The following is a 72,089-nucleotide window of genomic DNA, read 5'->3' as shown; positions in this document are numbered from 1 at the left end:
GGATTCACAGCCAAATTCTACCAGAGGTACAAGGAAGAGCTGGTACCATTCCTTCTGAAACTATTCCAATCAATAGAAAAAGAGGGAATCCTCCCTAACTCTTTTTATGAGGCCAACATCATCCTGATACCAAAGCCTGGCAGAGATATAACAAAAAAAGAGGATTTTAGACCAATATCCCTGATGAACATCAATGCAAAAATCCTCAATAAAATACTGGCCAACCAAATCCAGCAGCACATCTAAAAGCTTATCCACCATGATGAGGTGGGCTTCATCCCTGGGATGCAAGGCTGGTTCAACATACGCAAATCAATAAATATAATCCAACATATAAACAGAACCAAAGACAAAAAACACATGATTATCTCAATAGATGCAGAAAAGGCCTTTGACAAAATTCAACAGCCCTTCATGCTAAAAACTCTCCATGGTGAGAGAAATGCTGTGGTGAGAGAAACTATCTCACATAGTTCATGTTACTCCCTTGCCACCCCCGTCAGAGCAGAAGATGGTACATACTTCTGTGAGCCTTGAGGAGAAGTCACATTACTGGCTCCCTTACAGACATTCCCCAGCATCAGCCTGCAGCTGAACCCAGAGGAGCAACAGCATTCACATAGTCTGGTTTTCAGGAACTACTACTTCCAGGGGAAGAGGGAGTGTACCATATCAAGAGAACATCCCACTGGTGGGAAGTTTCTTTCAGCAGAGGCACAGCTGCAGTGCTGGATTCAATAAATAAATAAAGCCTGCAGCTTTATCTCAACAGAGAGGCAGACCTGGTGCTCATCAAGGGTCTTGGAGAAGGGTACTCCTTTCCCCCCTCATTCCCCACTGCAAAAACAGCTGGGCCTCTCCCATGGAAGCTCAGTGTGGATGCACCTATAGACAGCCTTTCTGAAACACTTCAGGGTAACTACATCCTCACAGGTGGAGCAATCTGCAGGTTCAGGTTGGCACAAGAGGTAGAGTCATGGGCTGGGCGTGGTGATTCATGACTGTAATTCCAGCACTTACGGAAGCCAAGGCAGGTGGACTGTCTGATGACAGGAGTTGGAGACCAGCCTGGCCAACATGGCAAAATCCTGCCTCTACTAAAAAAATATAAAAATTAGCCAGGTGTAGTGGCGGGTGCCTGTAGTCCCAGCTACTTGGGAGGCTGTGGCAGGAGAATTTCTTGAACCCAGGAGGCAGAGGTTGCAGTGAGCTGAGATCACACCAGTGCACTCCAGCCTAGGTGACAGAGTAAGACACCGTCTCAAAAAAAATAAATAAAAATAAAAATAAAATAAGAAAGGTAGAATCACATTTCCTATCTACTTGGAAGATCAACATTCCTGCAGGTGAATAAAGAAAAGAAAAAGTGTCTCCGTGATCTGAAGAGCCAGAACACTGTGTCAGGAATGCTGTCTGAGAGGTAGATCATCTTCCTGCTAGCCTGACAGAGGAGCAGAGGCGGCTTTTACTCTTCCCCTGATAAGACCTCGGTGTGCTTCACTGAAAGCCTCCAGCTACCTCTGCTTTGTCAAGGCTGTGACCTCTGCCCACCAGTGGGCATTGCATTTACCTACCTACTTTAGCCACAACTGGTTTCTACCCCTGGACATTGTCCCTGCCAGCCTGAAGTCTGAAATATTCAACTCAGTCAATAAAAGGCTGAATAAATAAATACATAAATAAATACATAGCCCAACATGGGGGAATGAGGTAAGCTTCAGGAGACCTCTGCCATTCCAACCCCACAGGAGATAGTAAACTTTCTGACACACCGAGCACATTGCTACTACAACCAGTATCTGAGAAAGTCATCATACAAAGACTCTCTATAACCAAGGACATCATATGAAGACTTCATCCTTGAAAGCACCAAGAGCTGAATTAGGCTACCATAAACTGTAAACATTAAAGTCACATATTTAATGGGGGGAAGAAGAAATCTTTTAAAAAGTCAAATAAAAATAAATTCGAGAATAATTAGACGAAATAGTCTACCAAGTGAGAAGAAATTGGAAAAATAATTTTGGTAATATGACAAAACAAGGTTATATAACACCCCCAAAAGATCAGATTAATCCTCTAGCAATGGATTCAAACCAAGATAAAACACTCAAAATACCAGATAAAAATTCAAAACATTGACTATTAAACTACCAAATGAGATACCAGAGAAAGGGGAAAACCAAATAAATACATTTAAAAAACAATTCTCGATATGAATGAAAACACTTTTGAAAGACATAAATATTTTAAAGAAAAGCCACTAAGAACTTCTTAAATGAAAGACACATTTAGGAAATTACAAAATGCCATGAAAAGGTTTAACAATAGACTAGAAAAAGTAAAAGGAAGAATTTCTGAGCTCAAAGACAAGGCTTTTGAATCAACCCAATTAGACAAAAATAAAGAATAAAAAGAAACAAAGAAAGTCTACAAGAAACAAAGGATTATGTAAAGTGGCCAAACCTAAGAATAATTGATGTTCCTGAGGAAGAAGAAAAAGCAAAACGTTTTGAAAACTTATCTGAGGGAATAATTAAGTAAAACTTCCCTGGCCTTGCTAGACATTTACATGTACAAATACAAGAAGCTCAATGTACTCCCGGGAGATTAATCACAAAAAAATACTTTAGCAAGGATTATAGTCATCAGACTATCTAAAGTCAATGTGGAAAAAAGAATACTGAGAGGAGTGAGACAAAAACACTAGGTAATCTATAAAGGAAAACCTGTCAGACTAACAGCAGACTTGTTACCAAAAAACCCTGCAAGCCAGAAGAGGCTAGGTTCCTATCTTTAGCTTCCTTAAACGCCATAACTCTTAGCCAATAAGACATGAAGGAACAAGAGAGTCATTTTCTAACAAACAAATGCTGAGGGAATTTATTACTACTAGAGGAGCCCTACAGGAAATGCTAAAGAGAGTTCTAAATCCTGAATCAAAGAATATTCACCAATATAGACTCTCTTGAAGGCATAAAACTCACAGGGCCTAAAAAATAAAAACACAGTGAAGAAACCAAAGTATCTGGGTAACAACTAACATAATGACTGGAAGAGTTCCTAAATCTCAGTATTAATGCTGAATGTGAATGACCTAAATGTTCCAGTTAAAAGATACAGATTGGCAGAATGGATTAAAAAAAAAAAAAAAAAAGATATGCCAGGTAAATGGTATATCTTTATAGTCCAGAACTATACTCTAGAACAAATGGACCTAACATGTATTTTCAGAACATTCTACCCAAGAACTAAAGAAAATACATCCTTCCCATCAGCACATGGAACATTCTCCAAGATAGACCATATGAAAAGCCACAATACGAGTCTCAATAAATCTAAAAATATCAAAATGATATCAAGTGTCTTCTCAGACCACAGTGGAACGAAACAGGAATCAACTACAAAAGGAACCCTCAAACCTATAGAAGTACATGGAAATTAAGCAACTTGCCCCTGAATGATTTTTGCGTCAATGACAAATTCAGGATCGAAATTTAAAAATTCATTGAAATGAGTAACAATAGATATATAAGCTATCACAAATTTACAACTTAATGTCACACCTGAAGAAACTTGAGAAACAAGAACAAACTAAACCCAAAGCTAGCAGAAGGAAATTAATAACAAAGAGCAGAAATAAATAACATTGAAACAAAAAAGTACAAAAGCAATGAAACAAAAGTTGGTTCTTTGAAAAGATAGACAAAATTGATAAACAATTAGCTAGATTAACCAAGAAAAGAAGAGAATATTGAAATAAATTCAATCATAAATGAAACTAGAGACATTACAATTTATGATACAGGAATGCAAAAGATCATTTGAGACTACTATGAACACCTCTATGCATACAAATCAGAAAATCTAGAGGAAATGGATAAATTCCTGCAAACATGCAACCCTCCTGGATGAAGTCGGAAAGAAATAGAAACTGAACAAATGAATAACACACAGTGAGACTGAATCGGTAATTTTTAAATTGCCAAGGAAAACAAAAAGCCTAGGGCCAGATGGATTCAGAGGTGAATTCTATCCAAGATTAAAAGAAGAATTCGTGCTGTTTCTACTGAAACTATTTGAGAAGATTCAGAAAAAGGGAATCCTTTCCAACTCATTTTATAAAGCCAGTATCACCCTGATACCAAAACCAGGTAAGGACATCATAACAACAACAAAAAACTACAGACCAATATCACTGATGAACATAGACGCCAAATTCGTCAGCAAAATTCCAGCAGCAGCTCAAAAAGATAATATATCATGATCAAGTGGGTTTTATCCAAGGACTGCAGGGATGGCTTCACATACGCAAATAAATAAATGTGTTAGATCACATAAAAAGTATTTAAAACAAAATCCATAGGAATACCTCAATAGATGCAGAAAAACATTCAATAAAATCCAGCATCCATTTATGATAAAAACACTCAATAAACTAGGAACAGAACGGACTTACCTCAAAATGATAGAAGCCATATATGACAAACCCAAAGCCAAATTTTCCTCATATTACTGAATTGGAAAAAGTTGAAAGCAAGTCCCCTTTAGAAACAGAACAAGACAAGGATGCCCACTTTCACCACCTCTAGTCAGTATAGTACTGGAAATCCTATCCACAGCTGTCAGGCAACAGAAAGAAATAATGGGCATCCAAATTCAAAGTCAAATTATCACTATTTACCCATGATGTAATTGTATAGCTAGAAAACCCTAAAGACTCCTTCAGAAGACACCTAGATTTGATGAACAAATTCGGTAAAGCCTCATATTACAAAATCGATGTGCACAAATAAGTAGCATGGCTATACACTAACAGTGACCAGGCTGAGAAATTAAAGGTTCAATCCGTTTTACAAGAGCTGCAAGTTAAAAAATAGAAAATAATAATAATAATAATAAAACTAGTAGTATACTTAACCAAGGAGGTTAAACATGTCTACAAGGAGAACTGGAAAACACTGCTGAAAGAAATCACAGATGACACAAATCAATGAAAACACATCCTATACTCATGAATTGGAAGAATTAATATTATGAAAATTATTGTACTGCCCATAGCAATTTACAGATTCAATGCAATTCCTTCAAGATACCAATATCATTTTTCACAAATAGCAAAAACAATTTTAAAATTCATATAGAAACAAAAGAGAGCCTGAATAGCCAAAGAAATTCTGAAAAACAAACAAACAAACAAAAAAAAAGGAACAAATCTGGAGGCATCACATTACTTGACTTCAAATTACACAAAGTACAAAGATATAGTTATCCAAACAGCATGGTACTGATATCAAAGCAGGCACATAGACAAATGGAACAGAATAGAGAATCCAGAAATGAAGCCAAATACTCAAAACCAACAGACCTTTGATAAAGCATACACAAACATAAATTGGGGAAATGACACCCTATTTAATGAAGGATGCAGGGAAAATTGACTAGTCACATGTAAAAGAATTAAACCAGATCCTTGCCTCTAACCATATACAAAAATCAACTTAAGATGGATCAAGTACTTAAATCTAAGACAGAAAACCATTAAAATTCTAGAAGATAACCTAAGAAAACTCTTCTGGATACTGGGCTAGGCAAAGAATTCACGACTAAGAACCCAGAAGCAAATGCAACAAATAGCAACATAAATAAATAGGACCTAATTTAACTAGTATAGTAAAAGTAACAATCATCTGAGTAAACAGACAACCCACAAAATGGGAGAAAATATTCACAAACTATGCATCTAACAAAGAACTAATTTCCAGAATCTAAAAGAAACTCAAACAAATTACAAAACAATTAATAATCTTATCTAAAGGTGGTCAATGATATGAACAAACACTTCTCAAAATATACACAAATGGCCAAAAAATATGAAAAAATGCTCAACATCACTAATCACTGGGGAAATACAAATTTAAACCACAAAATGATATCATTTTACTTTTGCAAGAATGACCATTATCAAAAAGTCAAAAAAGAATAGTTGTTGACATGGATGTGGTGAAACAGAATCACTTGTACACTGCTGGTGGTAATGTCAGTTTGTACAACCTGTATGGAAAACGGTATACAGACTTTTTAAAAAATTTTTTTCCAAAACAGAGTCTTGCTCCATTGCCCAGGCTGGAGTGCAGTGATGTTTACAGCTCACTATAGCCTCAACCTCTTGAGGTCAAGCATTCCTCCTGCCTCAGTCTCCCAAGTAGCTGGGGCTAGAGACACATGCCACCACACTCAGCTAATTTGTTTGTTTTTAGAGATGTGGTTTCCCATGTTGTCCAGACTGGTCTAGAACTCCTGGGCTCAAGCAATCCATCCACCTTGGCCTCCCAAAGTGCTTGGGTTACAGGCTTGAGCCACCACACCCAGCTGAGATTTCTTAAAAAATGAAAAGTAGATCTACCATTCAATGTAACTATCCCACTACTGAGTATATGGGAAAAAGAAAAATTAATCCAACTCAAGATGAGTATTCTATTCCTTGCGAAGAAGATAATTTTTACAAAAGATAAAACTTCACATTTTGAAAAAAAAATTTCCATATTTCTATTACATTATCAATAGAATATTATTTTTGCTTAAAAACCTTGAGTTTTTTTGTCTGTTCTGTGGTAATATCTTTCATTATATAATCATATTATTAAATAGTTCAACATTTATCACAGGAGTACATTGCCTAACTTAACATGTAACATTTTCACTTTACAACTCTTGAGGTATTTATTTTAGGGGTATTAGGTACTTCCTTTTGTATACAACAGGGTACAAGGTAAAAATATTATTTTTGAAATGTTAATTTCCAAAAATAAATTAATTTGAAGTAAATTTATGATTTAGAATACTTTGGTACCATTGATGGCTAACTTTTCTCCGATTTTCACATGGAACATATTTGTCTTAAATTCTAATTTTAGTACAAATAATTGAGACATCAACAGTAGGATGATTTTTAATCTAACTTCATATATATTCAAATACATAAAAATCCATTGATTTATTATTTTAAAACATATTTTTGTCATATAAGCATTTTAGTGCTTAATATTCTGAAATGACACCAAAACTTTCAAAGTTTATTATGATAATTATATATTATAAAAATTTTAAATTTACTATTTGAGCTTTTATGATAAGATTTTTAATCTCACAGTGGTAAATTTCAAACTTAGATCTTAGTGATTATCTAATTTAGAAACATACATAGAAAATGACAGCTATGTGAGGTTACTGACATGTTAATTAGTTTAATTTTAATAATTTCACAATGTACACATATATCAAAATATCATGTTATAATCATTAATATATATAATTTTGTCTATTATACTTTATTTACTTATTATTTTTTTGAAACAGAGTCTCACTCTGTCTCCCAGACTGGAATGCAGTGGCCTGATCTCGGCTCACTGCAAGCTCCGCCTCCTGGGTGCATGCCATTCTCCTTCCTCAGCCTCCTCAGCAGCTGGGACTACAGGTGCCCGCCACCACGCCCTGCTAAGTTTTGTGTATTTTTAGTAGAGACAGGGTTTCACCAGTTAGCCAGGATGGTTTCGATCTCCCGACCTGTGATCCGCCCACCTCGGCTTCCCAAAGTGCTGGGATTACAGGTGTCTGAGTCAGGGCACCTGGCCTATTATACTTTATTAAGCTGAGAGAGAGTAAGAAGAAAATTAAGAGCTACAAAAATAAATAAATAAAAAGTAAAATAGCCAAACGAACAAAGATATGCAGGATACATATTTAAGTTAAAACATAAGTAAACAACCCAACAAATATTAACAAATCATCTATTATATTCCACATATGATACTCAGCACTTACATCATGCCTAATAATTGGGAAATATAATTTCTCTCATAAGTATCTTAAAATAAAGTTTCAAAAATATAGCTGGATACATAACATAGCAACATAAAGTGCTAAGGATTTTTAAAATAAATTTTTCGGTAGAATAATACCAAACAAATAAGAGAAATGAGTTTATCTAATTCTGGTTGATGGTCCATAATGAAGTGGGGACTGAGACATGAAAGACTAAGTGATTTGTGTTTAACAAAAAATGAAAATAAATAAAGCCAATAGATACAATTATTTTGCTTAACTTCATTATTATACATGCATGCAAAATATTTTATGAAATGACACAAAGAAATTCTCTAAAATATTTTGTGTTACTATTGCTGGATTTTTATTGTCTTTGGTTCATTCATATTGCACAATGTGCAAACGCCCATGCCTCCTAAAGATTAAAGGAAGGAATGAACATTACAAGCTTACGGGTATCACCAACTTGATTAGAGGAAGTTAGATCTGGTATCTATTATCCTTGAAATCAGCAATGGCAATAAAACTCCATTCAGTGGCCCATCAGGGTGCATAAACTGCAGGCCTGATTTGAATGTAAGAGCTGAATGCTGCCACTCATGACTGGTTAGCTGAGAAAGTTTTCCCCAATTATTTTCAATAACCTGAAAGTAATGTCATCCTGCAATTTAAGTGAATGGATACTCTGTTTCTTACTTACCAAGTTATGGTAAAGTTTTATCTTATTGTGATATCTCTTCAGTACATCACTTGCAATTTCCCAGGGAATGAAACACTCTTTTCTTTTAAGTAAAATGACTAAAATAATCTCAAAAATTTTAGGAGTTGAGCAATGTGAGAAAGAATATTATCTGAAAATCATTTCACAGTAAAGCTTCTCTTATATTTGCAGATAACTTTACGTATATTAAATCAATAACATGCTTCTGAACACCAAGTGTTAAAATTATCACATATTTGATCAAACGGACTTCAAAATGTTTAAATTCTGTTAAGTCTAATCTTAGAAAAGTATTTTTATTTGTAAATATTTTAAACAATCAGCACAAGATTCCATTTATTTTAAATTTAATTTGGTGGAGGATTACTTTCTCTTTTATCTTCCTTTTTAAAAATCACTTTCTAAAGTGACTATCACCATAGTCACAGTTATATTCTACAATATGAGCAAAAGCGTGCTTTAACTTAGAAGTATGTGTCCAGTACTATCTGTAAAGTCGTTAAATATAGACAGTCTTACTAGTAACTTGTTTGTACACCCCACGTTTTTCTCTAATGATGAAGAACAGGGTGTGATTTCACTGGAATATGGTGATTCCAATATTCTCTTACCTGATAAACATGACATGCTATAAATTTGATTGTGTAAAGTTGGAATAGTTCTACACTTTATCTCATTATTCCTTTTTTCTGTAGCTACTCTACTGAAATAAAACCTTCAGTTTTTATATGCACTTTTCCATCACTCAAAATCAACTTAAAACTATAAATCTCCTATTTACCTTTGCAAGTTTGAGGAAGAGTCAGAAGCTGTTTACAACTAAGATGACCTTGAGTTAAACATTTTTAAGCATTTTATTATTAAATTATTAAATGTTTACACAAAATTCCACACGTATATACCTACACAAACTGGATCTTTAATAATTATTTAAATAGTTATTTGAAATAAAATCTTAGAAAATGGATTATTCAAGTATACAGGTAAATTCCACAGAAGTTAATCATGTATGCGTCAGGGTTATTATGTAACTATAATTATGATTTTCCTAGAAAAATGCTTCAGAGTTAGAACAACCAATATTTTGAAAAACGAAAATTTAAAAAATCCTCAGAGTGATAAAACATCTATTGATCTTCTTTCTCTAAAAATTGAAATGCACTTAAATTACAGAATCTCATAATTCATGTACAAAAAATATTCTTAACTATGAAGATTAAATGTTTGTTAAGGGGAAGAATTGTTGGTGGTGGAATAACCACAATAATCTACTTACCTTAAATTACAGGCTTGCGAAGAGATGAAATAGCTTCTTGTCAAAGGTAATTCATGTTCAAATATCCATTCTGGGCAAGCCCAGTGCTCATCTACTTTCCCAGCTATGATTCTGATGTCAGTGGCTGCTGCCATCGCGCTGACTGCTGCAGGGAGACGCGGTTGGGGCTGCACACTCCATGGAGCCAGTGGAAGCCCCACCCCTTCTGAGTTGGGGCAGGAGCTCCCTGGATGTCTCTGAAGCCATCCAAACTATGGATATCAACCCAGGTCTCCTACTCTATGGAGCAGGCAGGAGCCCCACCCTCCCGAATGGGGTTGCAGTTGCCCAAACTGTGCCTGTGGATCTGAGCCTCCCTAAGCTCTCAGTGGGGCGCCAGGAGAGGGCAGGGTCTGCCCTCCCAGGTGCAGCTGCAGCTGCCTCTCCTGGCTGTAGACCTGGGCCTCCAGCTCTAAGGAGCAGGCAGGAGCCCCGCCCAAACTGCTGCTGCGGATCTGAGCCTCCCTGTGCTCTTCAGGGTGGCTAAGAGCAGGCAGGCTATTCCCTCTAGGGTGCAGCTGCAGACGGGGGCCTCCCACTCCACGGAGCACGAAGGAGCCAGGAACAAACTGGAGACCTGTCCCTTCCAAGCTGACAGTGAGAGGTGACAATATGCTAGCAGCCCTCTCTCTCCGTGCCTCCTTGGCCTAGGCGTCCACTCTGGTGGAAGACCCATGCGGTGCACCTTGGAATCCATCAAAACAGCCATGAGAAAATCTAGTAGTAAAGATTCAGGAAAGAATCAAAATTTGTAATCCAGACTGGTGGTATAAAGAAAACACCAATACAGAGAAATTCACCTCCATGATCCAGTCACTTCCCATCAGGCCCCTCCTCCAACACTGAGCATTACAATTGGACATGAGATTTGACTGGGGACACAAATTCAAACCATATTACTTACACATAATCAAATACTCATTTGAGTTCTAAGAAGAGAATATCTTCTGAAAGCCTGACCAATAGGTTTTATCACAACAAAAGTATAACATATCAAAAATAATTATATAGATAAAAAGGAATGTCAGAAAAAGAATTAGGTGTAGAAAAATATATTGACACTTTTATAGAACTATTTTATAATCTATTTTTCTATTTGGAGTAACTGATTTGGGTTGGGTGGGTTTTGTAAATAAATACTGTAAAAAGTTAAGATATTACTTAGTGGGCGAGCACAGTGGCTGACGCCTGTAATCCCAACACTTTGAGAGGCTGAGGCAGACGGATCACCTGAGGTCAGGAGTTCAAGACCAGCCTGATCAACATGGAGAAACCCTGTCTCTACCAAAAATACAAAATTAGGCATGGTGGTGCAGGCCTGTAATCCCAGCTACTCAGGGAAGCTGAGGCAGGAGAATCCCTTGAACCTGGGAGTCAGAGGTTGCGTTGAGCCAAGTTTGCGCCATGCACTCCAGCCTGGGCAACAAGAGTGAAACTCTGTCAAAAAAAGAAATTACTTAGTATTTGTACATATAAAGAGTAGGGTTATATGCATTAATATTTCCCAAATAATAAAAAAAGAAGTATTTAAATGAATCTTGAACTTAAATTGTGGAAAAAAATAGATAATCTGAGAAATAGGATATTGAACCTAAGAAAAGCTAATTATCATTTCTGTAGTGAAAATAAGTTCATAATTACCCAACCAAACTTGTAAGGGAAATATTTTATTTTTAAAATCCTGTGGTGGTTAATTTTTGCTGTGAACTCGACTGGGCCACACGATGTTCAGACTTTTCATCAAATATTCTAATGTTATGAGGATGTTTCTGGATGAAATGTAACATTTGAGTTGGTAGAAGAAGATTGTCCTTCCTAATGTGGGTGAACCTTATGCCATCAGTTGAACAGCTGAGTAGAACAAAAAGGCTGAGTAAGAGAGAACTCTTCCTACCTGACTCTCTAATCTGGGAAAGCAGTGTTCTGCCTTTAAGTGGAACTTACATCATCCACGCTTGTTGTCCTCAGGTCTTTGCATTCAAACCGCTGAATTGCACCGCTGATTCTCCTGGGGCTCCCATTTGCTGATGGTGTATCTGGGGATTTCTTAGACTCAGGAATTATGTGGGTAATCCATCTCTTTATAATAAATTATATGTGTGCATCTATATGTTAGTATATATACAAATGATATGATGTTATGTAATATATAAATTAAATTATATTCATATATAATAGAATACATAATATATATTATATATCTTAATAGGCTATAATACTATATATATACACTTGTGTGTGTATGTATACATATGTATATGTGTGTGTGTATACATACATATATATCTTTATTTTTTATTGCATTTCTTTGGAAAACTCCAACAGGCATACCTCAGAGGTATTGCAGGTTTGGTTCCAGACTCACACAATACAACTAATGTAGTAGTAAAGGAAATCATACATTTTTTTTGGTTTTCCAATGCATATATGTTAGGTTGACATTATATTGCAGTCTGTTAAGTTTGCAATAGCATTATGTCTACAAAAACAATGTACATACTTTAATTAAAAATACTTCGTTGCCAAAAATACTAATGTTCATCTTTACCTTCACCAAGTCATAATCTTTTTGGTGGTGGAGGGTCTTGCCTCTATGTTGACAGCTGCTAACTGATCAAGGTGATATTTGCTGAAGGCTGGGGTGTCTGTTGCAATTTCTGACAGTAAGACAACAATGAAGTGTGTTGCTTCAATTGGTTCTTTCTTTCATGAAAGATTTTTCTGTAACATGTGATGCTGTTTGATGGCATTTTATCCATATTCTGAGACTGGGGTCAATCCGCTCAAACCCTACTGCTCTCTTATCAAGTAAGTTTCTGTTATATTCTAAATATTTTATTGCCATTGCAGCAATGTTTCTAGTATCTTCATCAGGAGTATATTCCATCTCAAGAAACCACTTTCTTTGGTCATCCACAAAAAGCAATTCCTCATCCATTAAAACTTTATTAGGAAATTGAAGCAATTCAGTCACATCTTCACGTTTCACTTCTAATTCTAGCTCTATTGCTATTTCCACCACATCTTCATGACTTCTTGTAGTGAAATCTTGAACCTCTCAAGGTCATCCTTGAGAGGTGAAATCAACTTCTTTCAAATTCTCGTGTATGTTGCTATTTTGACCTCCTCCCATGAATCATGAATGTCCTTAATGTCAATCTGTTCCAGAAGGTCAGTCTGTTCCAGAAGGTTTACAATTTAGTTTCCCATCAGAGGAATCACTATCTATGGCAGCTATATTCTAAAAAAATGTATTTGTTAAATAACAGAACTTGAAAGTTGAAATTACTCCTTGAGCCATGGGCTGCAGAATAAATGCTGTGTTAGAAGGCATAAAAATGAGAATGAAAAAATGTATAAATACTTTTTATCTGAGGAATGTTTGACTTTTACATTTTAAGGCCCAAAGAGGCATTAAAGTCAGACGACAACCATGTCCTACTTCCCATATCGAAACTGCTTGTTAATGCTCCAAGTAGCTACAAATTAAGCTAAGAATGCCACATGCCAGATATTGCAACCCACACTTTACAGCTCAACAATGTTTGGCCAATCATGAATCAATGTTATTTCTGTCAACCAATGAGAATTCCTGACAAACAAATTTGTATCAGCCTACTCTATATTTCTTCTTTGACCTTTAGTTATATTTTATGTATTTATTCTTTGGGGGACAGAATATTGCCTTGTTTCCCAATCCGGAGTGCAGTGGCGTGAACATGCCTCACTATAGCCTCAGCCTCCCAAATAGCTTTGACTACAGGCATGCACCTCCACACCCAGCTAATTTTTAATTTTTTTGTAGAGATGGAGTCTCATCATGCCCAGGCTGGTCTCAAACATCTGGGCTCAAGTAATCCTCTCACATTGGCCTCCCAAAGTGCTGAGATTACGGGCATGATTCGCCATGCCTGGCCTCTTTTGCCTTTAAAAACCTGGTTGAAGCCCATATACCCCACTGAATAAATCTTCCTAACAACTAGTAAATTTATTATTTGAGCACTGGCATTTCTTGCTGAGAATATTGAAAACAAATGGAAATAAAGAAAATAATTTCTGAAAGTGGTATGAAAGCAAATAAAAATGGATTCTTGGTTATAAATTGTGATGGGAGGCAATTTCTTCATAATTTTCTTGGCAGATGAAGAAAGCAGTAAAAAGAGAAGAAAATAGCTGAGAACATAGTGGAATTGCTAATGAACTTTTATGAAAAGAAATGTATAATAATTAATTTTAAAGAGTCCACATTTCTTTTTTTTTTTTTTTGCAGTTTTTCCCATTGCTTTTATTTTTTTTTATTTTTATTTTTTATTATACTTTAAGTTCTAGGGTACATGTGCATAACGTGCAGGTTTGTTACATATGTATACTTGTGCCATGTTGGTGAAGAGTGCACATTTCTGCATGGAAACCTTACAGCTTCTTTCCCAACCTATTAGTAAATTCTATGCAATAAAATACCTGGTGTGAAAAAAAAAAAAAAAAGAAAAAGAAATAAAAACAATAAGGCTCTGAAAAAAAAAAAAAAAAAAAAAAACCTGGTTGCAACGAAAGACAAATGGAGCACTCTCCACGACAACCTGAAAGTGTGTCCAGGTAACTGTCCTCAACCTTGGCCCTTATAAACTCTCTATATTAATTTTTACCCCAGCTTCTTCCCTTAGATATGTAAAGACAATATTAATCTCTCTGTACATCTCCACCAGAGTTCTTGTGTGATCAGGTGCTTTGTCACTGAGCAGTAATATTTTGAAAGGAATTTTTGTTTTTTTCTGAAAATTGGATTTTAAAAGTAAGCTTAACATTCAGTACACCATTATGTAACAAATGTGCTGTCATCCAGGCTGTGTTGTCTCATAGGCAAAGTAGATTTGGCATAAATTCTTTTTTTTTTTTTTTTTTTTTTTTTGAGACGGAGTCTGGCTCTGCCGCCCAGGCTGGAGTGCAGTGGCCGGATCTCAGCTCACTGCAAGCTCCGCCTCCCGGGTTCACGCCATTCTCCTGCCTCAGCCTCCCGAGTAGCTGGGACTACAGGCGCCCGCCACCTCGCCCGGCTAATTTTTTTTTTGTATTTTTTAGTAGAGACGGGGTTTCACCGTGTTAGCCAGGATGGTCTCGATCTCCTGACCTCGTGATCCGCCCGTCTCGGCCTCCCAAAGTGCTGGGATTACAGGCTTGAGCCACCGCGCCCGGCCAGATTTGGCATAAATTCTTAAGGACCCTAAGATTTTCACAATTGAGCATTTAGCTTTAACTTAATATGACAAGTTTCATTAGCTCTAATAAGGGAGTCAGCCTGTTCTTTGAAGCTTTGAAGCCAGGCATTGACTTTTCCTCTTTAACTATCAAAGCTCTGCTTCCAATATAAAGCTGGTTAATCTCCACTGAAAATCTGTTGTTTAGTGGAAAGACCTTCTGAATAATTTGTTGAAGATTCTACACCAGCACTCGCTCCTTCACCTTGCACTTTTATGTTATGGAAGTTTCTTTCCTTAAACCTCATGGACCAACCTCTGTTAGTTTCTACCCATTCTTCTGCAGTATTCTCACTTCTCAGCCTTCACAGAATTGAAGAGAGTTGAGGATTTACTCTGAACTTGACTTGGCTTAAGGGAATGTTGTAGTTGGTTTGATCTTCTATTCAGACCAGTAAAATTTTCTCCACATGAATAAAAATCTATTTTGTATAAAGGTTCTACATAGCTTAAAGTCACAATGAGATTAAACTAAATGCTTTTATTTAATATTTGATACTTTCATATCATTCATGTTTTCACTGAGTAGTACTTTTAATTTCCTTCAATAACTTTTCCTTTGCATTTACAACTTTTCTATTTGATGCAAGAGACCTAACTTTCAGTTCATCTTGGCTTATTACATGCTTTCCGTACTAAGCTTAATTATTTATAGCTTTTGATTTAAATTGGGAGACGTGAAACTCTTCATTTCACTTGAACACTTTGAGGCAATTGTAGTAATATTCATTGGCCTAATTTCAACATTGCTGTGTCTCAGGGAATAGGGAGGACTGATGAAAGCAAGAGAGATGGGGGAATGGCCAAACAGTGGAGCAGTCAGAATACACACAATATTTATTGAATAAGTTCACCATCTTATATGGGCCTGGTTCATGGCTTCCCAGAACAATTGCAAGAGTGACATTTAAGATCACTGATCAAAGATCGCTATAACAGATACAATAATAATGAAAAGCTTGAAAGATTGTGAGAATTACCAAAATAGGACACAAAGGCACTAAGTGAGCACATGTTACTGGAAAAATGGGGTCAATATACTTACTTCGTGCACGGTTTACACAAATCCTCAATTTGTAAAAAATGCACTATCTGCAAAGCACGACAACGTGAAGCACAATAAAAAAGGTATGTTAGTTAGCTTGATATAGAATTGAATATGAGAATTGTTATTTGGGGATGATTTGAAATGGTCTGTGTTATATAACCTTCCATTTACCTGAATGAGATTTTCAAAGAATCTCTTCTTACAAATTGAAACATATTTTTCAATATTATTAATTTATTGTCCACTAAATCATTAGTTGCTTGCCAAATTGTCCATTCAAAACTATTTATAATTTCTTTATGTACCCCATTCACTGCATTCCCAGTTCCTAACTACATATAACTTTCTAATAAATATAATATTGTCTCCTCAAAAAGTTAAGCAAAAAACATTTTTCATCTCTATGGTTATGCCTTACATCTTTTGATACTGAAATAAGATTTATATGATAAACTACCAGATAATAATTTTTTAAATCTCACTGTGACTTTAAGCTATGTAGAACCTTGATATTTTTACAATTGCTTACAGAATTATATGTCACACAAAATTTTATACCCATTATTTAGTAATAAAATATATTTATTTTATTTATAGTTAACATATAATGTTACTATAATAGCATTTAATGCAGTCACAAAGAAAAAAAGTGTTTAATATTTGTTGCTGATAAAGCACACTTTAATCTCTCTTTCCATATTACTCTAGGCTTCTTTGTTATCACTTTCCTGTAAAAAGAAGTTTGACCTATTTTCAAAGATCCACTACAGACTGCATATGCAAATGCCATATTTGCTGTATTATTTTCATAATCTTCAGATGCTAACACATAGGTTCTCTCACACTGTGCTGAATAAGTTGTACTATGCATAGTACTTTAATATAATTATTTTTCATCTCATAGTTACATAGCCCAAGATGAAATTGAGAAAACCCAGGTACCACCAAAAAAAAAAAAAAAAAATTAATTATATGATCTTCTCTCGCAGTACAACTTTTACATTATTTGTAGGCATATGTTTAGTTCCTGTGAGAAACATATGCCTTCTCCTGATCTTGGATAAAGGAGAGTGTTCTAAGAATGTCATAATTGATAAACAGTGGTCTTTGAAATGCTGGTTTTCTTTTCAAAATGGATGGAAGCCTTGATTTGAGTTAAGGATCTCACAATTTCCTGGGATGCTGAAGAAATTAACAAGAGTTCAAAAGCAAATATGCTTAATTATAAAAGGAGAATTGATAATAAATAATTTGGAATTAAATAGCAATCCTAATTTCAAATTCTAAAGCCCTGTACTTTGGAGATAAGTAGGGTTTTGAGTAAATTTGGTCTTGAGATGATTTCTGTTACAGATATTTTGCGCCTTGCTCTAGAACATTCTGAACAGATAATAGTAGTTACTCTATAAATCTCTTTTCACTTACATTGAAAGTTTGAATTTAAGCCATGTTCTCTGAGGTAAAGGGTCAAAGGTTTTATCTACTAAGCCACCAAACACCTCAAGTATGTTTGAGTCCAGGTATTTCTTTATGACAGAAGACACTCATGAGGAGTTATATGCTGTTCCTGAGGGTGAGGAAGTACAAGAAAGACAGACTTATTGAGAGGACATGTGCTGCAGACTGACAGATTTGGACCTTCACAATGACACAAAGGCAAAGATGAATGCAAAAGAGCCTCACTGCTGTTAAACATTATAACAAGACAATCTTCAGGACCTAAAAAAAAGTAAAAAAGAGAAGGAAAACTGTTTATCAATATAGAGAGAATGAAAACAAGCGTAATATTGGTTTGAGACAAATAGAAACTCAAAGATAGAAAACTTCAGATACTGTTGGTCAAACAAGTTACTAAGGATAGAAAAAGCAAAATGGCTGATATTGTCTAGTATTGTTTGGCAAATTATTATTTCAACTGCTTTTCTCCTTCTGTAAATAGAAATGATTATTATTCTTCAAGAAGAAATCCACTAACAGCATCCTTTTCAGGTAACTTTTTAAACTTTTAAACATTTTATTATCATTGGAAATAAATATACCAAGGCTTAACCACCAAAGTGAAATCAGTAAATATAGATAATAATCAGTTAATTGTATTTTAATTTTAATTAATTGTATTTGTCTTCTTTTTATTGTAATTTGTTTTTTTTTTTTTTTTTTTTTTTTTTTGAGACGGAGTCTCGCTGTGTCGCCCAGGCTGGAGTGCAGTGGCGCGATCTTGGCTCACTGCAAGCTCCGCCTCCCGGGTTCCCGCCATTCTCCCGCCTCAGCCTCCGAGTAGCTGGGACTACAGGCGCCCGCCACTGCGCCCGGCTAGTTTTTTGTATTTTTTAGTAGAGACAGGGTTTCACCGTGTTAGCCAGGAGGGTCTCAATCTCCTGACCTCGTGATCCGCCCGCCTCGGCCTCCCAAAGTGCTGGGATTACAGGCTTGAGCCACCGCGCCCGGCCTATTGTAATTTGTATCCTAAATTAACGCAACAGAGTTACGAAAACAAGTTAGAGAGAACTCACCTGATACCATGCACTCTCTAGTGAGCAAACAGCATTGTCCAGTAGAATTACAACCACAATAACTCAAACGTTTAGTTTTAAGTAAAAAGTATTGTCACATGTGTCTTTTAATTTTTACTAATGAGTTGCAATAGCCTCCAGATCCTCATTAACAGAAAGTTGTCTCCTTTTTCCTGTCTTCTCAACATTTTGCCCAAAGCATCTTGTCTTGGGTTTTGTGTACAGTCTGATGTAAAGTGGTTTAATTCTCCTTTCAAATGCCAGAGAAAAGACAACACCAGAAAGCCCACTGGCACCCATTGCTTTTCAACCTGCCAGAGTCCTCATTAGCAGCAACCAATTACAATTACTTATAGTAATCTCTCAAAGATCTCTTTTCATTTCAAAATTGAAAAAGTAAAAAATAAATGAAAATCACCAATATAAAACTAGATAAATCTAACACATAACTAAGCTTAATTCAAAATATATATTTTAGAAATCCATAATATTTATATTATGCAATTTCTCAGCAATGGTTTTTTTTATTTTTCCATTTTTTATTTTCAATAATTTCAATAACATTAAACAGAATAATATTAAATTATACTCTATTAAAATTTGTTGATAAAATGTTAATTATTGAAAATCTTACAAGTTAGAAGTGAGAATTAATTCTGTATAATGCCTGTATAGAAAAATGTATGATCATTTTTATTGGCTAAATATATATCAATTATCCTGTCATAAAGCAACTATCTGTAAATTTAAAAGATATTGAAGGGTTTTAGAACTGGCCATGCCAAAATATGCCACTTCAGTACTTCAGTATATTAATTATTTTTCACTGAAGGCAATCTCTCAGTGTTATTATTAAAGATGATACTCACTTATTTGGAAAGAGCTTGCAGGAAGAAAGAGGACTTAAATTCCACACTCACCTTGCAAATTGAGTTTTTAAAAAAACAAACTTATGACTCTGAGAGTACCTCAATGTCCACCCATTTTTCTTGCCAACCACAAACACTTCCCTATTTGTCTCCAAATGTTTGTAAATAGTATAAAAAGCCCCAGGACATAGGAAAAACAATTGTCTTGCACTTAAATAAAAAACAAAACAAAACAAAAAGAAACCTTAAATAATCCCCTTCTCTCAGATAATTCCCCATTGACTGAGATGGTCATCTAATCTTTCTCTGGATACCCAGTACCCACCATTAAACTTAAAATAGAGAATCGGGAATTGGACTTCTTAATTGACAATGATACAACTTTTCCTCCCATCAGTTTAGAAATTTTCTCTCTACCTGTCACTTCTAATTTTATTCAAGCTGTGGAATTCTCTGGGCAAGCATCTCATCGCCTATATCTCAGGCTACCCCAATATCCTCAGGACCTCTCCACATCCATGCTGCCTTTTTAGCTTCAGACTCCTCACCAGCAAATATTTTAAACAGGGATTTGTTATGTAAATGTAATGCCACTATACAATGTAATGAGGAACATATTTTTATTTCTCTGCCCTCAGACCAAACCTCAAACTTCCTACTTTTCCTAATAGAGAACCACCTCAATCTAAAATTCTCTAAAAATCATGCAACCTTGTGAGATGTTCCAGTGATTTCTTGGCCTCACATGCAAATGAGGTTGGATAGCTACTGAGTGCAGAACCCATGTACATTGTTTAGAAATGGAAAACATACATTAGTAGCTTATCTCCAATATTAAAATTCACAAAATAGTTAGAGTAAGCAGTGATACTGTCAATTTCTTCAAATTCTTGTATAATATGTGAATTAATGTCAATTTGATCATTTCAATGACAATCCTTAATAGAGTACTTGTTGCATGCTTAATGGTATGCTAAATTCTTTAAATGGATAATCTAATTTTACTCACACAACAACTGTATGAATTGATACTACTATTAGCCCACTTTACAGATAAATTGAAATGTAGACATATTTATACAGTGTACCTTGACCAAATTCACAGTCAATAAATTAAATAATCATTCTTATCACAAAATACTCTCACTACTCTGCCTAAGCACTTAACTAACAGGCTGCATCTTTACTGGTAAAAATAAAGGAGTGTGGATCTACAATTTCATACAGTTATTAGGAATTAATGTGTGTCATGTAACATATTATATTTAATTCTACCATTTTACAAAGTCACTTAAAAAATTTAATGGTATGTAAATTTAGAAATGTATTCTGCAACAATCTGGAATAAATATTTAATAATGTTTTAGGTTATTAGCATAAATAATCACTGAACATTTGGTATTGATAATACTTAGAAAGTCCTTCTAAACAAAGGCAAAAGAAAGAAAAAAGTAACTGCAGTATTTCATCCATAACCAGATGGTCAGGCATAACAAATCAGGAGTATGTAAATAACAGCATTGCAAGAACACATGAAAAATGACTAGTTACTCGACATCTACTTATACATAGATGATCCCCATGTAGACAAGACAAAAATATGTACTTTTTATTGATACTAATGTGGTCCCCGGAGTTGCCAGTATCATTTTAAAGTTCATTTATATAAAGGTATGTAAACAGATGTGTGAGGAACATCTGGGTCTTGTGCTAAAATCAACTATAAAATATAGTACATATGCAATTCAAAATGAACATAAAATAAAATGGGAAAATATGGTCAACTGTAAGTTACTGAACTCAGCACCATTATTCTCCATCTTGATGCCTACAGCAAGTATTTTTTTCCATATATTAGCAAACATTCAATAAAAAGTAATGTGCAGGCTCCAAGTCAACCAATGCCTTTATAATAACAAAGTAATAATTTAATAAAGAATACATGGGTGCATTTCATATGGAGATAAGTTTGATAGAGATAGCTATATTCATCCCAACAGAAATTTTATCAAAATATTTGCTTCAAAATAAGCATTTGTGATGTATTGTGGAGAGATTTCTAGCCAAAACAGGTCACCCACAGCTAATTATATGGCTTTTGTCTTTATGCATATATTATGATTGGCAAGCTGCCAGTGGACATGTGTAAATAATGAACAAAGCAATGAATTTAAAAATTGTAAACCACTGGACCAAGCTTCTGTCTTAATGGCAGAATATTAACTTCCACACCTGATCCCCATTCTGATAATCCTGAAGTATATTTATCAGATTTATTTGCATTGTTCTTTCTTAGTATTTAACACTAGTCATATAAAAGAGAATTATAATACTTTAATAAAAAATAAAAAGATTAGTTTGGCTGAAGACTCACTTGCTTCAGTAAAATTCCACTCTATAAAAATAACTTCAATTCTTGTTCTACTTTAACTGTTTTCATTAAATCATTTTCTCTCAGCCTTCACCATACTACCTATTTCTAGTTTATTTCCGCTGGCTTATCCTATCATAACATGAACATATTTTAGGTCAGAAGCCATATCGTATCTTCCTTTATGTCACCTCTAAAAGTAGTATGTGCACACTGAGCATTCAGATTTCTCCTTTAGTTCACCTGGTTATGTCATAACTTTAGTTATGAAAAACCAATGGTTCAATGTTATCTGTCATACCTTCCACCTACTTTTAAACCTTAATCCATTTTGTAGAGTTGTCTTTTCTAAGACAAATTATTCTACTCAATGTAATTGTACTTTTAAAAATTAATTTTAAAACAGATATAATTGCATTTTGCCAATATTTATTAAATCTAGGAGTTATGGCTTTGCCATAAAATTACATTTCTTCCTGTTTTCTATTAAAAAATCTAAATATTAAATAAATTTAATTTTCATAGTTTTTTGTATTATTTTAAAAATATCTCCCATCATTTAACGTTTATTATATTCTTGACCTTTTCCCTCTTATGTATAATAAAACTTTGGGTACATTTGACATTTTAGACTATTTGGTTTAGCTTTTGCTATAAATGTTCACAATAGATTTCAAACTTTGTATTTACTTTTAAGTAAACTTAAAGGACACATTTTTAATTAGAGAGGCATATTGCACATATTAATTTTATCCATCTCCTTCTTTTAACTTGTAACAAGAATGCCCCACATATGCCATAGCTGCTGTCACTATAACTTTCTATGCCCGTGTTCAGTGTTGCTGACCATCCATCATAATTTCAGATTAGGGCCAAATTTGGCCTTACAATCTTTTCTGTAATGTGACTGAAAAGAGATAATCAATGAATTTTATTTTTTATTTTAAATTGATGTTTATAAAGCAGTTTTCTAAGGAATCACCTGGAAAGTTTAGTCATAAAATACATTTCTAGTCAGCTCCCTGTAAATGTTGATTGAATATGAATGGGAATCTACATTTTACTAAAAATCTGCAATTTATTGAAGAATTCAGATCAACCGTTATTTAAGGTTCACACTTAGGAATAGGTGGTCTGAAACATTCAAATTAATGATCATGTCATTTTATTTTACTTATGTGTTGATATATTTATACACTTATTTGGTTTATTATTTGGGTTTATTTGCTCAAATAATGTTACAGACTAAATGTTTATGTCACTCCAAAATTCTCATGTTGAAACTCTAACCCCAGTGTGACTGTATTTGAAGATGGGGCCTCAAAGGAGGTAATTAATGTTACATGAGGTCATAAGGGTGGGACCCTCATCCTACAGGGTTAGTTTCCTTGTAGAAAGAGACAGTAAAGAGCTTGCTCACTCCCTGTCTTCTCACTCACCCACACTGGACGAAGGGCCACATGAGAACAAAGTGAGAAGGTGACCTTTTGCTACCCAGAAAGAGAACATTCACCAGAAACCAACTATGCTGGCAAATTGATCTTGAACTTCTAGCCTCCAAATTGTGAGAAAATACCTTTCTGTTGCTTTAAGCCACTCAGTCAGATGTATACCACATTTTGTTAGCATGGCCTGAGCAAAGTAATACAAGTAACACATTCAATAGTGATTTCTTTCTATTAGTCGTTTTGAAAAAAAAATTACCCTGTTTATAGTAAAGCTTCTTATTCCCCTCTGCCTCCCCCCAAAAAATTAGTTTCTTCCTTCATTTGGTGGTCTGGAAAGGTGAAACATACAAAATAAAACAAAAACAAGCAAAAAAAACAAAATAAAATGAAATGAAAAAAAATGTGGCAGTCAGATGTTAGCCAAGAAAATGGAATCATTAATCACAATGGGAATTAGAGATTTGTTATATGAATTAGGCGTTACTCATATGTAGGGAGAGTTGGAAAGAAAATTGAAATGGGAACATCAGCAAGTAAGAGAAAGACTCACTAACCCGTTTTTGTATAATATTGGTGCATGAATAAGACCTCAGAGGAAAGTATGAGAATTCATTAAATCTGCAAGTGAAGAGCAATCTGTAAGCGGAGATTCAGAAAGAGATCCACAGAAATTTCCAGGTCCTGGAAATCTTTTGCCCCTTTGTAACTACCTCTCCTAAGGGCCTCCAGCCAAGCACTGGGTGATTGACCTGGGACCACAGGGGCTAGCACGATTAGCGGTCAAGGCAAGTTCCATATCTAAGTGGAGTTTAGATATGGAGACCACCCAAAGAGGCACCCCTTCAAATGTTCATGGCCAGGTTCCACTGTGAGAACCTCTCAACCTTACAGGCTGCTGCTTTTACTTTGCCTTTCAAACCTCAGGTAAATTTTACTGTTAGCTAACTATAATCCAAAACCTAGGGAAAGGGATTCTGAGAAACATTTCTAATAGCCTTAGTGAAGGTGACGTAAAGCAAACCAGCATAGAACAAAGAAAACTGCAATTCAGCATTCTCTCCAGTTAAAGGTTAATTTTCTCCTCTGATTCTTCACAGTAAAATAGAATGTAATAATAAAGTACTAGTTTGGGAATCATAAAAATTGGGGATAATGCTATTTATTCTTCTGATAAATATATACCATAATGCAAGTCTGTCAACATTTTCAGGTTAAATAATTTTTGTAAATGAAAAGAGCCTATTAAAATAATCATGGCTGAGGTTCTTTCCTGGACAAAAACTCTGTTATACTCTTTATTATTGTACTTTGCTTCTTTGTTGTCCATCAGCAAAGGAAATCTAAAAGCATGGTAAGCTGTTGGAGTCTTTAATATATTAAAGAAGTCTGAGTCAATCAAGTACAATATGCCTTGTTTATCCGTGCATCTTGTAAAATACATGCTACTTAAAGCCTTACATTATCCAGCTTTATCCCAGAGAAGATTTGCTCTGCTAACTCATTCAGGCTTCTGCTCCTCTGCAATACCTAGATCATCTCTGATTATGGTATTTCATTAATATACACCCAATTTTTGAAGCTGTATTTGCAAAAGGCATTACAATGTAGCTGAATTTAGAAAGTGAGATTTTTAATTTTCAAAACTGATGGTAGAATAAAATGAAGAATCACAGACTTTCTCTTAAAATGTCACATTGTGTCAAATAATTTTTTAATTGAAGATATTATTGTTACAAGAGATAATAGGCAAATGTCTTTTACAGATGAATCCCCCTAACTTGGGTGAAGATAATCTCCCCTCAAAAAGGTGGAACCATTCCAACCTCTCTTGAATATGTGTTCTGCTTAGTGACTTGCTTTGAAAGAGTAGAGTACAAAAAGGGGATGGGGTAAAAGGTTACCATGGTTGCCAAGGGAGAAAGCTGATAAACACTGCCCTAGGCAAGTAATTGTTAACATCATTAATGATGAGCCCTGTTGATAATATGTATTTCCGTATAATGTGCTAAGTTTAGTGCTTGACCCCATGGTCTTCCTCCCAAACCACATAACCCATATCTAATTAAAAGAAAAAAAATCAGAAAAATCCCAACTGAGTGACATTGTGCAAGAGTACCTGACCAGTACAAATTAAAACTGGCAAGGCCATCAAGAACAAGGAAATTCCGAGAGATTGGTATAGCCAAGAGGAGCCTAAGGAGATATGATGATGAAAAATAATGTGTCCTAGATGGAATTCTGGAACATAATGAAAACATAAGGAAGAACTAGCAAAACTTTTTTAGAAAATCATATATAGTTAATAGCAATATACCAAATTTGCCTCCTTAGTTGTGACATATGTACCAGAAAAGTATAAGATGTTGGAAAAAATGAGAAACTGGTTAGGAAAATATGGGAACTTTGTACTGTCTTTGCAACTTTTCTATAAATTTAAACCTATTCTTAAATTAAAAGGTTATGAAAATCACAGATTAGTATGTTAAGGTTGTAATTATTTTATAGATTCATTCACTCAGCAAATATTGAATACTTGCATTTACACACACACATATAAATTTGATTCTTCTCTTAAAACCCAGTGCTTACTGATATTAAGCCTATATTTTTATAGTAGTAATTAATTGGATATGATAATGTTTTTTCTTTTAGATAGGACAAGGGCCGTCTTGTTCACCAGAGTTCCCCCAAACCCATTTATCTCATTTTTTTTCCTAGTCCTTGCAAGCATTTTCATTTGTAACCCATAATCTGAGTAAAGAGACAATATGTTAAAATAAAAGTTGGAATAAAAAATAAATACAGCAAACTGTCATAAAAACCATAAAAGAGTGATGCCATGTGAAGAAATAAATATTAACTTCCTCAAATTTCAATATTCTGATTGTGTTGAATTTATTCGTCAAAGAAAGTTCATTCTCTGATATGAATAAAAGTGTGGCAGGAAGATACATGGGAATAGAGCAGGATAGACTAAGATCATAACAAGTAGAAGAGCTTGGGAATTAGGAAGTTAGCTACAGCTAAGTCATAATAATACTTTTGAATCTTGGCATATCACCAGAATCATCTGAGAATGTGTAAAAAACAAACAAACAGAAAACAAACAAACAAACAAAAAACATAGATTCTCTAGGTCATTTTTTCTTAACGTGAAGTCACATGACTAGCAGTATTGGCATCACTGGGGATGTTTGAGAAATGCACATTCTTCACCCCAATTTCAGGCCAACTGAATCAAAAACTCTGGAGATGAAGCCCAGAAATGTGTGTTATAACAGGTCCTTTATGCAATTCTTATTTCAGGCTAAAATAGGAAAACCACTTTCCAATAGATTTGTTTTAGTTATATTAAACAACATTACATTTACCATTCAGGACGAATATGATGACTATTGTGGGAAACACTGCCTATGTAAAGATGAAAATACCGTAGAGATATATGTGCACCCAGTGTTTTACTGGTTAACCCAGAAAATGTAACAATTTTACCTTTGATTATTGAATAAGTTTACTTTTGATTATGATTAAAGAACAAGAAAGCATACCTACCTACAGTGTTAATCACTTGATGTTGATTCTGAAATACTCTGGTCAGTGGCTTCCTCTATCTACTTCTGTTTTTAAAAATTACCTTATGTTTTTAGCATTGTGCTAATGTTTTGTTTAATTCATAGTGACATTTACAGGGCCAGCATTATTATATCTGTTTGAGAACTGAGAAAACTAGGAATGAAAGAATTTAAATGGCCTGATGAACTGTGGTTTAGAAATAAGCTTATTGTCTTCTTCCACTCTACAACCTTGGCTCTTTCAGTCATTCAATCCAGCTCTGTTTTAACACGTCGAATATATGCTAGTCACTGGAAAATGTGTTTGGGCTGCAGGATAAGACCAAAAAAACTGAATAAATCAAGGATATTTTTACTATAACTCAAATTATAGTCTGCTGTTGTATTATAATAATTTTAATAATCATATATGTTGGGAATTTCTTTACCACATTAATGTCCAAATTCAGGTATTGTAGAAATCGCAATCTACTTTTAAATCCAAGACAGTATCAGACCATCTTTTCTGTACTTGCTTCTCCTTTAGCATACAAATCTGGATTGGTTGGCCTGTGATTGATCAGAGATAATTGAGAAATTATAGTAATGATTTTTTTTCAGTCATGTAAAGAAATCACCATTTTGTAGTAAGTGTGAACTGGCATCCTTTCATTTCTTACATCATCTAATGTATGAACAAAAAGATAATCCATTTGGGCACATGTAAATACTAGTTTTGGAAAATATGTATTGAAACTACAATCTGGCAACAATTTGTACTGTGGGAGAGGAAAAACTTCTCATTATCCTCTTAGGTTCTATAGCTGGGTCTAAAAACTAAACATAGGACATATTAAGAAGAGAAAATAATATACATTTTATGGAATATTTTTAAGTGCTCACCAGAGTCATCACAAGAAAAATGAAAAACCAAAGAAGCAGGTAAGACTGATAACATATATTTTTAAAACAAGAAGGAAAAAAATGGTAACTTTGTGTGGAGGTGTGAAAAGACACACGGATTTGGTCTAGAAGCAGTAAATTCTGAGAAAGAAACCAGAAAATATATGGAAAAACTAATGAAAGATAAAGGCTGTTTTAGTAGGTTTGTTTGTGCAGATACATTTGTGTATCTATTCCCAGTGTCTGGTGATGAGAATGTACTCTTCCTGACAGAGGGGAGCATTTTTCTAGTGGGAAATTTTATGACCTGCTTTTAGTTATAGAGGTCAGAGACCCCTTTCCTGCATCAGCTATGTTTCAAATGACTTCTACTCAAAAGAATCAATGTTCCTAAGTATCATATTGTTGTGGGTCATGTTCTGAACTCCTTCACTTCCCCTGTCTGAAACTTCCCAAGAAATTTTACGAATTAAAAAGCTGAGTTGGTGGATGTGGAGAGGAGAGTTAGGTTGGTAGCAGAGTAGTTAAAGATCTGCAAAGGGACAAGAGAACATAGATTAGTATAAGAATAAATTAGCAGAAAAAGACCACATCTGAGCACACTTCTCCAAATCCCACTAAAACAGACTCCCAAACTTGAGAATGGATAAATTCAGTAAATTGGTTCAGCGTCATTAATCTGAGAGAGTGTTTATCTTCTTTTTTAAAAAGTGTACATTAGACATTGTCCTATCCAATTCACTTGGAAGCAGCTTTTTTTTTTTGACAATAATTGCACAATTTTCCCTCATGCTTGAGGGGCAGTCAGTGTACCAAGGACGTGACAATTTTGAAGTACAACAGCATTCAACTTAAATTCTGATTAAAATGCTGCCAATGTTTTCATAGTGATATGAAATCTTGTTCTATTATCATGGAAATATTTAGGATTTTTTTTCACACCATAAATTCTAAAAGTTAGGAGTAAAGAAATAACATCCTCAACACTGAACATTACTTAGGATAGAGAGAGACTTAAAAAGAGGGAAATTTCTTGATCTGTGATCTTGGGAACAGCAGTCTACTTTTTTATTTTTCTGACTTCAGAGACAGAATTGCTATGAGTAGTAGGCCATTCTTGCATTGCTATAAAGAAATATCCGCATCTGGGCTTAATTTGGTTCACATTTCTGCACACTGTACAGGAAGTGTGGTGCCAGCATCTGCTTCTGGTGAGGGCCTCAGGAAGCTTACATTCATGACAGAAGGTGAAGGGGGAGCAGGTGTGTCACATGGCAAGAGAAGGGGCAAGAGAGGCCGGGCGCGGTGGCTCAAGCCTGTAATCCCAGCACTTTGGGAGGCTGAGACGGGCGGATCACGAGGTCAGGAGTTCGAGACTATCCTGGCTAACACGGTGAAACCCCGTCTCTACTAAAAAATACAAAAAGCTAGCCAGGCGAGGTGGCTGGTGCCTGTGGTCCCAGCTACTCGGGAGGCTGAGGCGGGAGAATGGCATAAGCCCGGGAGGCGGAGCTTGCAGTGAGCTGAGATCCGGCCACTGCAGTCCAGCCTGGGTGACAGAGCGAGACTCCGTCTCAAAAAAAAAAAAAAAAAAAAAAGAGAAGGGGCAAGAGAGAAGGGGGAGGAAGTGCCATATTCTTTTAAATAACTGGATCTTACATGAACTACCAGAACAAGAACTCATGTATTACTAAAGAGATGGCACTAAGCCATTCATGCGAGATCTACCCTCATGATCCAAATACCTCCCACCAGTTGCCACAAACAGCATTGGGAATTGCATTTCAAGATGAGATTTGGAGAGGACAAATAGCCAAACAGCCATATAACTGTGGAAATTCCTGTTTTGTGCTCACCTAAAAGGATGGTCTTCCAATTGCCCTGGGAGTAATTACATTGGTCTAGTTTAATGTGGCTTTTATGAAACCAGGAGAATTTTTCTTTTATTTTGATGGCAGTGTTGGGGTCAGCAGTCCTTTGCAAAGCCCTTTTCAGTGTTTTCAGTACTGTGCAAGGTGACAATGTATGCTTTCTTCTAAAATCCTTTAGGCACGGCCAATCTCCTGCCTTAAAAGAATGCCAAATTGATGGAGGCCACACTTTGTTTTTCACCTGTTGATAATATGTTTCAAATAGACCTGTTAGCTCTTGTATATAGCTAGCCATAGCATCAAATTGTTCACTTAAATCCCCATCATGTTCTCTCAATTCAGGAATGGAGATTTAGAGATGCTAATAGGCATAGGGAGACCCAAAATTATTTTACAAGGGTTTATCTGTGTGTCCTATTTGGAATATTACAGATTTTTATGAAGGCCAGGAGTATGGCTTCTGACTATTCAAGTGTAGTTGAGTCAAGATTTTTATATTCCATTTGCCATGGTGTTTGAGGATAGTACAGAATGCCCAATGTTAACGAGAACCCGAAAGTTATTGTAAGAAAGTAGTTTATTTGTGCCATAAAATGAAATCTCTCATCTGATTCATTCCATGAAGAAGTGCCCAAACGAGGAATAATCTAAGTTAATCTTTTTTATATTTTAGTAGAATTAGTACAGATAATCACCAAACAGTGAGAGAAACCTACATATGGCGGTAAATCTATACAATCCATCTGGAGCAGTGCTGGGAGCAGTGTAGACCTTGGAGGATTCTCTGCAGTTGGCTAATTTCCTTGAGAAATGTGAGATTTGTAAGTAGTGCTTTGGAAATAACTTGGTCATGAATGCCATGATTTTGTGGATGTCAGGGCAGAACAAATTGTCTTTTAGTCCTTTGTATCCATTTGTCTTTTTCATACTGGTACAATTGTTTGATCATTAATAAGATTAACCAGGGTTAAAGGCAGGTTTGTAACTTGGGTGGAGAAAGTTTAAGGAAGTCTGTTTTCAATTTCACATTTAGTAGCCTTGTTGGCTCTACTGCTCCTTAGAGGTACAGTATTAGTCTTCTTAGTCTAGGCAGGTGGGTGAACAATATACCAATTTTAGTAGGAAGGTGAATCACATGCAATCAGGCAGCAATTGTATGCCCTTTGGCAATAAGAGTACCTTCAGAGGTTAAGAATTTGTGCTATTTCCAGATTGTGGCAACTGTATGACAGACTCCCACAGCATATCTGGAGTCATTGTAAATAGTTGCAGGTTTCCCCTTTGTCAGTGTGCAATCTTTAATAAGAGATATGAGGTCAGCAGCTCTGGCTGATTTTACAGTGAGCAAAGAGTATGCCTTAAGTGTTTCATGGTAGGAAACTATGGTATAGGCAGTTATTATGTTCCCCTACAAATTCCATTTACAGGAGCCATCACAAAATAGAAATAAGTCTGGGTTGTCTAAGTAGATATTTAGGAGATCCTCTGGTGGCTTTAAAACCATTTCTATAGATGCAAGGTAATCATGTAGAATGAAGTGTAGCTAACCATCATCAGAGAAAGATAGCAGAGTAACTGCATTTAAAGAGCTACAGGGACATAAGATGATGGAGATATTGGCTAATAGGGCCTATTCATCAGTGGTCTGCTGCCATGTAGAGAGTTACTATGTCTTATGAACTTAGAAGAGAGCAAACACAGCATGGAGAATGTAGAGGTGAATGGAAGTGTCTCATATAAGAATACTGGCTTTGTCAATTAGGGCAGCACCTGCTGCTGTCACACACAGGCATGGGGCATGCCTGATGCCACGGGTCTAATTCACATGAGAAATATGATACGGGACATGTGTGAGGGGCAAAAGTTTGTCCTGCAGCAATTACATGATTTTTATGACAATATAGCTGAAAAGATTTGTCGAAATTAAGTAAACCACGACGCGGGAAATGCTAATTTTAAGGGTTCAATGGATGTAATATGTCCCCAAAGGCCAGAGAATGAGGTGTCAAATAATATCTGGGAGGAAGGCATATAGGCATTTAGCAAAGGCTGAAAAATTACTAATCCATGGGCAATAATAGACAATAGAAATTTTTGTAACTGCTTTTTTGGTTTGTTTTAGAGAGACAGATGGACAAAATGACTCAAAGTATTTTGTGGGGTGGTTTTGAGTGCTTGCAGATATCTCATACTCTAAATAGGTTATCATCATTTGTACACATTGAAATTTATATTAGGAGACTTTATGGCTTGTTTCAGCTAGAACCTTTGGGAGAATGAGGGAGCCTAAAAGAGCACCCTGCTTAGTTTGGTTATAAAATAAGAGGTCAATAATATGCTGAAAAAGAATGGAGCTTTGGGTAAAGGTTACAGAGTCTAGGTTAGCATTAAAGATGCGGAGAAATGTTGAAGGGGACTTGCAATATCCCTGGAGTATCCAAGTCCATGTTAATTGTCTTTTTCTAAACATAAATGCAAAGAGGAATCACTAGTCAGGTGCAATAGAATTGAAAAGTCACCTGAGCAGTGGTCAATTACTGTAAAGCAGACCGTGTTCACAGAAATTGAGGTAAGAATCGTGGTTGGATTAGTCTCTATGAGAAATTACAAAAAGGTTTATGATTCTTGGATGTTGTGCAATCAGTCAATTTGGTTTTCTTCCAAATAAAACCTTTTTTTTTTTCTACTGACATGATTAGGGTATTGCAAAGTGAGTAAATAAAGAATAGCCCACAGTAAGACAGTCTATTCACTTCCTCATTATGTGTCTCAAGAAAGGGAGTACTGCGCTATTAATGAGAAAGGTTTATTGCATATTCTTACTGTGACCCACTTATAAAATATCACAAGAAATTTGTGAAGTCATGTTCTCAATTTTTAAAATGTCATTTAAAACTCTTTTAATGAAATGTCTGAAGCCTTATTTATAACAAAGTGTTTTCTAAATTTTGAACTATATATTTAACAATATTTTGAATTATAAAGTGAGGTCCAGGTTGGGTGAGGTGGCTCACGCCGGTAATCCCAGCACTTTGCAAGGCCGAGGCGGGCGGATCACGAGGTCAGGAGATCGAGACCATCCTGGCTAACACAGTGAAACCCCGTCTCTACTAAAAATACAAAAAATTAACCGGGCGTGGTGGCGGCGCCTCTAGTCCCAGCTACTCAGGAGGCTGAGGCGGGAGAATGGTGGGAACCCGGGGGCGGAGCTTGCAGTGAGCCGAGATGGCCCTATAATAAAATATAATATATTATAATATTTTAATAATATAATAATAAAAATAATATTATCTAATAATAATAATAAATAAAAATAAAAATAAAGTGAGATCCAAATTATAGGCACTCTCATTCATAGGAAATTTACAAATGGTAAATCATTATCTATACCACCATAGTCTATTTAATCAATACTCTTATATACATTTCTATGGGCATGTACTTTTTTTAATTTTTTTTTTTTTTTTTTGAGACGGAGTCTCGCTCTGTGGCCCAGGCTGGAGTGAGTGGCCGATCTCAGCTCACTGCAAGCTCCGCCTCCCGGGTTCCCGCCATTCTCCTGCCTCAGCCTCCCGAGTAGCTGGGACCACAGGCGCCGCCACCACGCCAGACTAATGTTTTGTATTTTTAGTAGAGACGGGGTTTCACCGTGTTAGCCAGGATGGTCTCGATCTCCTGACCTCATCATCCGCCCGCCTCGGCCCCCCAAAGTGCTGGGATTACAGGCTTGAGCCACCGCGCCAGGCCGGGCATGTATGTTTAATATAAACTACTTGATACTTCCAAGTTGTTTATCGTAGTGGTTATGCCAATGCGGAAGAGTTTTTGTTTCTCAACATCCTTGCCAGTGTTTGCTTTTTAATAGTTTGCTAATTTATGTACATAAAGTGACAATTAGTTTCAATATGAATTATCCTGATGATTTGTAAGTGTGAGCAGCTTTCCCCACATTTATTGACCGTGCATGTATCATATTCTCAGGATTGTCATTCTATTGGTTAATGGTAGAAATTCTACAGTCAAACAGACAAGGTATAGACCCCAGTTGCACATTAGCTTTATAAACTTGAGGATATCACTTAACTTATCTGTTCTTAAGTTTCCTCATGTGTAAAATGAGAATAGTGAGAATACTTACTTCACAGGGAAATTCTGAGGGCTTAAAGCATTTAGAACAGAGTCTAGCACAAAATCACCATTTAAAATGTCCGTTATGATTATATTCCTGCACGTTGAAAGAGCTTTTATTCAATTAATAACACTTCTTATACAAGTTAATTCACAGGTCAACAAAACATTCTTAGTTATAGAAAGTGCAAATATGTTGTCATATTTTGTGGACTTTATACTTACACATTATGTAGTTTCTATTCTGTAGAAAATTTTTCTAATTTAGTCATATACTGGCTTTTGTGCTTAATTTTAGAAACTTTTTTTTTTTCACAATTTCGGGATATAATGAGAATTTCATGTTTTTCTTCTAAAAGTAAAAAAAAAAAAAAATTTTTTTGATTTGTTTTTTGTCCAGATTATGTAAATGAGATAAGGCATTTACAAATAAATGGCAAAGTATTGTTGAATTATTATAAAAACTCGAACTTTCTCAAAATTTTGCAATGTATTTTCTGAAATATAGGTAATTTATATGTATAAACCTGGGTATGTGTTTGGCCCATTCTGTCCACTGGTCAATGTAGCGCTTCCTTTGCCATGACCATTTTATTGACTTGACAATTTCTATCTAGTTAAGAGCCACTCACTCTGATCACATCATTGCTTTTTTTCTTCAAAACTATCTTCAGTATTATTGGAACTTTGATGTTCCATGTCAGTTTTAAAATTGACTTCCAATTCCTACTGCCAAATTTACGTAGTATTACTATTTTCATTAGTTTAGATGTTATAGATTTTAAGAGACAAAAGACACCATTATGATATTATCTTCCCTTCCATAACCGAATAATTTTCTCCTTGTATTCAGTTCTTTATTCTCCAATAATATTTACTAATCTCCATAGAATTTATGTGCAGTATTTTTTGGTTATATTTGCCCATAGTTTATTTCTAATTTATTTCTAATTGTGTTGGTAATACACATGGATATTTAAAATGTTGTTCTGTAGTATGTAAAACTGCAGACTGTGAAGAAGTATGAAATGATGAGATAAAGAAGGGAATGGATTTTTGATTATCTCTTTAAATTAGCAGTAAGACTCTAGATATAACAACGGTTTTAGAACTCAGAATATAATATTGCAGAATGCAGTTCTGACTAGAAGTCACATGACAGCAACAGTTGTGAATAAAATTCCCACACAATCTACTATATTACAAAAGAATAACAGAAAATATTGCTAGAATGGTAAGCAAAATCTGTAAGTAAGAAAATAATTTTCACTTTTTTCCCACATGTTATGCCCTTTCCCCCTCTTTTTTTGGTATATTACAATGCACAATAAGCCTAGTATAATTTTAGGTAGAGATGGTGATAAAAGCCACAGGTCTGGTCTGAAAAGCATAAAATACTCCAGATAGAATTTAATATATGTGCTTTGTGACAGTTTAAAAATAATCTGTTGAGTACAGTGTTCACTTCTTGAGTGATGGGTGCACTGAAAGTCCAGACTTTACCACTAAATAATATACATATGTAAGAAATCTGCACATACACCACATAAATCAATTTAAAAAATAAGAATAGGAGGGTTTTTTAAAACATATTGGAAATTCTCAAGTAAAGAAGCAAAAAGGAGCCTGTCTGAAAGGTTCAAAAAATAATTAGATAATACCTAGACATCAGAAACTTCTGCTGGTCCAGGATTGAAATTCAAGAGGCTGTACCTGCAGTTGCTCTGTTGGAGACAGTTATAATCTGTTCAGGATTTCCTGTAAAATTGTTTTCTTAACTAGGGGTTGAATTGATACCTATGCTTGGAATGCTAGGGTGTGAAATAACATTCCCCTTGCTGTCATAACTACCACAAACAATTGCTAGTAGCCATCAGGAGGAGAAAGCTCCTCTTTTCTTCCTGCCTTCTGATCTCCAGCGACCATTTCCATTAGGCAGAACTTAGGAAGTTTATTGGCAAGAGATTCTGGGAACTGTAATTTGTAGGTTTTGAAACCCAGTAATACAAAGAAAAGAATATAGATAAGCTCTTTAAACTGAATGACCAATGATAATTTATTTATGACTTTGTTTTCAGGGTAAGGATATTCTCTTCTCTTCTGAGTTTATTATAAACTTCTTTAAGTCATGGATACATGGTGAATTGTAATAAACAGACTTTTTTTCTATAAATCTTCACATAATCAATTTTATTCTAAATTAATGTCCATATGACACATTACTTGAACAGATATTCTGATGTTGCAATATCTTTTAACTCCTTAAATAAATTCAGTTGGTAATTATGTATCTTTTTTACAATAGTTTATTTGATTTGTCAATATTTTAATTCATAATTGTGCATATAGTTTACAAGTGAGACTAGTCTGTAAGTTATTTTTCCTTCACCAATTTTCTTCCACGTGTGGATTAACAACTTACTAGCATGCTAAAATATATTGGGAATCTTCCCCTATTTTATTATTCTCTGAAGTAGTCTTACCATACAGAAATATATATTTATTAAATTTTATGAATGGTATTTAAATTCTATGATCTCCATTATAATCAGTGAAATATTTGATGACCAATTTAATTTATTTAATCTTTTTGTTGTTTTACATATATATTATGTGAGTTTATATATATGATATGTGTGTATATATACATGTGATATGTAATGACATATCATATATATACACACACATACTTATACTATGCATGTGCACATAGAGTTATATAATTTCCTCTTTAAAATGTCTTCTAATGCCTTCTCTATCATATTTCTCAAAGAAAGAGGTTTTGTTTATTGATCCAATCTGTTCCTTCTGTGATGTATTCTGTATTATTTATTTATGCCATATTTTTATTATGACTGACATCTACTATATTTAGTTTTACTTTGTTGTCTTTGTTACCATTTTTAGTATATTCTTAGTTTATTATTTGTATTTCTTGTGTGTCCATGTGTGCTATTTAGAGCATTTAAGGCTCCAAGTTCTCTGCTTAATACAGATTTAGCTACGTCCCACGATTTTTGATATGTAGCATATCCACTGTCTTCCATCTAAACCCAGAAATAATGCAGCATTACATTTTAATTTTTTAAGTATAGGGTTACCATCCCCTACTATATATGTTGTTTAATTAATTTAAGTGCAATATAGAAAATGTGACCTGTATTATATATTCTCTTTAATATTTTATTTTATGATCATTTGAAAATATATTTCTTGTTCTTATTTAACATACCTCGTGTGTTGCTTGTTTACATATGTATTTTATCTATGGTGAATGTATGTTTCAATTTTCTTTCAATAATGACTTATTGAGTAAACCCTTGTATTCAAAATATTTAGGTTCCTTTTGAAGGGATATTTTGTATCCTGCGTTATTATATTTTAAGGTTGGTTTCCAGTCTCCCTCTGTCTCTTCTCTCACCCCTGCCTCTCTATGATTTTGCATCTTCCCCAAAACCCCAGCTTTCATCTCTTCCATGTACCCTGGACATTACATCTTCCAGTGGGAGATCCATAGCGGAGGATAGTATGGCTCAGCTTCTGGTCAGGAGCCTGTTTCTGTTTCTCTTCATTTGGCCCAGCAGTTTGCTAGAGGCTGTAGCTCTGCCTCTTTCAACAAGCAGCTAAGAGCTGACCATTGATCAGACTCTGAGCCTCAAGCCTGGCTTAGGGTCACCCATCTTGAATGAAACACATTTTGGTCCATCGCTTACCTCTGATCCTAGAGTCCCCTCCTAGTTCCAATGCTATTGTCCTCATGGTATGTCTGTCTGTTTTGTTCTATTTGCTCATGTTTGTGTTTTGGTTTCCTTTTTTTTTCTAGTCCACATTGATATTTGAATTATTTGTTCATCTAACCATGCATTGTTATGTATGTAGGTATCAACCAAACAGGTGATTAGGGTTTGAACTTACTGGATTTTTGCACAAGAATTTTTTTGTATTATTTTTATAGTATTGTTTTTCTGCCACATTTTAGTATACCGGATAGTGTGAGTCATGATAATGTCATTTTGGAGAGCTTTGTCTACATATAAAACAAGTTTTGGATTTAGTTAAAGTTTGAATGATTAACTTGGAATTAAAATAATGGCATGATCAAAATCTAAATTCTTTTTTTTTTTTTTTTTTTTTTGAGATAGGATCTCCAGTTGCCCAGTAAGTCTCTCACCTCAGCCTCCCCAGTAGGTGGAACTACAGGTGTTCACTACCACAGCCAGCTAGCTTGCTGTGATTTTCTTTAGTAGAGACGGAGTTTCACCATGTTTCCCAGGCTGATCTTGAACTCCTGAACTCAAGCCACCTGCCTGCCTTGGCTTCCTAAAGTGCTGGGATTGCAGGTGTAAGCCACCTTTCCTGGCCCGAAAACCCAAATTCTAAGACATTATGTTATGTCAGACAGCCTTGAATGTAGGGTTTCTTTGTTATAATTCTCAACTTGCATCTTAGGGAGATCTTTACGTAAATATCTAAACTGTATTTTTGCCCTGCTGATTTTCATATTCTGAAAGATGTCTGTATTACTTTCTTCTTATCAACCATATGTAATTTTGAAATGTATCGTAAGGTCCTAGAAAAATTTAGTGGGAATGTGAAGAATTCACTAGAATCTAAAGAATATATATATATATTTATATTCTTTATATATATGAATATATATAAAGTATATATATGTACTAAGTATGTATATATATACATATGTACTTTCTTATGTCTCTAATTGTCCAAATATAGTGACACCACACTCTCTCATACATAATAATTTTAATCCTGAAGATTATAGTAGTTATCTTAATTCTCATATTAAATATCATAGTTGTTAAAGCCATAGTCATGAGGTTTATAGTGACTTGAGACCTGTTTGAAGATCCTTAGATAAGAAATGATGTTGAATGTGAACTTGGCTCATTGACCACAAGGGATATGAAAAATGTGAATTTAAACATAAGGTCTTAAAGACAAATGTGGAATTTTGAACTTTCTTAAGTTAAAGCATCAATTTACCAGTATAATTCATTGCACAAAAATTAATATACTACTTTTGAAGTTCTGCTTTGATTACCTTGCATACTACCCTACAACTTATATTGTCAGCTTATTTCTTGCTATGTATCTAAAATGGACAGAATGTTGCAAGTTCTATTATATTTTTGAAAAAGGAAAAAAAAGCTTTGAATTGAAAATGAAAAATATTAATGATACAGCTTTAAACCTATTTTTTGTTTCAGTAATTCAGCATTTCCTTTAATAAACAAGAATAAATTCCTGTTCTGCAAATCTTAGTGAATATGTATTTTAATTAGATTTAAAATCCTGAGCATATAAACAAAAGATGTTATCATTACATAAATGGTTACACAAGTAGTGTTGATTATTCTGGGTTAGCATCATAAATTCTTCCTTTCACTTTGCTTGTATGTGAATGTGTGACAAGTTTCAGAGAGTACCAGATCAGAGAGAAGGACTTTAAAATCTTCATTTTTACCCAGAATTAACAAGCAGTGTGAACTAGATCAAGTCTCTATTTTCACATCTAAGAAATGAACAACTACATTAAATAGTACTTGTCTCTTTCTGCTTTATATATCCTATGTGTCCCTAAGCCAATTTAGCACTTCTGAATAAGAACAAAGCACAACAAATAAAAATGTTCAAAACAATGACATATTGGTGAATCCAGCATATTTTCATGAAAGCCCAGCGTAGAGAAGTATGAAATGATGAGATAAAGAAGGGAATGGATTTTTGATTATCTCTTTAAATTAGCAGTAAGACTCTAGATATAACAATGGTTTTAGAACTCAGAATATAATATTGCAGAATGCAGTTCTGACTAGAAGTCACATGACAGCAACAGTTGTGAATAAAATTCCCACACAATCTACTATATTACAAAAGAATAACAGAAAATATTGCTAGAATGGTAAGCAAAATCTGTCTGCTCTAGTTAGAATTACAACCTAATTTAAATGAGTCCAATGAACCTTTCTACAGAAGAAAGAATCCATTTTCATCAAAGTGGATTCAGCTTGTGGAATGCTGTGTGTGGTTGTGGCCCGAGTCAGAGCCCACTGGGACTGGCAGCCCCTGCCATCAGTATCTGTCATGGAGCAGACATTTCTCTTTGTATTATCAACCAGCTCCAGGCTCCTGGGCTGGTCAGACCGCAGGGAAACGCTGACAGTGAACTGTTGCACAGAGAGACCTGTAAGAGGTTCTCACTCTGTATTTAAAGGGCCTGGGAGCTGCAGGAAGACAGTGTTCCTGCCTCTTCTAAGTGGCATGTATGAAGTGACACCTGATTTAGCAGCTCTGACAGCCCACAGGAAACTTGACCCAGACAGAAACAGAATGTGAAATAACAGGAGCTCTCATCCTTGAATTTTAAAAAGAGGAGTAGGGGACTAAGAATTCTGAGTGTCCCTGGTAGCAAGGCATCATTTGGTGAGTTAAATGCACACCTTCATTTAATTTACCAAAACACCATGTATGCTTATAGAATTTAAATAATGTATCATTAATCATGTAGTAAATAGGTAGTTGTGGAGAAAAATAATCTTTTATCATAGGAATTGAAGCAGCAATTAAAACACAGCAATTAAAACTGTACCCTAGAATTCTACCACTTGGTTTCAAAATTTGTTTTGACCACTTAGCAGTGGTGACAACTTTGACAAGTTTTTAAAATTTTCTGTTCCTCTGTTTTCTTCATCTGAAAACATGCAGACAATGCTCATATTTTTGTTGTAATGTTCAAATAAGATTGTCTTAATTGTTTAGTCAAGCATCTAATGTTTAGTAATGGCTCAAAAATATTTAATGTTATTTTCCATTTGTCATGAAAATCTATGCTCATTCTAAAATGTCATTTGCCCTCCTGTATTTGAGTGTGCTGGTCATAATATCCATTGAAATATGCTTTTCAATGCTTCTATAATCTGCATATTTATGTATTTGCGGAAACCCAGCTTTACCTCTATTAAGAGGTACTATTTGATGAGTTTTAAGTAATTCATTATTAAAAATGAAAAAGTTAATATGTAGCTTTATCGTATCAGGAATTGGGACTAAAGAGCAACAAAGACACAGAAACACATTTTGTAAAAGCAAGAAAGATATGAGCTTTAAAAATACACAGAAACAGATTAAATCCTTCAAAAAAACATATATCCATGTGCCAATAACTGGAATGACTCACAAGTAAGTTGAGCTTAATGTATTGAAAAAAAAAAAAGAAGCGGTATACTTCCCCATGTATACTGCAACTTGGCTCTTCAGTCTATTTTGTAATGGATTAATAGCCTATTAATATTAATCCATCTGCTCTTATTGGAACCGAATCTTTGTAAATTACACAGCATTAGAAAAATATGTTTGAGGCCGGGCGCGGTGGCTCAAGCCTGTAATCCCAGCACTTTGGGAGGCCGAGACGGGTGGATCACGAGGTCAGGAGATCGAGACCATCCTGGCTAACACGGTGAAACCCCGTCTCTACTAAAAATACAAAAAAACTAGCCGGGCGAGGTGGCGGGCGTCTGTAGTCCCAGCTACTCGGGAGGCTGAGGCAGGAGAATGGCGTAAACCCGGGAGGCGGAGCTTGCAGTGAGCTGAGATCCGGCCACTGCACTCCAGCCTGGGCGACAGAGCGAGACTCTGTCTCAACAAAAAAAAAAAAAAAAAAAAGAAAAATATGTTTGAAAATGTTTGAAAAATATATTTAAATGTATTCATACATTAAGAGTTTTTGTTCAACAATATTTAACTAATGCTTACCATGAGCATTCACTTTTTTTAGCTTTACAAATAACTTTAAACAAAAAGCCATTATTCTTCCCACAAGGAGTTTACACTCATTGCAGAAAAAAGGCAGATCTACACGTAATACAATGAAAAATTCTAAACACAGTAACAATACAAAACAAAGCCAAAATGAAGCAGTGGAGATGACTGGAGATTCAAGGATAACATCCAAGCATTATTTCTGCAGTCTGTAATACAGCTTCCCAAGATAATTACACTGAGATCATTCACATCTCCCCCAATTCTTCAGACCTCTGTTCCAATGTTGCCTTCTCAAGTAATCCATGTAAAATTTTAACACTGCTCCATTGAGAAAAGTTGGGCCTACCTTATTAACTTTTAACACTAATGAAATATTTTTTACTAATTATTAATTATAAATATGCATTATATTACATGGTATACATTTTAATAACCTGGTTATTATTACTTATAATTAATTAGATTTATTATTAATGCATATCAACAGCTGGTCTGCTGCATGTTAACATATACATTTTTTTCTATCATACACTAGAATGAAGATCCGAAAAGGCAGAGATTATCTCCTCTTTAATGCTGTATCCCAAAGCCTAGAAGAATCAGAGACTTACTAGCTATCCAATAACTATCATTGAGTAAATAAATGACAGACATTTGCATGTAGGCCTCGAAAATAATTAGCAACTGAAGTGTTAGAGGTAGAATGAGGCAATAAGTTACTAGCAAAGAGAGTGCAGTATTTACAGGCAGCAATATACTAATGAAACTGAACATTTGGAGAATATTTGGAAATATAAAAGAGCTTGCATCCCTGGAATGCAATGAAAAGAAAAGTACTCAAAACGTGATAATATACACAGGGTCAATTTGTTCAGGGTATTTTGGGAATGCTTGAAATTTATTGTAAGTAGATCATTTATCCATGAGAGTGACTAAGTATTTTAGGAGTATCATTCTATAATCCCATTCACTTAGCTTTTATTTAATGGGTTCCTTCTGGTGGTAGACATTTGAGTTTTTTACAGTTATTAAGAATAAAACTACTATAAACATATATCAACAAGTCTATATGTGTACCCATATTGCATTTCTCTGGGATAATGAAGTTGTAAAATAGTTGAATCATACAATAATGTACTATATTTCTAAATTTACAAGAAATTTTTCATAAAGTTCTCTAAAATAATCTCATCCCACCTTTCTACCAGCATTATGTTAGGATTCCACTTTTTTCACATGCTCAGCAAACTTGGTAATTTTAGAATTTCTAGTTAGTGTGTAGTTACACATTATGGTTTTAATATGCATTTTCTTAATGAGTAATGATGTGTTTATGCTTATTGGTTATTCATATCTTTTGTGAACAGTTTAAACAATTTTTTCCATATTTTAAGACAAATGTGCATCTTCTATTATTGAGTTTTAACTGTTCTTCATACTTCCTAAACAGTGGTTTCTTTCAATCTTTGGCAATAAATCTGTGTGTGAATTAGAGAGAGTATTTGAAATTTGGGCATTTTTAATTCTTGCTTCACAATTAATTCCCCTGGGCTCTTTAGATTCCGTCTTGCACATGTATGCAGTTTTCCTGACAGTCAAGGATGCATGAGGAGTTATATAGCTTTCCATGCCTCCCTAATTTCAAAGGTCCCACTAATCTTTTGGCAGAATTATCACTGACTCAACCAAGACACTAATTCCAGGCCTGCATAGTCGTGGGTTTCCTCATTGTTTCTTACAGACTGTGCTTTATTTCTGACAATGTGACCAGGCATGGGTACTTACCTTCTGCTGAAAATCCAGTCGCCCTCTTAGCAGTGAAGCTGCTTTTTAATCCTTTTCCAGCCCCACTATAGTAATATTAGCAAATCAAACTTGGCAGGGCAGAGGTTTTGGGTTAAGGGAAGGGGAAGTGGAATGGCTCCAGGCAAGAAGCCTACAGATTCCTACTGTTTTCCCCATTATTCAAGAGTTTTTCTTGAATAAACACTTACCAATTTGGAACTTTGTACAGTTCCAGGGATGAAAAATTGTGGACGTTTTCTTGGCAATATTTTCCAGTTTTTAACTTGTATTCTTTGATTTGGGGAAGACAATTTGCCGATATCTACTGTCCACTGTAGCTAGAAATTAAAAATGTATTTGATGTGTTTGATGCTATTTTAAATGCTATTTTAAATTTTCTTTTTTGTTGTTGTCACTTTTATTAATGCTATTTAGAAATGCCATTAATTTTTAACAACCTACTATCAAGTAAAGTTGTTTAATTTAGTTTTTCATTCTAATATTTCTTTGGTAGGCTTTTCTAGATTGTGTACATGCACAGTCATATGACCATGAGTAATGACAAGTTTATTTCACTTTATTCAATCTCATTCATTTCCTTTTCTTGCATTTTAGACCATTTAATTTATCAAGTATGACTCTGAATTGAATTAGTGATAACAAATATCTTTGTCACATTTTTGTTCTTAGAGGGAAATAATTATATACATTACATCAAATTAAGAATGCCTTATTAGGGGACTCTGAGGAAGATGGTGGATAGGAGACAGGGCTCATATACAGCTTCCACTTGAACAGAAAGAACAATGTGTGGAGACTCACACCATGAACTTTTGCTTGAAGAACCACTGCAGGAATGTACCAGAAAAAAAATAATAATAAAATAATTCACAAAGCCTTTGAAAAAAGTGGTATACTGCTACAAGTTCCAAGAGACAGGAGAAAAATGCGAGTTCTAAAAGTGTGAGGGGGGAACCTACATTTGAACACACATCCTCACTGGGGAATGTAAAAATCCACATCACTAGAGAAAGATTTAACCTGTAATAGAGCTGAAGTGAATGTAAGGAGCTGCACAAAATATAAAAGTAGAAGCAGCAGTGGGAAGAGTCTTGTAGGTATTCCCAGTCTCCAGCTTGAGACCAGGAAAACCATCTCTGACCACACCTCACATGGACCCTCAGGGAAGGCAACCAACAGAATCAAAAAACGGTTCCAGGATAAAAGAAGTTTCCAACCGAAATTTGTAACGATTTCTACTGGGCACAAATTTTCTTGAGAAGAATTTGGAGCATGAATGAGAATTGCTTCAGATATGAATACAGGAGCCTCTGCCATCAAATCTGCATGCTTGCTTTCTTAGTAGTGAAACTTAAGGCCTGGGGCAAGGTCTGAGCAGGGGACTGCAGGAGCAAGACCAGCCTTGCCAACTGCATGGGAACTGGGTGAGGACTTTTGCTCCTGGCTATCCCCCAATTCTCCGGAAAACTATATGACACAGGAGAGACAGCCATAATCCCATCTGGAACATACCCCATTGACCTGAGAACCACCCCCACAACAGTGGCTGCAATAAGCCCCACCGAAGCAGAGTCTGAACCCAAAGCCACCCAACCCAGCTCCCATCTGATAGCCCTGGTAGCCAAACACAAAAGACATAAACTCTTCGGAGCTTTATGGCCCTGCCCATTACCTGAGAAACCAGATTACTTACCCTAGCAAACCTAGTAGTGCAAGCTTACATCCCTCTAATACTAGCACAGCTGGTGCTCTTTTCAAGGCACCACCTCCTGGCAGGAGACCAACCAACTCAGGCCATCACTACAATACATGACAGGAAAGTTTCTCTTTCCTGCAGCCAGGAAAGAGAAAAAACAGCTGGTCCCACTGCCTGCAAAATCCTGGCTAACCAGAGGTCCCGAGTTTGTCCATGTGACAACTTCATTGCTAGCGTAACCAGCTTTTGAGAAAGCCAGCACGCTAAGCATTTCTACAACCAAGCATTCTCACAGAGTCTACTTCACTGTCCTGTCACTCCCACCAGAGCAGGTGCTGATAACCACAGCTGGGAGACCTGAAGATGGATTACATCACAGGACTCTGCAGACATTCCACAGCACCAGCCCAGAGTCTGATAACCCTGCTGGGTGGTCAGACCCAGAAAAGCAGTAACAATCCCTGCAGTCTGTCTGTCAGGAAGCCCCATTCCTAGGGGAAGGGTAGAGCAACATACCAAAGGATTACCCGATGAGACAAAAGACTCTGAAGCGCAGGCCTTGAGTTCCAGATCTTTCTGATGAAATAGTCTGCCTAAATGAAAAGAAAAAAGAAAAGTAATTCTGGTAATGTTACAAAACAGGGTACTATAACATCCCCAAAAAGATCACATTAGCTCCCCAGCAATGGATCCAAACCAAGAAGAAATCTCTGAATTGCCAGATATATATAGAAGGTTGATTATTAAGCTACTCAAGCAGATATCAGAGAAAGGTAAAAAAAAAAAAAAAAGAAAAAACTTAAAGAAATTAAGAAAAAAATATAGGATATGGATGAAATATCCTCCAGAGAAATAGATATCATAAAGAGAAAACAATCACAACTTCTGGAAATAAAAGACGCACTTAGAGAAATGTAAAGCAGACTGGAAAGTTTCGATAATAAAATAGAAAAACAAGAAGAAATATCTTCAGAACTCAAAGACAAAGCTTCAGATGAAGACAAAGAAAAAAGAATAATAATAAAAAAGAACAAAGCCCACAAGAAATTTGGGATTCTGTTAAATGGCCATCCCTAAGAAGAATTGGTTTTCCTGAAGAAGAAGAGAAATCTAAGAGTTTGGAAAATTTACTTGAAGGAATAATAGAGGCAAACTTTCCTGGTCTTGCTAGAGATACAGACACCTAAATACAAGAAACTCTGAAAACACCTGGGGAATTTATCACAAAAAGATCATCACCTTATCACGTAGTCCTCAGGTTATCTAATGTCAAAATGAAGGAAAGAATTTTAAGAGCTGTGAGACAAAAGCATCAGGTTACCTGATTAACAGCGGATTTCTCAATAGAAAACATACAAGCCAGAAGGGATTGGGGTCCTACCTTTAGCCTCCTGAAACAAAATAATTGCCAATTAAGAGTATATCTAGCAAAATTAAGCTTTATAAATGAAGGAGAAATAGTCTTTTTAAGACAAATAAATGTGAGAAAATTTGCCACTATCAAGCCAGCACTACAAGAACTGCTAAAATGAGTTCTAAATCTTAAAACAAAACCATAAAATACATCAAAATGCAACCTCTTTAACTATAAATCTCACAGATTCTATAAAACAATAACACAATGACAAAAATAAAAAAAAAACAAGCTACTAAAGCAACAACCAACAGGATGAATAGAACAGTGCCTCATATCTTAATACTAACATTAAATGTAAATGGCCTAAATGCTCTATTTAAAATATACAGAATGGTAGAATGGATAAAAATCCACCAACTGAGTGTCTGCTATCTTCCAGAAACTCATTTAACACATAAGGACTCACATAAATTTAAGGTAAAGGCGTGGTAAAAGATATTCCACATAAATGGAAACCTAAAGTAAGCAGGAGTAACTATTCTTATATCCGTCAAAACAGACTTTAAAGCAACAACAACAAAAAAGACACAGAGAGTCATTATAAAATACCACATTTCTAAACATGTATGCATGTAACACTGGAGACCGCAAATTTTAAAACAATTACTAGTAGAATTAAGAAATGAAATAGATAGCAACACAATAGTAGTGTGGGATGTCAATACTACGCTGACAGCATTAGACATGTCGTCAAGGCAAATTTAACAAAAAACAATGGACTTAAACTACATCCTAGAAAAAAATGGACTCAACAGATATTTACAGAACATTCTACCCAACAACTGAAGACTACACATTCTTTTCATCAGCACATGGAACATTCTCCAAGATCGGCCGTATGATAGGTCACAAAACAAGTCTCAAAATTTAAGAAAATTGAAAATATATCAAGTATCCTCTCAGACTATAGTGGAATAAAACTGGAAATTTACTTCAAAAGAAACCCTGAAAACTATACAAATACATGAATATTAAACAATTTGCTCTTGAATGATCTTTGGGTCAACAACAAAATCAAGATGAAAATGTAAAAAATTCTTTAAACTGAATAATAGTGACACAACTTATCAAAACATCTGGGATACAGAAAAAGCAGTGCTAGCCTACATCAAATAATCTAAAAGAGCACAAATAGACAACCTAAAGTCACACTTCAAGGAACTAGAGAAGCAAGAACAAACCAAACCCAAACCCAGCAGAAGAAAAGAAATAACAAAAATCAGAGTAGAACTAAATAAAACTGAAATAAAATAATATAAAATATAAATGAAACAAAAAGCTGGTTCTTCAAAAAGACAAAGAAAATTTATAAATGGCATATAACAAAGATAGTATGCCAGCATCAAGTGAGTTTCATATTAGGGATGCAGGGATGGTTTAACATAAGCAAGTGAATAAATGTAATACATTAGATAAACAGAATTAAAAATAAAAACCATATAGTTATCTCAATAGATGCAGAAAAAGCATTTAGTGAAATCCAGTATCCCTTTATGATTAAAACCACCAGCAAAATTGACATTGAAGGAACATACCTCAGGTAGTAAAAGCCATTCATGACAAGCCCATAGCCAACATTATGCTGAACGAAGACAAGTTGAAAGCATTCCACCTGAAAACCGGAACAAAATAAAGCTGTCCTGTTTCACCACACCTATTCAACATAGACCTGGAAGGCCTAGCCAGAGCAATCAGACAAGAGAAAGAAATAAAGGGCATCCAAATTGGTAAAGAGGAAGTTAAATTCTCACTGTCTTCCAGTGATAGGATCATACTGAGAAAAATCCTAGAGACTCATCCAAAAGGCTCCTAAATCTGATAAATAAATTCAGTGAAGTTTCAGGATACAAAATCAATGTACACAAATCAATAGCGCTGCCAAACATCAACAAAAATCACACTGGGAATCAAATCAATAACTCAATCTCTTTACAACAGCTCCAATAAAATAAAATAAAATACTTAGGAATATACCCAAGCAAGGAAGTACAAGATCTCTACAAAGAAAACTACAAACATTGCTGAAAGAACTAATCAATGACACAAACAAGTGGAAACACAACCCATGCTCATGTATGGGTAGAATCAATATCGAGAAAATGACCATACTGCCAACAACAATCTAAGGATTAAATGCAATTCCCATAAAAATACCATCATCATTCTTCATAGACATAGAAAAACACAGTCCTAAAATTCACATGGAACCAAGAAAAAAAAAAGAAAAAGGAAAAAGAGCCCTCGTCGCTAAAGCCAGACTAAACCAGAACAAATCTGGAGGTACTGCATTACCCAACTTCAAACTATACTGCAAGGTTATAGTTACCAAAACAGGATGGTACTGCTAAATACATTGACACATAGACCAATGGAACAGAATGGAGAACCCAGAAATAAAGCCAAATTTAACCAATGGATCTTCATCAAAGTAAACAATACCTTTAAATGTATTGTTTAAGACAAACAAATGCTGAGAAAATTTGCCACTATCAAGCCAGTACTACAAAAACTGCTAAAAGGAGTTCTAAAGTTGGTGCTGGGATAATTGGCCAGTCACATGTAGAAGAATGAAACTGGATCCTCATCTCCCACCTTACTAAAAATCTAAGATCTAAAACCATAAAAATTCTAGAAGATAACATTAGAAAAATCCTTCTAGACATTGGCTTAGGCAGAGAACTGCATGACCAAGAACCCAAAAGCAAGTACCACAAAAGCAAAAATAAATAGTCTACATCCTCATTGTCTTCATATTAAATAGGCTGAGCAGAAGAGGAACAGAAGGGGGTTGGTCCTCCTATCTCAAGTGTGGCAGAGGTGGAAGAAAACTTATGTATAATGGGACTTGTGCAGTTCAAGCGTGTATTCTTCAAGGATCAACTAAATATTATTTTGGTAATTAAATTTATGTTGAATTTTATAGAATGATTTTCTTATATCAGATAGTCATGTTTTTTTCTTTGATTGTATTAATGTTTAGATTTATTTGGTTGTTTTAATTGAAACAAGATTGCATTACTCAATTAAGTCTACAGTGGATTTGTGTTTATTCTTGTGTTCATTTGTTAAGTTCTGTTTATTATGAATTTTTATCTTTTTCATCCAAGTGTATTTGATAAGCTTTTTCATAATATCTTCATGATCTGTGTAACATTTGACACATAGTTGATACTTCAGTGTCTACTCAGGAAGTTATTGATATACATTAATCTGAGTATATCATTTCAGATTAATAACAAGTTCTTAAAAATAAATGAAAAGCAAAAAATATACTGAAAAGTTTTGCTATTCTGAGATATAATCACATTTGTAACTAGATCTTCAATTTTTCATATTTTCCTATAAAATTTTACATGTTTTAATTTCTAAGATAATTGAGGCACTTTGGCTTTTGGCATCTTAAATCAAAGTTTATATGAAAAAAGAATGGTTCCTAAAAGATATTATTTGTCTTTAGAGTATTTTGATTCTAGCTTTAGTAAAATAACTACTTTATTAATAACTATCTTATTTGATAGTTAATAATTGTAGTTTATTAATAACTATCTTATTTGATCTAATTTAATTTTCCACCTTTTATTGTTACTTTATAAGAACATTTTAATTAATTAGAATTTTTATTGCTTGGAATCAATAGTTGTTTACAGTTCGTTAAAAACTTGAAAATATGAGTACATTTTGCATTGAATCACTGATGACTTATTATAATTATAATACTTCTAAATCATAGTATTATTACAGGAATTTGTAAAGCAATTAGACGTTATGGGTATTTCATATATATATATAAAATCTTTTCCACCTCAAATGAGTATTCTTAAATTAGATCTTATTAATATTCAGATTCTTTTTACACAGGAAACTGAGTCTCAGCAGATTCTAACAGAATGGAGGGGTTATTAACCAAGTTACGTTATTAAAACCTTTGAGAATATCCAAGCTCATTAGCCCCATGTAATGTACACTTCAGAGTTAATAGAGGCCAAAAGAGTGGTTTGAGATGATGATACACCTTGTAGAATAGGCTCATTCTCTTCCTATGTGGTTTTCTCTTGTACCCCAGCTTTAAAACACAAGCAATTAATTTTTTTTTACCTCACTTCAGCAAAGTCACAAATTAGTATGAAAAGTCAGAAATTTTCTGTGTTACCCAAAGATAGCTAAAACTGCAATTGTGCAATCTTTGAATGACAACACTACATTCCAAATCCTATTTTATTTTGAGTTAATATGGAAAGAAAAATCTAATTTTATTAATAATTATTTGCATCTCAATGTATTCATGAATAAGCAGACTACTCCATATTAATATAATATTATTAACAACTTTATTGTATTTCATGCAAAAATAACAAATACATCAAAATCTTCAAACATACAAAATTTGTATATCTGTATGTGTATTCATGTATTAATATTTTACTACTACTAATACTTCTCTGGAAAGAAGTATTAATCATTGTCTTACCCTGAATTTAAATCTTCCCTCTTTATGGTGACCAGAAGCCAAATTACATTAACAGGATAAAAAAAAAAAATAAAACTGGTGTGCATAGCTCTTCAAGAGCATCACATCAAATTACCCGGGCTGTACTTTCAGTTGCCTATCAAATATGTAACTTTTTTTACAGTGAACTTGATATACCCTCTTGTGTACTATAAGGTATAATTGCCTTTATAAATTGAAAAGAAATTTCTAACTTCAAACCTCAATCAAAAATCTTTATCTGTACTTGAAACAGTCCCACCTGTCCCGTTCCTGCTATCAGTTTCTTTAAATGTTAATATTAATAATATAGTTAGCATCTGGCAGTTAACTAGAAACAAGTATAAATATCTGCTGCTGTGTAGCAGATAAATTACCATTTATCCTAGAATAGTTCACATTGATGTTTTACACTCATTTTAATTGCATCTTCACAGAAATTTTATGTAGCTGGCTCTGACTTATGAAAACTTGATTTGCTTAATGCCCCCACTCATAAAGCAATGCTGCTGCTGCTGCTTTTCTTTCTACTCACTCCTCAAGACCATAGTACCTTTTATCACAACTACGGAGGCCATATAAAAGCTAGTCAAACAAACAAGCAAAAAGAAAAAAAAGCTAAACACACACACAAAAATAAAAAAGATAAATAAAATGCCTTTAAAGAATCAGTGGTAAGAAGTGGGAAAAAAAGAAAAAAAACAATAAATGAGGAGAGAACGTTGACAATATTTCTTAAATTGTGGTCACTAGTTTCACTTTTATCAGAATTCTCTCATTTGATTGTTAAAATGCAGATTTCCAGGTTTTACGTCAGTTGTATTGAGTCAAATTCTCTAAGCTACACTACCAGAATGTATTAACATTTAAGTTAAAACTCCATTGATATTGATTTAGAAAATGTAATAACTCAACTTGATAGACTCAGATGGGAGAGCCCATGAACCTGCATTTTAAATAATAATTTATTTTAATGAAGTTATTTATTCTGCAAACATTTTTTCCCATACTTCTCAGTAAAACAGAGGACTGACAGACTCAGAATCTTAATATTTGAAATAAAAAAGTAATTTTAGGAAAATAGCCTTTAGGGGATGATAATGCTAGCCTGGCTGAAATATTATTTGTGACGTTTACCTGAGGTTACTTTGTCACTAAAAAGATGAATATTCAGACTTGGAATACTTACATTAACCAGGGATTGATGCATGAACAGTTTTGATCTTCTTCTTAACTGCGGCTTGATGAGAAAATTAAAGATTCCTGTAGTATTCTGATAAAAAATAGCCTCTCTTCTCAAGATGCTAGAATATTGTTTTGTACAAAAATGGAAAATTATTGTATTCCAAACGTAAAAACAGAACTTTGGAAGTGCACATTTCTAGGAGTTATTGATCATGGGAACGACATGTTTAAAGTCCATGCAGAGACAGGGCTTGAGAATATAGGCTTTATGTGAGGGAACGAGCTAGAGGTGGTTATTTGCAAAAAGGAGGGAGATGAAATACAGCACTCTATCATCCATCAATGGAAATCCGTCTTTGGGTGGACAACCTTAAGAGTGCTATGAATAAGATTAGAACCTGTCTTATTCTCTACAGCTATACTAAATTACTCAAAACGTTATTGACTTAAAACAGCAGCAATAAACATCTCAGTTTCTAACAGTCAGGGACACACAAGTGTCTTAGCTGAATGGTCCTGGGCCTTGGTTTCTTAAGCGGTAACAAGTCAGAGTACACTCATCTGATGGCTTGCCTGGGGTGATAAATTCAATTTTTCCTTCCTTCCTTCCTTCCTTCCTTCCTTCCTTCCTTCCTTCCTTCCCTTTCCTTCCCTTCCCTTCCCTTCCCTTCCCTTCCCTTCCCTCCTTTCTTCCTTTCTCCTTTCCTTTCCTTTCCTTCTTTCTTTTTCCTTTTGACACAGAATCTTGCAACATTGCCCAGGTTGGAATACAATGGCACCACCTTGGCTCACTGCAACTTCTGTCCCCAGGGCTCAAGCAATTCTGCCTCAAGCCTCCCGAATAGCTGAGACTGCAGATGTGTGTCCCCAAGCTTGGCTAATTTTTGTATTTTTTAGTGGAGATGGAGTTTCACCATGTTGGCCAGGCTGGTCTTGAACTCCTGACCTCAACTGATCCACCCATCTTAACCTACCAAAGTGCTGGGATTCAGGCATGAGCCACTGCGCCCAGCCAGAAATTCACTTCTAATCCACACATGCTTGGCAAGTTGAGCTGCTTATTGGCAAGAAGCCTCAGTTCCTCCCTATGTCAATGTCTCAGTGATGGGCCTGTTGACATAGTGACTTGTTTCCCCTGGAGCAAGTGATCCAAGAGATAACAAAGTGGAAGCTGCAATGTCTTTTTTTTTTTTTTTTTTTTTTTTTTTTGTTGAGACGGAGTCTCGCTCTGTCGCCCAGGCTGGAGTGCAGTGGCCGGATCTCAGCTCACTGCAAGCTCCGCCTCCCGGGTTTACGCCATTCTCTCGCCTCAGCCTCCCGAGTAGCTGGGACTACAGGCGCCCGCCACCTCGCCCGGCTAGTTTTTTTGTATTTTTTTAGTAGAGACGGGGTTTCACCGTGTTAGCCGGGATGGTCTCGATCTCCTGACCTCGTGATCCGCCCGTCTCGGCCTCCCAAAGTGCTGGGATTACAGGCTTGAGCCACCGCGCCCGGCCGCTGCAATGTCTTATGACCTATCCTTGGAAGTCACATACAATCATTCCCGTGATAGCCTTTTGGGTTATATTTACTGTAAGTCCTATTCTGGGTTAGAAGAATGCACAGGATGTCAAGTTAATACAAGGAGGCAATGATTATCAGGGATTGTTTTAGGAGCTGACCAGTCCAGAAGCCAAATTGTTTCACTATTCTTGGCAGATGGGAGGCCTAAACTGTAGTTAGTTATGTGGTATAGAAATTTCAGCCCACAGACTTTACTTATGGAAATACTAGTTCTAAGTCATTCACCTTGAGGCAGTCAAACATTCAATTTTTATAGTACAGCAAAAATACAGCTAGTAAAGGGAATGAGCATATACTATGAGTTCTAGCCAAATAAGAGCCATTTTATTTGTTAGTTTCCTACTAATCCTTTAAAATTTATTCAATAGAAAGTGCATGAACCTTCCTGTGGCTAAACATTTGGTCACTTTCCATGAGATTTCTGATAAATCATAAATAACAGAAACTTTTGCATTAGTTTTAAATAACAAACACAATATTTTCCCTTTTTTAATAGCCAAAGCAGTTTACCAGCTTTTGGCATTTGAGATGGGGGCACAGGGGGGACAGACATGGAAAGACAGACTTTCTTCCCTGTCCTTGTTTTTAACTGCTGTTACTCATTTATTGAAACACAGTAAGGATAAATGGTACAAGGAAAGGGATATCTTTCCTCAGCCAACATTCTTGAAATCTGGGGAAATGTTTAAATCTCACCCTTACTCTTATCCAAACTTGTATGATCTCTTCACAGTGGTCCAATTACCTCTTGGACTGGATTTAACAGAGCTCAGTCCAACTCCCTGTTTTGTGTGGTCCAGATCTGTTCTACATTAAAAACTCACACATTCTTGAGCCCATTATCTTGTAATACGAAGGTAGTTATTTCCTTAATGGAAAGCAATTCAAGTTTTCTGTGCTGCCCCTGAGACATCACGGATTGAACTTAGACACCAGAGGACACTTCTGAAGTCCTCTGAGTAAGCTTCTGGAAGCACCCTTCACCAGACGAGAGGTAAGGAGTAGAAACTGTCCCCACCCCTTTGGGAACTGAACTATATTTAGATTCATAGCAATTTGAAGACCCCTCCCAAAGTCTCCTCAAAATGTCCTCTCCAATTTCACATTCTAGATTATTTTACAGCCTCAATCTGTTATGGTGTACATGGACCAACAGTTATACAATCATACGTTAAAGCTTAAGCATGCAACATCTGTTTATTTTCAAAACTCAGATCAAAAGGCCCATGTTAAGGACTGTATCATAATATATTTGTCTGGCCTGGATGCCTTACTATCATGATGTAAGAGATATCCAAAATATCTAAAACGTCTCTCTCTCCTTTTTTTTAAAATTCCAAGTTAGAATCTAGATTCCAAAGGTAAGCCTTATTTGACTACAAGCCAGTGATCTCTGGTTACCGACTTCACTTCTGTTCTGGTTATTTCTGTCACTCTCTTTTTTTTCTTTTTCTTTTGACTTCTAATATCATCTTTTTAGGATAATGAATAATTCAAAGTATAACTAATTGTGAAAAATATGTAAAAGAGGGTGAGTTCAAGATAATAGGGGAGAGGCACTGTAATTATTTCAAATATATTATAAACATCAAGTATCAGCCCAAATTAAGGGCTTAATATTAACTATTCAATATGCTTAGGGTTATCTTTCCTCAGATCTTTGCTTGGCTAATTTTTTCATCCTTTTCAAGTTTTTACTTAAATCTCCCCTTGTAAATGAACTTGCTCTTAACAATTTAATACTGTAATCTTTCTCACGCCTTTCCCCATTTTGTACTCCGAGTATTTTATATGTTATTCTAGAATTTCCATGCAATATTTATCACCTTCTTATATACTATGCAGGTCACTTCTTTATTACATTGTATATTATCTATATTGGGAGACTGAATATACAACTAAACAATGGCCAGACCAAATATAAAAATAGAACACTGACTGACACCTCGCAGCAACCTGTCTAGGAAAACATCTCCTTATAATAAACACCCCAGGAAGCCAGTCTGCTGTAAGTCAGACTTGTAACAATTCAGACTCCTATCTCCAGTAATGATCCAGGAAACAAAACAATAACTTTCATAACAAGCAGCCCAAAATGGTCACTACTTAATAACTGACAGTTCATATAATTTTTATTCTGCTTCCAACTTAGGACCAACAAGAAAAGCCAAACATGCATCCCTAACCAGTTGCAAAGAATACCTGCTTTGCATTAACCCGCCTAGACTTCCCCGTGCCAACGGCCTCCAATCAGGTAATGCTTGAAGCGTTGCATTTTTCACACTGTAAATCTTTCCCCGTCTTCTGTCTGTCTTTGATTCTTTGCCAAAACGTAAGAGACAGAGGCTCTTTTACTATAGCAAAGTGTGAATATATAACATTTAAATATTCTGATTTAGTTGGTTGGTCATCATTTATATTTATAGTATCCTTACCGTAAATCTCCTCACTTTCAGAATATGATAGTAAATTTTATGTGCCAATTAGTCTGGGTCATAGTGCCCAGATATTTATTTAGTGAAACATTATTCTAGATGTTTCTGTAAGGGTTTTTTGTTGTTGTTGTTGTGTTGTGTTTTGTTTTGCTTTGTTTTTCTTGCTTGTTGTTTGTTTTTTAGGTTAACTTTAAATCAGTGGATTTAAAGTAAAGTAGTTTGTCTTCCATAATGTCCTCCATAATGTTGCTGAAACTCATCCAATTAGTTAAAGGCTTTAATAGGACCAGTGACTGCCCTATCCCAGAGTAAGAAAGAATTCAGACTTGGATTAAACATCAGCTCTTCCCTGAGTCTCCAGCCTGTCAACCTATCTGGCCGATTTTGGACTTGTCAACCTCCATAAGCCTCCTTTCTTTGTTTTAAATAACCAGTTCCTTAAAATACATTTCTCTCTCTCTCTCTCCCTCTCTATACACACACACACACACACACACACACACACACACAATCTATTAGTCCTGTTTCTTTGAAGAACCATGATTAATATACCAAATACCACAAATCAACCACCTCCCCAATCTGCCATGTGGGAATATAAACTCCAGGAAGGAAGGCTTTGGGTCACTTTTGTCCATCGAGTGTATTAGTCTATTTGAGCTTACAAACTATCGTAAACTAGATAGCTTCTCAACAACAAAAATGTTGTCTCTAACAGTTTTTGAGGCTAAGAAGTCCAGTATTAAGGCACATGGCAAATGTGGTGTCTGGTGAGGGCCCGCTTTCTTGTAAATGGCTCCTTCTCCCTGTGTCCTCAGAGGATTGAAGAGGCAAACAAGCTCCCTCAGGCCTACTTTATAAAAACACGAATCCCATTCATGAGAGTGAAGCCCTCGTCATATGATCACCTCCAAAAACTTCACCTCTCAATACCCCAGGTGTTAGGATTTCAACATATACATTTTGAGGGGACGCATTCAGACCAAGGCACTAATATATCCCAAGTGGCAAATACTGTGTCTAGTATATCACAAATAGATAATGCATAATGGTTGAATAAATATATAACAATCTTTCTGGAATACACAATTTGGTGTTTTAGGTTTGCATATGTCAAAGATGTTGAAGGAGAAAAAGAAAAAGAGGGAGACAAAAGAAAGAGAGAGATTGCACCAGACAGCCTCTAAACTCTCTTTGATAACCAAGGTCTCATGAGTCCAAGAAATAAGCAAATAAAAGCCACTGAATATTGCCTAGGCTTACCTCTGCTTTCTATTAAGCTACAAGCAAAATAAAAAGGAAACCAACATCATACTTCTTATTAATGGAATTTCATGAGCACATTTCATCTCAATTTATATTTCATGGCATCCAGGTGCTAAGTGCAGTTTCAAGCATACTCTACTCTCCCATAAATTATACAGTAAATCATCACTTGGTAATGGGCACTTTATTTTTCATACTGATTTCCTTAAGTGCTCCACTCTGAGGTCTCTCAGTCATGGCCATATGCTTTTCTTTACCTTCACATATTTGAATATAGAGCCACAGTGATAGCTCCAAGATTTTTTTTTTCACCCTTTTCTATGAACCCTGGGATACTCAAAATTGTTCTTTCAGATTAAGAACAGAGTAGAAATCTTTTGCAGCAAACTAACGTGAAGCAAACTTTTTTTTATTGTTTTATCACCCCTGCTGAGATTCATTTGAATAAGATTTTCCTGAAAAAGATGAAAAGAAAGTATGACAACTTTTGATTCAAAAATGCCTTGAAAAGTAGAAACATAGTTCAGGATAAATGTATTTCAATTTCTAAGAACTTTGACACATTAAAATATGTGTTATTTTATTCGTTTGTTTTGCTTGGCTTGGCTTTTGTTTTCAGTCACTCTTCTGAGTGTAGACAGATTTGATGTCAGTAGATATGGGATGAATGGTAAATTATGGTTGAAAATGCACATTATTTAAAATTTCAGCGCTATGGACTAATAAACTATTCTGTTCCCTCAACTTCTTTACAAATATTAATCAAAATTAGTTCATTTCATTGTCACAACCAATTCCCTAGGTAATCCTGGGCTGCTGTCTGGGCAAATGTTTCTCCATGCTGCTAATTCCTTCTATTGTTTTTTGGCCTATTCCCAACTATTAAATTGTCCTTGCCTCAAACTTTTAGTTGTACTAATTTGTTTTCTACCATTTTTCAAAACCACTTTGGAATAAAATATATTTTCCCCTTTAAAATTTTGTTACGTAATTTTCAAATCTCACACGTATCCATTATGTCTAGTTATGGATTGTCAGTTCTTAAACTGTGAGAAGATAGAATGAAGGAATTTTTACAACTCATGCTCTCTGGCCTTCTATAAAATATGATTTATTCCTGTATTTTCTTTTTAATATAATTTTAATATTAAGCCAAAAATTAAAACAATTCTTAAGAGTAATTAATAAGAATTTGTAATAAATGTTACTCTGTGCCCTTGGAGATGAAAATTATAAGAGCAGGTTCTTAGGCAACCAGTGAAGAATGAAAGAAAAGCATCTTTATTAGAAAAGTTTACACTTTCACAAGAGATGTATTCATTTGCTCACATGACAGAGGCTTGAGCAAATATGTGTAACAGATGTTAATCAACATGTTTTAGCTTTGTGGCATAACGTTTTGTATTTATTTTCTTTTGTTTTGTTTTGTTTTATTGGAAAGAGGATCTCACTCTGTCGCCCAGGCTGGAGTGCAGTGGTACAGTCTCAGCTCACTACAGCCTTGATTTCCTGGGCTCAGGTGATCCTCCCACCTCAGTCATCCTAGTAACTGGGACCACAGACATATACCACCACACCTGGATCATTTTTTTAATTTTTATTTTTGTGTAGACAGGGTTTCATCACATTGCCCAGGGTGGTCTTCAAACTCTTGGGCTCAGCATAATGTTTTAAAATAAAATGCAAATGTGTTTTTTTTTAAATTTTAAAGCATATTATTATCAACCAAATTGAAAATTAATAGTGACATCGCATCATTTTTAAGCACATAGATTTCATAATGTTTTACAAATAAGACAATTTTGACTATTTGACACGTTATATAAAGCAGAGCAATTTATGGGACATTTTTGGGAAAGAGGGCCTTTTACCAAAGTATGTCTTACAGGTAATTCTTCAAACTTTCAAAACAATTTTATCTGCTGATTTTATGGAAGTGTTTCTCAAATATAATGTGCAATACATTGCCTCCTTAATCAGAATATTTGTATACTGTATTTCTCTGCCTAGCTGGATTCTTAGGTCATTTTGAGCGTTCTTTTGACAAAACATGAAGAATTAATGGCATCAAAAATAAGCAATGTTCTAAACTGCTTGGTGGTACTTTGATAGTTCTGACTAGGTTTTGTTTTTCTCCTTATTCAGTGTTAGAGGAGTATGCTTTAATGTCCGTAATATCCTCTCATTCCATCAATGCCTTTGAAGGTCCCCAAATGTTCCTGATCATCAAATCACCATGCAAACTTTAAAAGCTGATTACGCATGTACCCCATAATCAAAATGTATCATTACTAACATTGGTACGGGCTAGTTAATCTTTAAAATTTTTTTCCAAATCACTCAGAAAATTGTCTTGTTTAGTCAGCTTGGGAACAATTATTCTTATTACCCTCTTCTCTTTAGATGTGGATTTGGAATTAGGATGAATTTATATCATATATATTGGTCATCAAGAGCCTGAAAAGAGACTGTTAGTGGTATTCCAGAACAAATATATTTCTCCTGAATATATAAATTGGAATAAACTTCCTTTTTTTAACCTTTCTTTGATTATGTTAGGCAAAACCCATAATCTCTTCTTACCTTAAAGCTTGGAGATAGTATGCTACTTGACATACATAGCTCAGAATGTAATTCTCTGTTCTACAATTTTTGTTGACAGCATCAGTCTAGCTCCTTTTTTCCTGGTCAATGCTGCTTCTGCTCCTTTGTTAAGTGCTGTCAACCCCACTGGTCATTTTCATTAGGACCTTCATCAGCGAAGCCACAAACATGATATGAGAACATGGACTATTAGCTCAGCATTCCATATGGCACAAGGCAGTTGTATGTTATTTTCAAGGATGCAGCACTATGGTCTGATTCTCCCCTCTAGCCCTGTGCTTTCTTATCTAGCAGACACAGCATGGTGTTATAATGATTATAGATTAAACAATCCAACAGGTCTCTAAATTAGTCTAAAATATAGGTAAGTTAGAGGGTGGAGTTTGGTAGAATTATTCATCTGTCTCAAAGACCTTGACTTTTTTTTTTTTTTTTAGAATGTTAACTATACAGCAGGTTTAGTTGGTTAGAATCCAACTTTAACATACATTAAAATACTACAGATTATTAGCAGAAACTTCTTTCACCACTGTTCCTACTATAACATTGCATATAACTTTTTTTACCATGTATGCTATAATACAATTTCTTTTTATATATTTGTATTTATGAGATCCTAAATTATCTGATGAAGTCTACTTTGCATGTGTCTTCATAATACACAGTTTTGTTTCAGAATATACAATTACTATTTGGTTGTTGGATAAATCCATTACATACATTTATTTCCATTTATACATTTAATATATGATACATTGCTATGAAAATACAAAATTAAGATGTCCTTTTAATGTAAAAACAAATATTATAAAGTTGTTGCATCATGTATTATTGCTCATAATATTTTATTGAATAACTTTACTTTCTTATAGAGCTTGCATTCAATGAGGAGAAATAAAATTAATATATAATCAAATAAATAATATATCATTTCAGATAGTTATTCTTTGATAAAAAATAGAGAACAGGATAAAGGGATCAAGATTTTCCTGTGGGCAAGTAATAAGGATCCTCTTTTAAACCTGAAGAAAGAGAGAAAATATTAATGTAAAAATATATGAAGGAAGAATATTACAAGAAAGGAAACAGGAAAAGCAGTCCAAAAAGGGAGGCAGGGAGGGGCCAAACAAATAAATAACAATTAAAAAAGACTACAACAGAAATGAGCACTAGGTAAAGGCGGAACATGGGATTAGAGAATGAACAATGAGAAATGATCACATATAACTTTACAGGTCGTATAAGTGTATTGGATATTCTAAGAAATAGGATTGTGTCTGGAAAAATATATGTAGATAAATGAGGTTTTCTCATTTTATTTTTTAACGTAAGAAACATATTAAATATGTTTAGGAAAGAGCTGACAAAAACAGTCACTTACAAAAAGAGACTTAAGAAAACTTGGAAGTGCTAAATTGGTGAAAAGAGTACTTAGCCTAGGAAAGGAGATCTCTCCTACGTGATGAGAAGAAACAGAAGATTGATACGTATGTAAGTGTATGTTTGTAACTATACTCACTAAATTATACTACTCAGATTACCCTTCAAGATAGCATTAATTGCCACAGCTGCCCTCTAGTTCAGCATTGGCCTCAGCTATTGACAGCCACTTTGCTCAAAGGAATGGCCTTTTCCCCAGGACATCACACATCAATGACTGATTGAGGCATGGGTGTATTTTAACTCAACCCTGGACAACTCTGATAGGGCATATATGTTCCAAAGTTCTCCATGGGGTTTTCCAGGGCCACAGTTCTGCTTCTCTCTCTACCTAACACTGCTTCCTTCCCTCTCCTTCAACAGAAGTTGTACTAGAATAAATACCCAGCAAGGCAAACTCTGTTACAGAGAACCTAATCCCACAGTTAGGAAACTGAAAAATGTTTCTTCCAATAGAGTTTTTATTTTTGTGTGTGTAAGTTAGAAAACAAAGCCTTCTCTGAGAATGAGTGATGAGATGCATGTGGGTTTAGGCATGGTGAGTTCAAAGTAAATGTAAATGTTTGAAATAGTTGCTAGGAAAACTGGAGCTAAGAATAGTTTAAGGAAACAGAAGCACTGCTAGGCTGTCTTGGTAGTCAAATTGAAGTCATAGACCAAGATAACTGTGAACACTCCTTCCGTTTTGAAAAATATCTTCTCTTGGCTATTTTGAAGAGACATATTTATGGCTTTCCTTCTATACGTCTTCCACTTTTTCTCAACTTCCTCTAATTTTTTTTTTCTTTACTTATCCTGTTAAATTTAATGTTTGTCAGGGTCTGCCCTGGACTCACTTCACACATTTTTCTGAAGAGACTCACTCATTCCTTTGCTTCAGTTTCTCTCCATATACTGATGAATCCACAAACTCTTTTCACAGCCCGCTTCCCTTTCTTAACTATATGGCCATATAGTCACCAGTCTGTTGATCATCTCTAACTGATAATCAATCACTGATCAAGGTGGAAATCTCACAGGTGCCACAAAAAACACATATATAAAATTTAACTAATTTTTTTTCCCAAAAAATCCGTTCTTCTCATCCTTAATATTGCATTCCATGGGTCAAACCTTTAAAAAAAAAGATAAATATCTGTAGGTTTTTTTATTAATCACCACATGTGGTCAATATTGTAGCCTAAATAACATGTACATCTATATCTAATATATTCCCCATTATGGCTTCCATGCAGTATGTTACTCCTGTATCCTGCAAATTGGTCTGCTCACTTCAGTCTTTTTTCTCCAATCCATTTTATTTTCCCTAAAATAAAATGTAACATTTTTTTTAGATCTTCACAAAACTGTTGGAATTGAGAACCAGACATACATTTTAAAAATCTGCAAAAATAAATTATGAAAGGTCTTTTTGTTTAGGGCAAGCAGTCATGGAATAAGCATGTAAACTAGTTGGCTTCTCAAGTGTACACAGTGACTTCTCTGTTTAACATTACAAGAGTACCAAGTGCCTGTTTTTCTAGAGCTAGTAGTTGATGAGTTTTGTCTAGTATTGAGTCCAATCAGAGTTTTAGAAGGATATCTGTGTAAATGTCTCTTCTGCTTCAAATGCCTCAATATTTTCCCATTGCTATAGTAATCATTACAAATTGTAAGTGTCTTAATATGGCTCAAATAGCCCTTCAACACCTAATTCCTGCTTATTTGCCTGTGTTATCTTTTGCCAACCCTGACAGTTCTGTTCCCATCCCTATCGTATAAATTCTAGGTTTACTGTATTTATTATACTGAATTTCTTCAGGTTACCAAAATTATTCAATCATACTGAATTTCTTCAAGTTCCTAATAATTATAATAATTTCTTCAAATTATACTGAATTTCTTCAAGTTCCTAGCACATAATGTGTTCTTGCTAAGTTTTAAGTCTTTTCTTGTATATCTAATATCAATATCCATAGTAATGCTGTACCACACTAAACATTTCTTGAGTGCTTGAGGCTGTGGTTCTGTAACGTAGGTGGTCTCAGCTGGATGCACTTACTTATCTATAGTGGCCTTGGCTGGGAAGATTATATATGGGAGACTGAAACAAAGTTCCCCAAAGATATTAGATTCTGATCTCTGGAACCTATAAGTTGCCTTATTTGGAAACAGTCTTTGCAGGTATAATTAAGGATCTTGAGATGGATGAATAACTCTGAAATTACTAGGTGGGCCTTTAATGTCATTATATATGTCCTCAAAAAAAGAGAAGCCCAAGCTGTGGACCCAGAGGGCAGAGCCATGAGCCCAGAAGCTGAAGGATCATTCCTAGACCTTGAAACTTAACAAAATTTGCTCTGTTGGATTTTGAAATAGCTTGGAATTGGTGATCTTTTTCTTCCTTTCGTTTTCTACCTTTTGAAATAATGTCTACAGCTTTTCCTACACTTGTCCCACTCTTCTATTTTGGAAGCAGATAACCAGTCTTCTATTTTCAGAAGTCCACAGAAAGGAAAGGAATTTGGAAAGGATTTTTTCCCCAGATGAATCAGACATAGCTGCACACACATCTTATTTACATGATTTAGATCATGATATTTATAACTTTTGAACTGGTGAAATTTTGGACTTGAGTTGATGCTGTAATTGATTAAGACATTTGGGAATATTGCAATGGGGTGAATGTATTTTTCATGTGTTATGAATGTGAACCTTTTGAGCCAAAGGAAGACTGTGGTAAACTAAAAAAATTTCACTGCAGAGATACCAGGTACTAATCCAGAGAACTTGTAAATGTTGCCTTATTTGGAAAGTGGGTCTTTTCAAATATGATTAAGTTAAATACTTTAAGATTATTCTAGATATCTGAGTTGGCCCTAAATGCAATCACAAGTGTCCTTATAAGAGAGAGTCAGAGGGAGATTATAGATAGCAGAAGGGAAGAGAGTATGACTGTGGAACTGGAAATTGAAGTAATATGGACACAAGCCAAGGGATGCTGGCAGCCACAAAAAACTGGAAGAGGCAAGGAATAGACTGTCCTCTGGAGGCTTCACAGGGAATACAGCCCTGCCAACCCCTAGATTTTGGTCCAGTGATACTGATTTCACATTTCTGACTCCAAGAGCTGTGAAAGAATACATTTTTTTGGCCGGGCGTGGTGTCTCAAGCCTGTAATCCCAGCACTTTGGGAGGCCGAGACGGGTGGATCACGAGGTCAGGAGATCGAGACCATCCTGGCTAACACGGTGAAACCCCGTCTCTACTAAAAAATACAAAAAACTAGCCGGGCGAGATGGCGGGCGCCTGTAGTCCCAGCTACTCGGGAGGCTGAGGCAGGAGAATGGCGTAAACCCGGGAGGCGGAGCTTGCAGTGAGCCGAGATTGCGCCACTGCACTCCAGCCTGGGCGACAGAGCGAGACTCCGTCTCAAAAAAAAAAAAAAAAAAAAAAAAAAAAAGAATACATTTTTTTCTGTTTTAAAAGACTCAGTTTGTGGTAATTTATTACAGCATTAACCAGAAACTACATTAATATCCTGAAATGAATATTCCGTATCCTACATTTTTTGCTTGTTTTCATGGCCATTTCAGAAGCAAAACCAGAATCAGAAATGATCAGGGCCTTAAAAAAATCTGTGTTTGCATCTAGTTTACTGATAGCCTGCTGGAAAAATAAGTTACCTGGCTGGCTGGCCCAGAGTCAGAATGAGAGAGAATTGCATTTGCACAACAAAAGATGTGGATACAGGGTAAAATCAAGAATCAGGGCCACTTTTTGCAATCTACCATTCATTTTTAGGTTTAAGTTTTTTTTAATTATCTGTATCCCTAGAAAAATAACATTCATGTTCAGATTTTGCCCTTCCTTAACGGCTTAGGTATTATGTTATAATATAAGTCAAAGTTAATTAATTTTAACTACCATTTAAAAAACCTTCAGTAAGATAGCACTAATTGCCATATAATTATATTCTAACTTGCTGGACAAAGATCATTAATGGTTTTTTTCAGCTTATATTTTCTATAATTCTCCTACTAACTTTCCCAAGAAGCTTTGGGGAACAGATTGAAATACTAAGAAGGTGTTTTGGCCCCCTACACCCATTTAAACATTTGCCTATTGTTGAAAGGACATGTTTAAAATACCTGATGTTCCAGTTTGTGAATTATTAATGTTTTGTAACTACTTTATATTTTCAACTTTCCAAATAAATGTGGAATGCTGAGTAAAGAATAGACATTATGTTGTCCATTTTTTTCCTTTGGTTTTATTTAAAGTGATTAGAAATATTCTAAGCATGAACCTGATTTGAGTCAGAAACATGAGGTAAAAAAAAGAAGGCTAAAAAATTTAAAGTATCAAACATACACAAAAATACATGTTCCTATTTATTTTACACTATTTTGTTGATATTGCTATTTATCCTTTTTTGTTACTGATATTTATAATGTTCTTTTAAAATTGTAATAATAATGATATATTACCATTTCCAATAATATCACTTTCTCTATATTTCTCTCATTTGATAAATATTCATGAAAAAGAAAAAGTAGTGCTTAATATTGGCTGGAAAAATATTTTAGACACATGCTCCATCAGGTCCCCCAAACAGCTGTGCCACTACACCTTCATCCAAAAGCGCTTGTCAAGTTCTGGGCCTTTGCAGAGCAAAAGGTGCCAACTCTTGGAGCTTGTGCCAAACTGTGCGGAAGTTGCCTGATGCTGATTCAGATCCAGTTGGAATTACGTTTAAAACTCTAAATTCAGTACATTTATTTTGGAAATAAAACCACACATTCCTTTCCTCTTTTTCTTCATAATATTGCTTTGAAAGGATATTAACTATATAGAATAAAAATCACAAAATGATTGTTCTTATTGAGATCATGTTGGCCATTTTGCAGCTTCCAGACCACAAAAATCTCATCATCTTTAGAAAATTGGATGTCATTCTTTCTAACATGATTATCTATCAAACTTTTTCTGGCAAAAGATATAGTACATAGTAGCTTAATTTGCACACATGCAAGCAGTACAAACATTTGAGCTACTGGACAATTTTTAGCTCAGTGGTAATAAGGGAATGTAGTCATACTGGTCAAACTAGTGGTCTAGATAGATGCAGTTTCTATGGGACTAACAGGGAGTGTCAGAATTAAGTAAGTTAAATAAATTAAAGCGCGTGCTATAATAGATCTTTTGTTTTACTAAATAAATTTTGAAAGATCACAGCAAAAGTAAAAAAAAAAGAAAATGCTGTTGATGTCCTTATAAAATATGTCTTGAGTTAATTATGACAAAATGTAGCTTAAGTCATTGTCAGCCAAGCCATATTAGCTATCTTAGGAAAATAAGCAAATTATAAAAAGAGAACTGCCATTTATTACAAAAAGTGTACTAAATGTAGCTTGCTCTTATCACATAGAAAAAATTAAATAGAAAACATTAATTGAATTGATAATATATCAAAAATTTAAAACACTGATTATGAAGAAAATGGAAAATCAAAATATTGATTTGTTTCTCTAGTAAGCATGACATATTTCAGAACTTAAACATGCAAATTATTATACTCATTACATTAGGCCTTTTGGCTACTTGTGTGCTGTTATAACAAAATAAAGAAATTCTTATAGAAAAGAATGCATCCACTTCCATTGCCCTCAGTGGAGACCTAATTGTGGTATTTTCCCCTTTCTGAAGTTTCTATGGAACTTTTCAGGTAAACATTATGGTATTTTTTAAAATATTTCTGTACATAAAAATCGTGTACAATGTTCATAGGAATATGTAAAGAAAATGTATATATTATATTACAGTATAAATGAATAAATGCTAATTATTGTTTATTATTTTAAAGGTTACCACTGAATTTCACTAAAAAAATTATTTTATTAGCCAAATTGGATGCAGCGAGATACTAATTTTTGATAGTGAATACAGGAACACTGGCGTAAAACTTAATCCAGTTCACTTTAACCATCTTAAAATTCAAAAATAAAGTGATAATAAGAGATTCACTGTATGTTACATGGAAATTGAAAATTATACATAAATATCTGTATAAAATATTTGATGATTCTTTAGCTTTATATCCCATAAGCATATACTCCTTTTGGTTTTCCATTTGCTAGTGTTATGATAATCGGTGACATGATGGTTTGCAATGAATAAAATTTCATTATTAACTGAACATTTGGAAGATAATTTGAGAGCCAATATTTTTAGTAATTAGATATAAATTGTTAAGTACTCCTTTTAGACATTCAGTTGATGGAATTTAATACTGATTGATGATAAGCATAGGACCCGTATGTTGACCCTTTTTCTTAATTAATATTGGAAAGATAAAAAACATTATCTTCTTTCAATAAATGTAATAATTTATAAAATATTCATAAATAATTCTATAAATAACTATGTATGTACAATATGCAAAGTTATTTGTTTGCAAAGAGATAAATATATCTCTTTGCAAGAAGATATATTAATGTCTTTGTAAACAAATATCTTTTCATATTCTCTGGTGTTTTATAATAAATACATACATGTAAAGTTAATTAAGAAAAAGGAAAGTTGTAAAAATCTTACAGCATCTCTTTTTAAATTGTCATGGCCAATTTAAAAATAATGTATAGTAAACTCATGTTTAGACAACATATGAGATTAAAGGAAAATTATAACTACAAATTGAACAAATTTATAAGTAGGTATTTTATGAGTCTACGTTTTCTTTTTCAACAATGTTTCAACATGATGGATCCTTCTACAATAAGGAGTGAAAGTGCATTGATGTCGCTCTACTTCTTTACTGACCACGTTGCAAATGGCCCTTAGATGTTTCCGAGGTTGCCAGTAGATTCTACTAATATTAAAAAGGAACTAAGTTTTCTATACATCAAACATTTTACAAAATTTAGAGCTGGCCAGAGGCCTATAAAGTCATCATTTTGTAGCTAGTAACATACTCAAAATTAAATGCTAATAACTAAGGGGAAATTGCATAATATCAATATATAATAGGCAGAGTAAGAGAAGCATGCAGAGAATCACTCTAAAATCTTAGTATGATTTTGTGTCTCCAGAGACACTCTACATTCTCAATGGTCCTAAAGGAGAGATCCTTCAACTCTTGCTATAGTTCTCCCTCAGCTCAAAATGCGGAGTTGAATTATGATGTGCAATGGCACTTATCTATGAGTATCCTAAATCAGAAGGTAAAGAACAGAGAAAAAGAAAATTACTAATCCTCTCATCTTCAGGAAGAAGTAAAGAATTGTTTAAATGCAACTGTCAAGAGTAAAACCCAAGTCACCTTCTAAGAAAGAAAATTCACCATCTTGAGTGTTTGCTATGTGACTGAAATAGAGAAGGATGGTAGAAATAAAACTAGAGGAATTTTCTACTCAACAGAATATCTGCTGTCATCCTTACAAATCAAACTATTTGGGGACATGGAATAGTTTAGCAGTTACTCAAATGAATTAATACCAAATTAAAAAAAAAAAAAACCAAAAGATTGATTGCTGTTAATCGAGAGAGATATTGGAAAAAAAGAAATTTGTTTTTTTAGTTCAAAAGGGAAATTTCTTTATAATCACAAAGATGCTGGGAGTAATTCTTAAAACTGGGATCTCGGACAACACAAAATATTGTTGGACAATAGAAAGAACTCCACTAACCATAAATTATGCATTATTTGCATATTAACTTATTTAGCAATCATAACTGCAATTATAAAATACACTATCTTAAGTATAGTGACATTGATATGTTTGTAGAAAAAATCATGCTTGTGTGGCTTGATATTTTATAATAATTAAACTCTATCTCTTCTCAGTAACAGATATACAATGCAACCAAACAAATACACATTCAAATTTAGTTTTAGAAATTGGGAGAAATTCAAAATTTATAATTAATAATTAAATAAACAAATACTGATATTTAATACATTGAATAGTGGTCGAGTATGGAGTTTTCCTAATGCCCATATGTTGCAGTGTGCCATTGCCTATTTTTCTGACAGTCTTTAAAAAGACAGTCATCCTGCCATGTTGAATCACAGTATTTCATTCCTATTAGCTAATCCTAACAGACACTAATTAGAATCACAAAGAGTTTTAAAAAATCATATCACGTTTGATGTTATATTAGTATGAAATGGTTTTACTGTTTAATTAATTGGCATGTAAATATTTCTATGAAAGGCTCTGTTGCTACTGTTTGTTACTTAGTTCCTATATCTTTATGGAAGAAAGCAATATTTTTGCTTTATCTTCTCCTAGACACATAGGATGATTATACTTCTCTGCCACCTTGAAGTTAAGCATAGCTATATAACTTACTTTTGTCAATGGAAAATAATCCAATAAAAAGTGAATCAATTACTCACAGAAATACATACAAATTAATAGGAGATTCTCCATTCTCTCTTGTCATGTTGACTGTGAAAACAAAGAATTCTACATAGTGGAGACTCTATCAATATGGATTGCTGATATGTCAAATAGAGGATAATTGCCCTGAAAAGACACTCATATTCACAGCTTATGTGGTGAATGAAAAGTTAACATTCATTATTCAACTACAGAGTTGGGGACATGAGAGATTATTTGTCAGCAAAGTGCAACATAGCATATCCTGATTAATGGAATTTTCTTTTCCTTAATTCCCACAACTGGATGATATGACTTTCTGCCCACTCCACTGACTAATGTCACACATTTGAAATAATTCTATGTATGTAGAGAGGAGGTATCGGGGGAACTACTTGTAAAACTTTCAGAAATATCCAACAGTACTTACTACTTTGATGAACATCACTCAAGTGACAGATGTAATGCTAAGTTATTTATTGACAGTAATTATAAGATCAGTCCTTGTTCTCAAGGAACATATGATTTAGAGGCAAAACCAACAAAAATACAAATGAATTGGTTTATTAAAATGTAATCATCCCTTTAATGGAAATATATACAAAAAGAGTGAAAACAAACTGAAAGAAATGGAGTCTCTGCCTGAGGTAGTTAAGAAAACCTTTGCAGAGAAAGAGTATATTTAGTGGCTGAAAACAAAAGTCTGAACATATTCTAAGCAAAGAGAGTAGCATATACAAAGGCTGTGTGATGTATGAGCTCAGGACAAGTTTGTCAAATATTTCTAAGTATAACATAGAGAAGGTATTGGAATAGATAAAATTGAACAGCTCAACTTTGTCTTATAGGAATAAGTCACACAGTCTATGTGAACGCTTTATATACTTATATTTTTAAAAAGCTTTGGAAGAATATGGAGCAAAAATTGAAATGATCAGCTTACATTTTAGAAAAAACACTGTACAATTTAGCATTGATTGAAATAAAGTTAACTAAAAGAATATATTAGGAAACAACTAGAAAATACAGTTACAGAAATGCAAAACATTAGCGACACAGAAAAAGGAATAAATTGAATAATGTTTTAAATAGAAAAAATCGATATTGGTGACTAGATTTGGGAATGAGGAAGCTCAAGAAAACTAGAGAGTCTCCAAGATTTCAAGTTGGCGAAATAACATGTGGAACTATTGAGACAGATGAGGGATTAAAAAGAAAACCTGTTTTGAGACATGATGAGTTCAGTTTGGGACAGACTGAAAATCTATTTATGTTGCATTTGGGTATAGATGTCTAGCAAGAGCTCAAAATAGAATTTTAGATCACTGACTTATCTACTTTGGTACAACTGTATGAATCAAATTAGTTAAAGAAAATGTACATAGATTGTTTAAAGACAAGTGAGGATTAAACAGAAGGTAGTAAATGTGATAGGTAAGAATAACTCTAAAATCTTATGTGTTTTTTCTCCTCTGTGCTTGAATCCCTGGCTTATTTCCCTAGTTTCACTGTAAAGAATGCCTATTTTATCATTCACTAGTGCCTAAATTGTGTAAAATCAAGGACATCTCTTTATTTATATTTTACAATCTACAGAAGTTATAATAGTGTTTATAGTTAGGAATATCAATAAATATTGGCCCAGAAATTAGCCTTTAGTGGAGCTAGCTAAACATGTTGTCACCAGGATTGTTAGCATAACAATTTAACTTAGCCAGCCACTGAGTACTTAAATTTCATAGCTGTTGAATGTACAATCATGAGACTTAATCATGTGATCACGATCATGTAGGAAGGATGCATACTTCCTACATAATGAAAGAGGCTGACCATTGTCCTACTTTATTCTGATATGCTTTTCTGTCATCTTTGCAAAGCTGAGACAATCTGAAAAAGAAAGTGTACCTGTTAGTATTCCCTTTTGGAACAGAATTTCTGAGCCTGTAACAGCTTGGTTTAACAATACATTTGGCCTCACAAACAAGAAAGATAATTTGTTTGTTTTCTCTGTGGTGATAAGATCAAATAAAATAACTTATCAAGAGATCAATGCCCATAGCCAAGCTTCAGAACCTTTAGAATCCCTCACATCTCAGTCAACAAAGTACCACAGAAGGACTCTGTGAAGTAAAATCACATATGTTCATGGAGACACAAGCCTATTCATTCATACTGCTGAGTAATAAATGAATGTATTGTAAGTCAGATTGTAACAGAGTTCTGTAT

The 72,089-nt window shown here is 34.7% G+C and overlaps 1 long non-coding RNA gene across 1 annotated transcript; it reads left to right on the top strand.

Moving 5' to 3' along the window:
* The first annotated feature begins 40,003 nt into the window (after positions 1-40,003).
* Positions 40,004-56,015, top strand: LOC117076874. Its single transcript, XR_004434511.1, has 3 exons — positions 40,004-40,264; positions 54,489-54,749; positions 55,908-56,015. It is a non-coding gene; the product is annotated as an uncharacterized LOC117076874 (long non-coding RNA).
* Positions 56,016-72,089: the final 16,074 nt, after the last annotated feature.

This window comes from Trachypithecus francoisi, unplaced genomic scaffold (assembly GCF_009764315.1).
Source record: "Trachypithecus francoisi isolate TF-2019V2 unplaced genomic scaffold, Tfra_2.0 Lachesis_group0, whole genome shotgun sequence".
NCBI classification, from domain to species: domain Eukaryota; kingdom Metazoa; phylum Chordata; class Mammalia; order Primates; family Cercopithecidae; genus Trachypithecus; species Trachypithecus francoisi.
The sequence above is the reverse complement of the archived record's forward strand: the minus strand, read 5'-3'. Positions and strand labels throughout refer to the sequence as shown.